This window comes from Abramis brama (assembly GCF_963993115.1).
Source record: "Abramis brama genome assembly, chromosome: 8".
Taxonomy (NCBI): domain Eukaryota; kingdom Metazoa; phylum Chordata; class Actinopteri; order Cypriniformes; family Leuciscidae; genus Abramis; species Abramis brama.
The window spans coordinates 29,135,339-29,207,427 of record NC_139970.1 but is presented as its reverse complement, the minus strand read 5'-3'; the positions used below and the strand labels follow the sequence as shown (position 1 = coordinate 29,207,427).

The window sequence follows — 72,089 nt, the reverse complement described above, 5'->3', positions numbered from 1 at the left end:
GGGAGAAGAAACTGACTGGACACTCAACATTGTCATCATTTTCCTGGAGAAGCACAGCCCCAACACCGATTTGACTGGCGTCTTCCTGCAATTTGAAAGGTTTCCCAAAATTTGGTGCTGCCAACACGGGTGCCAAACACAAAAGAGCCTTAACTGCATCAAATGCCTCTTGACCCTGGGTGGACCAGATAAATTCAGCCTTGGCCTTCAACAGATTGGTCAGTGGGGACACTACTACCGAAAAGTTTTTACAGAAAGCACGGTGGTACCCCGCCATTCCCAGGAAGCCCATCAGTTCTTTCTTTGTGGAGGGCTGTGGGAACTGCTTCACAGCCTGGACCTTGGCTTCCACAGGACAGACAAAACCCTGACCAACAACCTTGCCTAGGTATGTGACTGTAGCTTTGGCAAACTCACACTTTGCCAAATTGATAGTCAACCTGGCCAAAACCAGTCTTTTGAACAGGGCTTGCACTCTCCGGACATGCTCCTCCCAGGAGTCTGAGAAGACGACCACGTCGTCCAAACACCCTTCCAGACCAGAGACCACCCGATTCATCAGCCTCTGGAAGGTGGCTGGAGCATTCCGCAAGTCGAAAGGCATCACTGTATAAGAGAACAAACCAGATGGAGTTATAAAGGCAGCAATCTCACAAGATCTTTTGGTAAGGGGTACTTGCCAATATCCCTTTAAAAGATCAAATTTGCTAACATACTTTGCTGACCCAACTTGATCAATACAGTCCTCCATCTTGGGAAGAGGGTAAAGGTCTGCTTTAGTAACATTGTTTACTTTTCTATAATTAGTGCAGGGTCTGAAAGTGGAATCAGACTTTTTGACAAGACAGGGTGAAGCCCAATTTGAACAACGTGGCTCAGCAATACCATTGTCCAACATATACTGCACCTCTGTTTCCAACTGCCGTCTCTTCTCCTCAGATACACGATAGAATCTCTGTTTGATAGGCTTAGCATCCCCAATGTCTATGTCATGCTCAATTAAGTGGGTTTGCGATGGGGTGTCAGAAAACAAAATGAGGTAGTTTCTGATAAGAGCTACCAATTCATCATGTTTCTCAGAGTCTAAATGATCTACCAAAACCCCAAGGCAGTCAACGCTGACCTCACTGCTGGAGTGCCTTCAATTTTGCTTAGAAAAAGCTATGACTTGACTTGGACCATGGTAAAGACCTAACATAATCGATAATAAGATGCTCAAAAGGTTGCCCTATGGCTGGTATTGGATATAAAGGTGCTGGCTTTATAACCTGGTTTGGCTTGCTTGTGCGCTGACACGTATGACAAGGTTTTATAAACTGAGCTACAATAATGGAGAATGCGATCATAAGTTTAACGAACACCCATATGACCTGCCACATCACCATTTGAAGTTTGCAATTGCAACACTTTATTTCGCAAAGTAGGTACAGCTATTTGAAAAACTGGTTCTCCTAGACCCTGATCACGGTGTGGAACCCATTTCCTGACCAACAGCCCATCAAGAAGAAAATTCCACTGAGCACTATTCCTCACCACTGAATCAGGAACAACTTTATCAAACAAATCGGCCAAGGTAGTATCAGCCTTTTGCTCAGCCATCAATGAATCTCTAGAACTAGTCAACTGTTCTGTCTGGAGTTTAACTTTCAACTCAAGACTTTCAAACCTCCTTACGAGAGGCAGAGCGGGTAACAGCACAAACTGGAAATAACTCAGGAGACACACAGCTGCAATCTGGAGATACACTTGCAGGAGGCACTGAAGGTTGCTTCTTAAAGATGTTTAGTGTGCCATCTGCCCACACCTCACAACAAACAATTCTTATCTAATCTGATATGTTGGTATGATTTTCCCCGAAGATCATTGCTGTAGAAAATGCTAGTTTCTGCAAAACTTTAAGCATCTGCAAGCATAGCACTGATTATTTTTTATCTACTGTATGCTACTTTTAAGCTTTAACGTTTTTACTAAAATAAGTGGTAAATATCAACTCTATTGTTAATATTTCTCATCACATTAAAATCACTTCAAATATTTGGACAAATTATATGCAACAGTCATACCCTGACTGATATTTTCTACTCATCTAGCCATTTAATAATAGATCAGAATTATATGTGTTTCGATGCATGAATCATAGCTCGTGGTTCATGTTGATAATGGCAAAATATATATTTATGTAAATAAGCACCTATAGGTTAAAACATTAATTATGAATTATGAATGTGGGTTTGAAAACTTGATTTTCAAGGGCACATCTGTTGATATACAATCTTGAGTCACCTCTGAATAATCCTATTCTCTAATTAATTAGGCTATTTATGCTTCATCGTTGCCCTTTAAAACTTGCAGCCAATCAGATTATCCATCTTGGTTTTACTTCATGAATAAACATAAATAAACAGTTGAGTAGATATGTTCTCAAACACAGAGAAACTTTTTTTTTTTTTTAAATGGGGAAGCATTATTTTCCATCTTTGTTGTAACATGTAATTGTGTCCCCTGTGTCCTGAGGCTGATGAGGCAGAGCTTTGGCGCAGTCATTCAGCATGACTGTCTCCTCTTGCTAATTAACTCAAATAGAGTTCTTTATAAACAACTTTTCCATGAATATTTTTACATGTCTTATGAAGGTCACCTTATTTGGAAAGTGGCCAATAGACTAACTGACTGAGAAAACAAACTTAAAATTAGTGATCTGGACCACTTTTATGATATTTTCATGAAGCTTTTGCATATTTTATTAAATTTGAATGTAATTTGATTGAAATTAAATAAAAAAAATCATTATAAATTCTATGGAATAGAGTATTCTTTAATATCCTTTTATATTCCAGGGAAGGAAAAAAATATACGGGTTTGGAATGACATGAGATTGAAAAATGATTAAATGATTGAAATTGAATTTTTGGGCGAGTTATCACTTTAAAATAATTTAAAGGAAGGCCAAATGCCGCAGAAAATATTAGAAATTAGAAAACAATATTATAATTTGAAAACATACAAAGAGGAATGTACCGTAAAAGATATTTTGCGTAACAGACAACTATATATCTTAAATATATAACTGTCTAGTATTACATGGTATAGAACTTTTTGCACTGAAAAGACTTACTCCAAACATATTTTAGTGCGAACTACAATTCATTCATCAAATTAACATCTCATGAGAGTTATTAACAGAATAGCACTGGCTTTTTTTTAAAGGTGTGTGGATGGTATAGAAAAGACTTTGCAGACAAGCATAATTTTTTCATACCAAAATCCCACAAAGTCCCATTGCCTATATTTTATTAAAATGCCATGTTGAATAAATCAAACAGAGCCACACAAACCATTGTCTTTGTTTAATAAGAGCATGTGCTCTTTGATTATGAATGTTTGTTTGTCCTTTTAAAAACATGTTCACCGTGATGTTGTTCATGTTAAGGTTTGTCCATAACAATTAATGTTGAAAAAAAGTGCAAGTAGTCTATTTTTCACACCGACATGAGAAACCATAGCTCACATTTAGCATGTGAGAGCTCCAGCAGAGGTGAGCCCAAAGGGGCCGGTTGCATAAACCTCTAAGACATCAAGTTAGACATCACATTTTTTTCTCTAAGACCTATATTCAGTTACATTAAAACATAGATTAGCCTAAATTAATACCGAAAACTAAGACTGACTGCCCCTGACTAACTGCTAGTGGGTCATACTAGAACTTAAGACACTGTCTTAACATAATGTTTATGCAACCGGCCCCAGGTCTCAGATCCTGTTTGTGCGAAGGGGCAGATGATTCAACATAACCCCTCTCAACAGCTCAGCCCCATCAGCTCAGTCAGGATGAATATATTTCACAATGGATTACAATGGTGCATGTGATGGGTCACGGTGTATTCAGACACTTCAATGTCGCATAGAAGGGGGTGGAGGCAAGTAACACAATATATAAGAAGTGTCTAATTTCGCAAAACTGTTCATTTCAAGAGGATTATGCTATCTGGTAATCATGCGGTGTTGACAATTTTAATATTCTGTACTTGTTGACTCATGCAGGATTTGAGAATTGTGTTTTCTTTTGTATACTGGTAAAACACCTCCTACAGAGGCAAGGATTTATAATATTCCAGGTTCAATGCCAGAAAAGCTATGGGGGCAGAGTTTGTGACACCACAGAAGACTCATCCCTCTAGAAAATTGAGAGAAAAATTGTGTTTGCTGCATGGCATTCAATGGTTGAAAATGCAGCTCATAGGCTATATATTTGGTTACCTTTAATATGCTCTACCAAAATGTGTATTAACACGGAGTAGTTTAAACCAGAAAAAAATATTCCATTACAATGTACAAAGCAGTCTGCACAAAAACATGAACACTGCAACAGTAGCAGTTAATGTAAGATTTAGTGGGTTCATACTGTTCAACTTCAGCTAACTATATGTTCCGCAGATTTCAAATTTTAAACATTATAGATAATACATAATCTCACAGACACACAGCAAATATTTTTACTTGTTTGAGAAGCCGTACCAACTTCGGTTTCATGCCGAAATATTGTCTGCATCCGAAATCGCATACTTCCCTATAGTAGGCGGAAAACAGTAGCCTATGTGACAAAGAAAAAAAGTACGCCTGAATTCACAGTACTCATAAAAGAGTAGGCAAGAAGTACGCGGATGAACTACGAGATTCTGAAGTGCGTGTACCATGAACACTTTACTATCCCATGAGGCCACAGGAGAGGATTTATGAATGACAGTAAAACTGACGCTGGTAGGTCACGTGATAAAGGCAACATGGTGGATGTAGTATGTCCGCATTATTCTGGCCCTGTCCCAAATGGCACACTCCGGACTTGTGGACTTCCTCACTTGTCCACACTTTGGTGACGTCATGTAGTGCAGACCAAGCATGCCGCACAAGCCCTGAAAAGTGAAGCCAAAACGTCTCGATCAGCCCCCCTGGTGACTGGTCCTAGTACAGGTCATAAGCCCCGCCTCCCCGTGTTATTCAACGGGACCTGAGACCAACCAAACAATTAAATTACACTTCAAATATCTTTTTTCCAAAGGTGGTTTCTTTTAGAGCCCGACCGATATATCGGCGGGCCGATATTATCGGCCGATATAAGGCATTTTCCTAACTATCGGTATCGGCATTTATAATGGCCGATAAATTAATATTTAAAAAAATGCAGCGATGCAGTGATTTATGTAAGGATGGCGCTGGCGCTGCTAATAAAGCACCTAAAAGCTGTCACAAAGAACTGGCAAAAGTGGCAAAAAAAATAACGGCCGCGTCCGGTGTAGACACAGTGTTAAAGCTCATTCTGCTACGTTACAACATCAAGCAATATTCCAATAATTTATGTAATTATAACACTTTATATAGTGCCATTTTGCATTAAGAGTAGCCAGATGGACACGCGAGACGCGACACGTTCAGAATTAATACACTTTTAGTAAACTACAGAACAGCGCGAGCGGGAAGCGGCGGGCAGAGAACGCGTCCGAGAATGGACACTGCATTAGTGATATAAAACGCACACACACAGGTCTGTTAAATTAAGCAATACTTTAAAGGTAGTCTAATATTTTTCTGACTAACAAAATTACTGATACAGTAAAGGGTAGATTTAAATAAAGAAAAACGAAATTTAAATAAAGAAAAACGAAATTTAAATAAAGAAATTAAACGAAATTTAAATAAAGAAAAACGAAATTTAAATAAAGAAAAACGAAATTTAAAAAAAGAAATTTAACGAAATTTAAATAAAGAAAAACGAAATTTAAATAAAGAAAAACGAAATTTAAATAAAGAAAAAACGAAATTTAAATAAAGAAATTAAACGAAATTTAAATAAAGAAAAACTAAATTTAAATAAAGAAAAACGAAATTTAAATAAAGAAAAACGAAATTAAGTTAAATTAAAAACGAGATTAATTTAGATTGATAATAACGGGTAAAAAGGCTAATACATTTTGCTTCTATTATTCTATTTTCCACAATGTCAAAGCAACATAGCTTAATCCAAATAACAAGCTCAGACATGCACTTCGTCCATACAAACTCCGCTGTTCTGCGCTCTAGCCAGAGAACACTCCCGTTGCTGGAACACTTGCGCGTCGGTTCTATTTCCGCGTGGCTCGAGCCGCACCTGAGAGACGCGTGTCACACGCAGGCAGTGTGCAAACTCCAACCTGTTAACATGGGAGCCGAAATAAAAATGGCCATGCCACGCAGTCAGTGTGTCGCCGGCCTTATTCAAGCGCGAATGAGAACCGTTTCGCGGGGGATCCCAGATGTAAAAAAAAAAAAAAACGAATATTCAAATGTCAAATTTTCAAATCGAATACCAACCCACCGAACGAATATTCAAATATTCGGGTCCAGCCCTACTAGTTTCACGTTTAGTACATTTTGCTTACTACTTATTTAAAATAGTATAAAACTACTGTACATATGTAATTATAAACGTTTTCATTATGATATTATTAATTTTACTTTACTAAAAAGATCTGAGTTCTTCCTCCACTGGTAGATATTAGAGAAATTAAGATTAAAAATAGAAGATAAGGTTTTGTCAGTGACACTTTTGATATATTTATTGATACAAGTTATGTTTTAAATAATGTGACTAAATTAAAAGACAAAGTCGTTAGTGAAGATTATGCAACAGTATTTAGAATATAATATAATATAAAATGCAATGCAAACTAGTTTGGTTACAGCTCAAATTCTCATTCTATCATTTACCCTGCCTCCATTACATATCTTTGTCACACAAGTGTTTGATCACCACATTTGAGTGATCATTGCAAACCGTTTATGTATTTATTCTGTTTATACTGTGTATTCTATATACAGTACCCATCAAAAGTTTGTACACACCAATTGGAAAGTGTGTCCAAACTTACTGTACTATAATACACATAAATAATATTGCTACTGTATTATAATATACACATAAATAATATCGGCCGATATATCGGTATCTGGCTTTTTTTTATCGGTATCGGCATCGGCGCCCAAAAATCCATATCGGTCGGGCTCTAGTTTCTTTCATTTGCTGTCGTTTTTATCACGCTGATGTAAGTTCAAGTGTCTGTTTTTAAAATAAGTTGTTTTTTAGTTAGTTACGTGATGCTATAAAAACAGTGGTGTAACGTCATGATTGACAGCTGTGATTGACAGGTTCTCTGAGCGAAGTAGTCACTGAAGCACCAACGGACTTTTTTTTTCTGGATCTTCGGAGGACTGAGGGGATTGTATTTACTTTATTTTAACAAGCCTCTTGTCGTACTGCAATCATTTTTTTTAAAAAGTGCACTCAGGGAGAGTGCATTCTGCGAGAGTGAGGGCGGAGCGTTGATTTCGCGACTTTACTTCCTGCTCACTACTGCGCAGTTCTGGTCCCAAGATCGCTACTGCGCAGACTCAAGTCCCAAGATGTCAGCGCCATATCGGGACACTGGCGGCTTCAGTTCTCACCAATGGAAGAGAGCGAAGGGGCGTCGTCCATCTTTTTTTACAGTCTATGGTGCAGACCTATAGGGCCCTTGGCGCGAGTCCACGAGAGCGCATTGAGAGGTATTTTTGGGACAGACTCGATCGTCACGCTGGAAATAACGGTCTGGTTGTTGTTGGACAGGAGAAATCAAATTTTTGGGCTCCGACGTCTTATCTCCATGTCAACTACACAGCCTAATTTTACAGTTCTATATTTTGATATTGTGCATGCCACCTGGGCATTAGACAATAGATAGGCCTACATCATGCTTATTTAAATGATGTATACAGTCGTACATAATAATACATAATGTTCCATTTGAACTAAGATTACAATTTTAACACATAGGCTAATGAAAAATGTGCATGAGTTTCAGATGAATTTACAGGTATCAATATTCATACTATGTTTACATATGTGATATGACTCAGTAAAGCCCTGACATTCGGTTCTATTTATTTAATGAATCATAATGTGATTGTATTATTCAACGCACTATTATTATGTTTGAGACATCAACTGGTCGATGACCATAATGTTTGTATAAACTGTAAGTAACAACTGGTAAAATGTACATCTAGGTCATAAAAACCGTAATATTAAAGTGTGTGGAGCCTGCATCTATGCGGGCTTCGCGGAAGACCGCTTCAAGGGTGCAAAGGGGGCGCTGCTGAGCACACTTCAGAGCGTTAAAATACTGAATGGGACGGCCTACGGACTTGTAGACTTGTAGTCCACGAGACTGAAAGTCCACATGAAGTGCGCCATTTGGGACAGGGCCATTCATAGCCTACACACATTTATACCAGAACGTACTTTTTTAGCGGTCGTAAAGTAATTCACTATTCAAAATAAGTACCTACTAAAAAAGTATGTGATTTCGGACGCAGCCTGACTTTCCTCGGCTTGAATGCTGGGATAATGAGAAGAATCAATTCATCAACATGTTTGTGTAGTGTCTCCTATCAACTGCCTCACAGCGTTGGCACCATATTCTCTTACATTCACTGTATCATGTGCTGTCATTTGATAGGTCTGTGCATTACTTTTCTAGGTAAGAGATATAAACATGCACATCCTGTCATATCCATTCTTCCCAACCACCAGGCTATTTGTGCATCTTCACAACTACACACAATATGACAACCACTTACAAACTCTTATCACAATGTAGGCCTATGGCCTGACGTCTGCCATCCCAAAATATCATTATGGAAAGTTTTGTGTTTGAATCAAAAGTTTTTTTCTTTTTCATTTGACTGGACTAATTAAGGCTAAAATTAAACCTCACTACGAGAGCAGTTCAAAAGAACACAAATGGATGGTTCAAGCAAACATTTGGATTGTTTGAAGAGAATTGTGGCAAACCTTTTGAAGTGTACACAGAAATGTCACTCAAGGTTTACTTTGTTTCGATGTGTGTTTTGAAGCTGTGTATTGCGCCTGTGTTTAATCACTGTACCGTGGAATTGATATTTCGTGTCGTCCCAGGCAGGCAGCTGTACCGATGGACAACGTTGGGTAGACATGCTGCTTCTCTCTCAGCTACTGCTGCATGATCAAGTCAACACTGCACCCTGGTGGATGCCCTTTCAAATACACCTTGTACATGGACGATTACTGGACGATTTTTGTCTGAGTTTAGTAATTTATTCAAAAACATTAAATATACAATTCATAAAGACAATGACTTGAATACACATAATCTAATAGTATTACATTTTTTTTTTATTAAATTAAATTTCAAAAATCAAGATGAACCAAAATCATTTGTAAAAACTACTTTTTAACTTGAAAAACGTAAAATTTCGAAAATAATGATTAAAATCCCATGTGTATTGAAAGTGTAAAGAAATTACTGGTAACAATTATAGCCTTTATAATGCATTATAAAAGTATTTTTTAATGCATTAATTATGCCTTGTAATGCATCTCATAATGCATTGTATGGTCTCATGAACAATTGTAACCGCAGGTATAATACATTATAATATTTATCTATTCATTGGTACACCTTTAGAAAGTATAACTCAAAACACATGGCAAACGACCTATTTCAGATGTAATGAGAAATCTGCAAATATTGGTACAATTATTTATTAAAATATATAAATGCATTATAACATAGATTATGAATACATTTATAGTGCATTATACAAAGGCTTTAAGTTAAGTGTTACCATTACTTTTTATTGGTTATGAAACCTGATGGTTTCAATTAAATCAGTAATTAAATTAGCAGTTAATTGATCACGTTAGGAATATTAATGAATAACAAGGTGAAATCATACTAATCATATAAATGAAGATTTAAAGAATATCATTATTTTGCTGGCTTGCACGCTAGAAAATAGAAGTATTTGACTCCCATGATAACTTCTGTCTCCGAGGATATCACGTCCATTGCACACAACAGTCTTTACAGGAAAATGAGAGTGTGAGGAAAAAAGAAAGAAAGAGATGGTGTGATACACTCACAGGAGTATATTACTGACATTTCAATCATGAATTGGTGTAGAGAACTCTACAGTATATCTCATACCTTTTTTCAATGTCCTTTGAGAGTCGTCTGGCCTCTTCTGGATCTTTTTTTAATAGTGCCTGGAAAGCGGAGAAAGACTCCACCATGCCAATGTAGCCAGAGAGAGGTACAGGCTTCCTCACCCAAAAAACATCTTGCCTTGAGACAAAACACAGTTGCAGACCGGCTTCTGATTGGTCAATACAGCATTCCAGCCATGTTATAATTCACAATAAAGAAATAGCTTTGACATTATTTATTTATTTTTCTATTTATTTATGATCCTGCATAGCAACCGTCTGTTATGTCAGACACACATAATGAATTTGCTTAATAGCATTAAAATGAAAAATTGTGTCCTTAGTGTGACATCCTTTTTATTAAAGCAAAAAGGAACTCAAGGCAGAACAAGTCCTAACTGTGGCTATAGTCACAATATAACAGCTTCTCTTACATAAAATAAATATGTCTTAATAAAATAAAAACTTCTCTTAACAAAACCATCTCCAGTCACTAAACCTAAGACTGGTTGCACTTTGAACTGTCTTCACCTAACTACAAAATTGTCACAGTGACCAGAGTGCCCGTCATTGCCACCAGAGGGCAGTCTACCCCGGACTATTCCCTTTCAATCATGGACTTCATCCCCCATAATCCTCTGCCTGGACTCATCAACCATGATTACATCCACCTGTGTGTCATTACCTTGTTTAGCTCACTCTTTATAAGCCTGGTTTTCTCAGTCTTGAGACTTTCAAAGTCTTGTTTAGTGTTTCTACTTCAATTCTGAGCGCTCTGTCTGTTGTTCCCATGTCCATGGTTTTGATCTCCGCCTGTCCTAGGATTTTCCTATTTGCCTGTGTCCCTGTGATTGTTTGGACTGCATACTTTGTGTTTATGACCTCTTGCCCGTTTTCTGGATTACGTCTTTGGATAACCCTCTGAACAATAAACTGCATTTGAATCCTCAACCTTCTTATCTCGGAGCAGTTCATAACAAAAATTAACATTTTAACAGCTAGTTGGATAATGTAGAACTACATTACCATTTTTTAACTGGGTACTGGAGAGAGTCGTAGGTTTTCTTGTAAAGTTCGAGGGAGCTGGCACCCAGGTAAGGGTTCCGGAAAGGCTGTAGCACTGCATAAAACTGTAATAAGACATATATATATAACTCTATAGTTGTGAGACAAAAATTGTAACACTTGTTTATGAGAGAAAATATCAAACAGCACATCAGGGCGGCCAAAACATATCAGATGCTACAACACATCAGTGTGGTCACGCAACATGACAATGATTCAAAGCTCAGGAATAAACCAGTGGCTCAGACAACAGTTTTTTTATTTTTTTATTTACACTCTTAGAAGAAAAGGCTCTACATAGAACCGTAAAGGGTTCTGTCAGGTGCTTATACATTATAGAACCTTTTAGAGGTTCCCATCATTTAATGGATTTAGTTTTCATTTTGTTTGAATTAATGTTTAATCAATTACATTTTATGAATTGATAATTAATTAGTAATAACGTATTATGCAATAATTTAAGACATTTCTCCTTATATAGAACATTTTTGGCATAAAGTCTTTAAAACTGAGTCAAGAATCCTATAAAACCCCACTGAATCTTTTTTTTAAGCGTGTAAAATGTAGAGAATAAGTCTGAGTTCTGACCCATATTGAAATACTGTTTTAACATTTGGACTTTTCAGTGAAAATAATAGGCTTCATGAAAGTATAGTGCTTACATAAATTATTATTTTGATCTTTGAACTAGTAGTTTAATCAGTCGTAGTGCTATAAATATAGGGTGGGCAATGTGTGTTGAGTAAATGTTTTATTGTTATGACTTAATAGAAGATCAGGTGTTTTTTATATTATTGGTCATATGAAAATTTTACATCATTTCAAAGAACTTCTAAAATGTCCTCAGTATATGTGGCACACACACAAATGTTCAGACAGTTGATAAGCATTTATAAGTCAGAAATCTTAATTCTTATGATTCCTACCTCATTACAGATGTGGTTTAAAGTCTCTGAGCAGTCTCCATAGCTGAGCTCCATGTCCATGGTGTAGTTAAGAAGTGCGAGGCAGCCATTAGGCTTAAGCACTCTGTGAGCCTCCTGAAGAAAACGTGAATGGTCAAACCAATGGAACGCAGACATTGCCGTCACAAGATCTACAGAGCCATCTTCAAAAGGCAGTTCTTCAGCTGGACTCTCCCTTTGTGTTTCAAACAAATGAAAACAGTAGCATGTATACTATGGGTTAAACTCATGAAGAGAACAAAATCAAGGACATAATCATGATTTATTTCACCCCTAAATAAATAAAACTTTTTTACAAAAATACTGAAATCAAATCTTTTTAAATTGCAATGAATTACTCATTAATGATTCTCATTGCTGCAAAACAGTAAAGAGAATCATCCTGTCTGGAAACAACACTCTTTAATTAAAATAAAAAAAATCATAAAGGCAGTACAACAAATAAGATCATGATGTATAAATGCTTTGCAATTATATATATATATATGTGTGTATGTAAGTTATACACACGATTTTCATACATTTCATTTGAAAGTCACTTTGGATAAAATAATCTGCTAAAGAAATAAATTAATAAAATGTCATTAAAAAAAAAAAAAAAAAAAACCTCTAGATAAGCAAGTTTGATAATATTCCTCCTTGATTAGTTTGGCATTTTTGTGCATATGCAGTGGTGTGTTTGATCCATTGTGACAGAAATGCAGAAAAGGCTGGTTTCTAAAGTACTTCTTCCTGCCTCTATGTATTAATGTTCATGGGTAGCCTAAATTGGTTCCATTCAGACCTTAACATTAAGTATTTTACTGTTATGTGTCAACAAGATTCAACAAGACATTTTCACCTGGCTATACGCAATGTTTAGATCTGTTGTGGTATTTATGCAAATTAGCACATACATAATTAGATTATGCACCGTTTGTCCATGTTAACAAACAATTTCAAAAAACTTGTAATACATTTTTTGTTTGTCTTGATGTAAGTAATCAACTCATTAATTTTCATGGTGATATCTAAAGGTTAAAATTTTTACCCTATTCACATAAGAAAAATAATGAATAGGCGTATGACTAGGATATATTTGGGTCTTTTTCGAAACTTTCCCCTAATGGGATTCTTCGGGGCTTATTTTTCCTTACTCAGGACATATTGAGGATACAAAATCAGTTGAGTTTGCTTCTGTTGCAATTTGTTCAAGGTTGACCCCCATTTTGGCTTAAAATGACTGGACTCTAGTTCCACAATGAATTAACAATAATTCCAAGCACAATTTCTGAGGCTCAATTGCACAATTCCTCAGATTAACACTCCCTTTTGTAGTAAAACGACAGGATATTAAATGTTTCTGCATTAGTTTTAAAGCAAAGTGTTGTGTGTTGATGATGTGTGAAAAGGTAAACGTGACAGCTGATTTATTTACACAAAGGCAAGCTGTTTGCCTACAGTACCTGTAAGAGACATTTGGAATGTTGACATGTTTCCTCGCCATCTCCAGCTGAGCTGGGCTGATGTCTGTTCCCACCACACGAGTAAAATGTGGTGCTAAGAGCAACGTTCCCTGTCCTGACCCACAACCAACATCTACTGCCAGGTCATTGGATGCATTTTTCTGAGAAAATACAGTAAAGTGTACAATATGTCCAAACGTAAATAAAATGGCATATATGGCAGGCAAATGAATGAATGAACAGTCATGACAAAAGTCTTACATTACTCGTGTGGAATTGTAGAACCTTGCTGATGAGCTCTTCAGAAGGAGAAATTCTGTACTTCCAGTATGAGGTTGCATGTTCTTTACCCTCAAACAAACGTACAGACATTTTTGGAAAGCTGTACAGCCTCTCAAATCAGGAAGCTGGAGAGATTTGAACAGTCAGGATACTAACTTGAGAGGAAAGGAAAATATAGGAAACGGGAGGAGCCATCTTCGGTTTCAGAGCCTACTTATTTCTTCACACGCTGACACAGTATCAACTTTGACAAAAGCACAAAGCTGTTTAAAACATTCCTTTTGGCCAACCATTATGTGCTCAGTTTGCTAATGAGGACTTGTGGCTCACACACAGAGGTTTTAGCTCATTCACTGTGCAGTAGAACACTAAAAGTCCTTTCAAGGTTAATGAACATCTCCTTTTCAATGAGCAGAATGGGATCAAAGGTTTCCAGGCTAACTAGATGTCATGCTGGGAGGATGAAGTAAAATATTCAAATTGATATCAGAGCAGGGAAAAACTTTACACTCAAGTTTACCCTACAGTAATTTTGAAAGCCATCTCGGGTTAGTTTAAAATCATAAGATTGTTCGTAAAACAAGTAATGTAAGCAGGAAAGTTAAGAAAGATTAACTTCATTAAAGATTTCATTATATGAAAATATTTTTTTTTAAAGTACAGAGATGCATAATGCTCAACCAATCTGTTGATGTTGATATTGATGATGAACAGGGAGTGTTGGGGAAAGTTACTTTTAAAAGTAATGCAGTACAATATTGCATCACTCCCTAAAAAGTAGGCTAACTAATTGCGTTACTTAGTTACTTTTTATGGAAAGTAATGAATTATGTTACTTTTGCGTTAGCTTTTCTCACCTGGGCTGGACTTTTTTGGTAAGAGGTATTTTTGGCAAATGTTAAGGCCTTTCACGCCAAAAGTGAAGTGACTCCGGAGAATATAGTTCAACACTATTCAGCAAAAAAAAAAATAATAATAATAATAAAAAAAATAATAATTATATATATATATATATATATATATATATATGACACTGTGACACCTGTCTTGGACTTTGTTGCACCATATGTTTTCTTTTTTTTTTTTTTTTCAACATTGTATTTATTGATTTTTGAAGCATTTACATTAAAACAAACACAGGAAAATATATAAATAAAAATACATAATTACAGTAAAATAATAATAAAATAATAGAAAATAAATAATAAATAAAATAAACAAACAACATCTATACTATACAAGCATCAAGACAATGGTACATTAATCATAACATGGTGAATGTTATATCTGGTTACACAGAAAATAAACTATTTGGTTCAGCTTCCTTCAAAAATTCTATAAAGGGGTTCCATACTTTGAAAATTTTTCCAGGTTTTCCCTTAACAATATATGTGAGTTTCTCCAGAGCCAAACAAGCAGACAATTCCTGTAACCATTGTTTAATATTAGGGATTTCTGTGTTTTTCCAATGACGAGCCACTACAAGTTTTGCTTGTAATAAACAGAAAGTCAACATTTTCTTACTAGAGTTAGTTAAAGAGCAAGTTACAGGGAAAATATTAAATATACAAAGTTTAGGACATTTGGGGATATTCTGTTTCACCACCAGAGACAAAAAGTCCAATACCTTTTCCCAAAAAAGTTGAACTTGAGGGCACTTCCATAAGCAATGATATAAAGTTCCAATATCTAGGTTACATTTTATACATTGATTGGGAATGTTGGGATTAAATTTATGAAGCAATTCTGGAGTTATGTATACTCTCATTATCCACTTGTACTGCAGAAGTTTAAACCTGGTATTAATTGTCTGGGTTTGGGCCTTTAAGCAGATACTCTGCCATTCATCTTCAGTTATATTCTCACTTATATCTTGACACCAAGCCAAACGTTTTTTCTCCGTATTTTCTTTACAGTTAGTGCAGATCAGTTTATAAAACAAGGAAACTTGCCTAGCACCATTAAGGTGATTTAGAGTAATTTTTTCCAAAGGGGACAGCTCTGGTAAGAGAAGAAAATGCTGTGTTTTATTGATAAAATTCCTAATTTGAAGATATTTAAAAAAATGGGTTTTAGGCAAATCAAACTTTTGTCTTAATTCCTGAAAATTGAGCATAGTTTCATTGCTAAATAAATCTGCCACCTTGTTCAAGCCTTTTGATGCCCAGATTTTAAAGCCACCATCATGTGTCCCTGGTTTAAACATAGTGTTTCCCCAAATAGGGGTAAATTGTGATAATTGTGGAATCTGTCCAATATGTTTCAAAACGTCATACCATACCACAATAGTATTTTTAACAAAGGGGTTGGAAGTGGCTTTTTTCAGTTTGGGCAGGGGTGCTGAATACAGATACAGATTCAACGGCAATTTTTGAGTTGTGCTCGCCTCCATCTGTACCCAAGGGATAGAATTATCATTTGTAAACCAAAACATTGCTGCTCTTAGCTGAGCTGCCCAGTAGTACCACTTAAGATTAGGCAACTGCAACCCTCCCCTCTCATATGGTAAATACAAAAGAGAGAGCCTCAGTCTGGGACGTCGATTTGCCCAAATAAAATTGGTGAAAAGCTTCTTCATATTACAGAAAAAATTATGTGGTGGAGGCAGAGGAATTGATTGAAATAAATATAAACATTTTGGGAGAACATTCATTTTTAATATATTAATACGTCCAATCTGAGAAATTGGTAGGGATGACCATTTATTAATTGATTCAGTGATAAATTTAGTTGTATTATTATAATTACTGGTAGCCAAATTTTTTATGTCTGCGGTGATATTAATACCAAGATATTTAAAATCTTCATGAGCATTTTTAAAGGGGGTCTGGAAGGGAGGTGTGAGACGTTCCGTTTCTTTTAGAAATAGGATCATAGATTTTGACTCATTCACTTTATATCCTGAAAAAGATCCAAATGATTTAATTAGGCACAATAAAGAAGGCACAGATGTACTTAAATTGGATAGAAATAATATAATGTCATCAGCATATAAAGCTATTTTATTTTCAAGACCGCCAATTGTAATCCCTGCTATATCTCCACTTCTTCGCACTGCAATAGCCAAAGGCTCAATAGCCAATGTAAAAAGAAGCGGCGAAAGGGGGCATCCCTGATGTGTGCCTCGAGAGAGTGGAAAAGATTTAGAGATTATATTATTAGTCAATATCTCTGCTGTGGGTTTTGAATATAAAATTTTTATCCATTTTATAAAATACGGACCGATACCGAAATGAGAGAGTGTATCAAAAAGATAGTCCCACTCCACCCTATCAAAAGCCTTCTCGGCATCTAAAGAAAGTAAAGCTGTATCCGAGACTCCTTTTGATGAGTGTATGACATTTAACACACGACGTATATTATGAAAAGCTTGTCTACCTCTTATAAAACCATTTTGATCAGAATCAATCAGTAAAGGTAAATACTTATCAAGTCTACTGGCTAAAACTTTAGCAATTATCTTTGTGTCTGAATTTAAAAGACTAATGGGCCTGTAAGAGCCACATTTCGTGGGATCTTTCCCTGGCTTAGGAATTAAAGTTATGAGGGCTGAACGCAAGGAGAGGGGAAGTTCACCAATATTGAATGCTTCATTTATCATATCCATCATTGGGGTCATCAATTTATTGCGAAAGATCTTATAGATGTCTAGATAAAGTTCCCTTGGCCTTTGGAATTAAAATAGCCCCACATCATCACATAGCATTCACCATACCTAGAGATTGGCATGGTTTTATTTCAGTTAGCCTAAAAGCTAATTGATTTGCATTGAGAGATGATCTTATGGAAAGTACCCCATGCCAATCTCTAGGTATGGTGAATGCTATGTGATGATGTGGGGCTATTTTAATTCCAAAGGCCAAGGGAACTTTATCAGGATGCATAGTATCCTAAAAATTAATTAAAAAAAAATACTTAAAAATAAAAATCTGCCTGCCTCTATGGGAATTTAACATAGGGGTGTACACAATTATGCACCATGTATTTTAAGGAAGAACATTTATTTATTTACGATACATTATTCATTCACAAAGAAAATTGGTGTCCTAAAAGGTTGGATTTTTCCTAATTTTTTAAATTAAGGCATTAAGTTCAATTTCCAAAATATGATTTTTTATTCCTCTTTTTAGTCAACTTTAGCATGGGTGTATTAACTTATGCATTGCACTGTATATATAAATATATATATACATATATACATATATATACACACACACACACACACAAACGTGTTTAACTAAAGTCATTTTTTGCTTTAAAGTATGGTTGAATTGGATCACCGAAGGTCAACACAACAGCAAAGATATTGGTTAATAAAGCGAGATTAAATACATCAATTATGTATTATTTAACATTTAATTATTTCAGTTTTGTGTAATATTGAGTTTGCATTTCAGTGTTTTTATTCATTTTGAGGAAAACTGAACCTGTTTTTGTGCAAGTGAGATGAGTAAATGCATATTCACATTTAGTCTAGAACTACAATAATCATCATGTTTACAGAGTGAACACAACACATTTGCCTCTTACTCCAAATTTCTCTCAACATGGGGACAGGAGAGGTGTCAGTCAATAAATGAGAAAAAGTCAATTGCGTTACTTATTTGAAAAAGTAACTCAGATATTTTGTTGTAAATTTAAAAGTGTTGCTTTACTCGTTACTTTAAAAAAAGTAATCTGATTACGTAACTGATGTTACTTGTAATGCGTTACCCCCAGGCCCCAACACTGAGATAATAAAAATAAAAAAAGCTTTAGTTGAAGTGTGGGTGTTAAGAAAGATTAATTTACATTTTTACAAAACCTAGATTGAAGTAAAAATTTCTGTGACATCCAGTGAATGTTTACTGTTCATGTGGAAAAACTACACAACTGCAAAAAATAAAAATAAAACATTGATTTTATTGTTTTTTTAAACAACATTATATTAATGCATGTATGCTGTAGAGTAAATTACTTCAAAGTAACATTTTGCAACATCACAATACATAGTGAAAAACTAAGTGGTTTATATTTTCAGAATATTTCATGTGAAATTATAAAAAAATATTGTGTTTGTAAGCTCACAGATTTGTTAACAACTTGATTGACGAAGTAAGATTAAAACTTATGTATGAACTACATTAGATAAACACCTGGGATGACAGCACAGGAGTGTTGGTTCATGTGACTGAGTCATGTGTCACTCAGGTTTACATGCAAGCACACAGAAGTACTCCATTATAAAGTCAACTTTGGTCTCTGTTGATGACTCTTTCAACTCATCTAGAATACTGGAACAGAATAAGTGACAGGTAAATATACCATCAATATCATATATCAAGGACAAAAAGCATATTAGCGTAATCTAATATTTTGATTAATGAATTAACATTGTTTCCTCAAAGAGAAACTTGCAGTACAATTTTGTATTGCAAACCATAAATGCTGCATGACAGTAAAATCCCTGAAGTGCTGAAGTTTTTGAGAAAGAAGTAATTACCGTGACGCTGTTTTCTCCAACAGCGCAGTTGCAGCATTTGGATCGGCTCTCAGATAGGCTTGGTACATGGAGAACGTCTGAATAAAACCAGTTACGTTCTTGACACTCAGCTGCAGCTTTATTGGAATTATTTCAATCCTCACAAAGACACAACAGAATATTACAAAGGTATCAGAAACCATAAAATGGCATTATTTAAAATAAAATATGTAAAAAATAATGTTATTTTAACATAATAATGTATAGACAAAATATGTTTTATTTTAAACACAAACTGAGCTATACAAAAGAAAGCAAATGTGACAAGCAGATTTGTGTAGAGGCTCATTTTGACACAGAAGGTTAATTATTCATTACAGTGCAGTGCTCTAGTTTACAGTACCTCTCTTTATCTGGGAAGGGTATGGCTTCAAATAAGTCCTTTAGCTTACTGTTGGCCCCAGTTACCCTAGTGCTTGTGTAGGGCAGCAGAATTTGCTTTACCTAGCAGGATAAATTAACATCAGAGTGCAGATATCACTATTCTGTGAGCACAATGCAGCAGTTCAATTTCAAATTTGATAAACATGCATTCAGTAAGCTGAAGCTTTGGTATTTAAATATTAAACAGTGTCAGTTTGTTACATAATTTACTATTAAATCAGCTCTGTGTACTCATATTCAATTCATATATACTGTACAGTACATAGTTCTGGTATATGCTTACTTCCTCATATATGTTATTAAGTCGATCACCACAGGACTCATGGTGCATTTTCATATTGTCTCCATAGCCAAAGAGAGCCAGGCAGCCATGAGGCTTTAGGACACGTACAGCCTCCTTTATAAAACCTTCAGCGTCAAACCAATGAGCTGCAGACGCAGCCGTCAGCAGATCCACCGAGCCATCTGGGAATGGCAGATCCTCTGCAGTGCCAACTCTGTCAATTAATGATAAACTTGATAGGGCTAGACCACAGTAAACTGTTAGCATTGTATTGCACAATGCTGTGTCTCAAAGACCTAATGTCGTTCTTTCAAGGTTCTACAAAGGTATAAAGGTGCATTGTTCCATATCTTTTGCACAATCAGAGTAAAGAAGAGATGGGACAAGAATGAGTTGTTTGTTAAGGAAGAGTAGAAACATGCTTTACTGACCTGTAGCTGAGGTTAGGGAACCCTTGCACTGCTCTTGCTTCCTCCACCTGAGATTCACTGACATCAATGCCCACCACCTGCTGAAAATATGGTGTCAGCGAACGGGAGTTCTGCCCTGTTCCGCAGCCTAAATCCACGGCCAGCTGATGGGGCTTTCCTTTCTGTGAAGCATGTTTTTATATTTTATAACATTTTTTATAACATTATATGAGAGAATAGAATTTTATGAATAAATTAGTAAATATGCATAGGTTATGTAACATCAGCTACTGTATGACTTTGGAGGTGCTATGGTATCTTATATTATCTTATCTAAATTTATACTATTACAGCCACATAACAGTATGTGTTAATGAATATTTCGTATTACTACTACTACAATAATGTATTATAATTGTATTATAGGCTTAATATATTTAATGGATATTTTGGAAAGGCCTTAGAGTTACCGAACAAACATTCAGCTGTCATGCACACAATAATGTGGACAAACATGTCAGATTGTTGCACTCAAAATGTACAATAATATTACCTTTTTTTCCAGATACTGAAGAATAAGCTCCTTCAGCTCATCAGGCGGATCAAATCGATATTTTTGATATAGGGAGGCATGTTGTTTACCTTCGAACATTCTGAAAGTCATCTTCACTGTGACTTCAGAGCAAATCTTCAGAGGAAAATTCTGCAGGAGAAGAGTTAATTATTACTTGACATTACAAACAAGAGGCGGGACAAACCAATAGTGACCATGATAATAGTCTGAATAGAGTGGTGCAGGGAAGACGTCACAGCCGTTTCGTTGTACACCAGGAGTGTCCAATCCTGTTCCTGGAGATCTAACTTCCTGCAAAGTTCAGCTCCAATCCTGATCTAACACAACTGAACCAGCTAATTAAGATCTTCGTGAGCACTTGATAATTACAGACAGGTGTGTTAGAGCTGAACTCTGCAGACAGTAGATCTCCAGGAACAGGACTGGGCACCCTGATTTACACCAACACTGAAAAGTGATCATAAACCCATTCTTTGAACTATTTGTTTACATTAATTGATTCCATAGATTAATTTACGTCATCATTAAAAAGTGATAAGAAAACTATGGTACAAAGAAACGGACAGAAAGCTTAATAGCTATCAGCATAGCTGAATAGCATCAAAAGCGGATTTGTAAAGACATCATATTACACAATGTCTGAATGTGCCGGAGTTTACTCATGATCAAGGGCGTAGGTTTGATTTTGAAATTGGTGGGGACGGGGACATCCCCAGAAGCTGAGTTGCATCTGTCATTAAAGGGATAGTTTATCCAAAAATGAAAATTCTGTCATCATTTACTCACCCTCAAGTTGTTTCAGACCTGTATGAATTTCTTTCTTTTTCTGAACACAAAATAAGATATTTTGAAGAATGTCGGTTCAGCAGAAGAAAGAAATGCATACAGGTTTAAAACAACTTGAGGGTGAGTAAATGATGACAGAATTTTCATTTTTAAGTGAACTATACCTTTAACGGAAATGAACTGTTGGCATATTTGTTTCACATCAATAATGTCGTTTGTCCTGTTGGACATGGCACACAGCAATACTGTTAAGTGTCACTTGTGACCATTGCTCTGAGCCGTGTTTTCAGTGTCCTAAGAGCACTGAAACTTCTTTCAGCCTCAGCTGATGAGACTGGGATGACAAGGGTTTCAACTTCAAACAGTCCTCTCATTTCAACAAGTAATATCAAGGATATAAAACTGTATATTATATCCCCCTACACTAACCCTGCCTATCACAGAAAACTTTAGGCATTTTTACATTTTCAGCTGTTTTCCAAAAAATAAAAAATAAAATAAAAAAAATCCCCACGACAAGTATTTCAGATATTGCCATCTTTGTGTGGACATTTTGTCACTATAACTGTTGATTTCTCCCTAGCTTACCGCATCTAGGTTTCCTTTGGAGGAGCATTGCCGCTTCACACCTTACAGTCTATGCTTCACACAAGAGCCGCTTCACAAGTTAGAAAGAAAAAACAAAGTCAATCAGTTTAGCGATGTGTGTTAAGCAGGCGGGACTCGGATATATTAACCGTTTGCGTACCATGAATTGGTACATTTTTCTCAGAACGCTCTTGTAAGAGATTTTAATCTAAGATGTTTTCTGATTAAATAAAATAAGCCTAATACATAAAAACCACCAGACACAACCGGAAAACAGTGATTATATAAATATATTTTAAGTTTTGATCGAAATTATTGCTAGGAACATATCAGTGTCACTGGATATTGGTAGGGACACCCTAGCATCCCTACTCATGATAAAAAGATCAAAAGATGTAGCCAGTTTTCATTTGATGCCGTTGATATATTTAGATGCGTAAAAACGAGGAGAGAGGGGCTAATGTTTTTGTAATAAACCTACGTAAATTGATTAACGTAGTCTACTTAAAAAGTAAAAAAAAGGGAGTTAAAAATCGACATTTACAACATTATATATTGTTTTCAATATTAATGTATCACTATATTTAAAAACATGTTTAATAACATAACATTTCTTAATTTGTCTTTCACGTTGCGATATTCACACTCCTTGTCTCGTCCGTGACGTGTCTTCATCGTTTATACTGTCTATGGTCTTCATGGGAACTCACAGAGACAGAGATCATGCGAGCTGTGTCATCTATCAGCCGCTGTCTTTGTCTGTGCGTGCCGGTAAAATATCGCGCTAAACACTCCAAATCAAAGTTGCAGTCCGTTAATTCTTGTCTGACAAAAGAACTCTAGCCTCGACTGGACTCATTTGATAAATAATACCATGTAAATTGTAATAAGACTGTGCAGTGCTATGGACGTCGCCATTGATATTTACTTTTTCCAATGTCAACAGCCAGATATCGCGAGAGTAGAAAATGGGTTTATTTGTTCGTGCACCAGGCGCTACTAAAATAATTTTAACTTTCTTCAATTTGACTAAATGTAGTTAAAACTGAGGAAAGTATATTTACGTGTATTCTTAGAATATATTCTCGTGCATTCTATATATATTTATTATTATTAGACAAATGATCTTTATCCATTTTAGAATGTGAAGTGCTGTTTTTTTTTTTTTTCTTTCTTTCTTTTTTTTTTTTTTTACTTTGATCACAGCACTGTAAAAAAAATCACAGATGTGCTCACCAGAGGGCAGCAGTCAACACGCTGTGATGATCTAAGACGGAAGCACCTGAAGACACAGTGTTATTATGGCCAAAGAGTGATATTATCTAAGCATTAGGAATTAAAGAGTACTACCACATCTGAAAGACACAAAAATAATTGTAAATTAAAATGTAAGCAAACTCTGGACTTGTGAACAACCCAGACTTAAACAATGTTACAACATTATCTAAAAATGTATCATGTGCCATTTTCAGTGATCCTGTTCTCAAATATCCAAAGTAGGCCTATGCCAAAAAGGTAGGCCTACCTCAGCTGACCCAAACAGTCCATTTAAAACGTCAGTATTCTTTTGTTTATTTTAATATCTCTATTTGAAAATGTAAAGTCAAAAGTTATATATTAAAGGCAAAAAAAGAAAAGAAAAGAAAAGAAAGAACAGCACACTACATTTCCTTCCTACTTTCATTTCTCCTTGCTCTAAAATAAGACTGAACAAAACAGAATGCATATTATCTCCGTTTTAATTTTAATGTTGAGAAGTGGGTTTTGTCGCAAATCTCAAGAGGGTGAGTTTTACAAGCCTGAACATAAATAAAAAATAATTTTTGTTTTATTTTATTATTGAATAAGTTGATTCTGTCCAGAAACTTGTCAGTTATGATTAGTTGAAGAGGATATGCTGAGTTTTCTAAACCTGTAATTTTTATTTTAACAATACTCTGTGTTTGTAACATGATTAAGTTTACATAAATCTAGCCAGGTAACTAAATGTATCATATTATTATTTAACATGTGAGTAAACATTATGCTTGTGACTATAATGATGTGATTGATTAACTCTATCCAAAGGAATTCTAATATTTTGTTATAGGGACCCACATATTTGTTCACTCTGTTTTAATTTAATTTCTCTAAAAGTTCAGCATGGCGATGATGTGCCTTTGCGATGCGAGGTCTCTCTCCTGTCTGAATCCTCAACACTGCAGTGGGAGAGAGATGGAGAACCAACATCCAACACCACTCTACTGTACAACAACTCTGCTTACATCATTTTACACACCGTTGATGAACACAGTCAGGGGAAATATTACTGTAGATTAATGGAAGATGGAAATGTATCAACGGTTAGGATTCACACGCTTAATGTCAGTTCAAGTAAGTATATTATTTTATATTAAATCTTTGGTGTATGCCTAAATAATAATATTTTCATTAAGAATACTAAATTAAACATGCAGAAGTAATCTCACATTTAAAAAAAATCTTTAGGCATAAAGACAGACAAAACTAAAATGTACTGAGATGTATTCACTGAAATTCACCATGTTACCTATTGTCTTTCCAGATTCATATAATGGAAATACTAAAATTAATACAATTTACAGACAAAGCTCTAATAATAGTGACGTATCACTGATCTGCAAGTCTAAAAATGAATACCATAGATGGAAGTGGACCTGGGAGCCGAGGCCTAATTCACAGACTGATCTGATAGCAGTTGAAAAAGGAAGAAAAGTTCAAGTTAAAGGACAAATTAAACCAGGAAGACTTTCTTCAACCACATACAATAGTCAGTTGTTTATCTTTCACATCTCACCTGTGAACTTCAATTATAGTGGGAAATACAAGTGTATTACAAATGATCAAAAAAATCCCTATACAACCACAATGCTTCACACCATCAGAGGTTTGCAAATATCAATCAGTCAATCAATCAATAAAAATAAATACATTGATTTTTCAGCTACATTTTGCTCATCAGTACATTTGTTCAATGGGTCTCATTCATGAAACACGAGCAGAACGAATTTTTGTGTAAATCGTGTGTAAAGTGGTTCTGGCGTAAATTTTCGGATTCATTAAAATGTTCGTATTTCCCAAATGTTAGTTGGTACGAAAGAAATCTACACCTGCTCCCAGCCACGCGTAAATAGTACGTTTAACATCCGAACGTTTTGCTCATTAATAAACTGCATTTTAATTCAACGTAATCGGGTACATATTTACACAGCATTTTGAAAAAGTATTATATATAGTAATTACATACGGTTTTTCTTTTTACTTGTATTACGAGAGCCAGTAATAGCATCTGCAAAAGGAACACAAGTCCACAAGTTTTTTTTATTTTTTTATATTCAAGCTGTTTTTTTTTTTTTTTTTTTTTTTTACAAGTCCGCAAGTTACAAGTGTTGCAGTCAAGCTTCATGTCGAACCATTTTCTTTTCACTTCTGGGACTGTTCGATTAAAAGATGAAACTCCATTAACTGCATCTGTAATATGCTGCCAAGCATTTTTACCTAAAGCATGTAGCCTATTACCTAAAAAAATCCTTTTTTTTTAGGACCTGATACGCCACTATGTACGCTTGAAAATAAAATGTGGCGTTTTGAATGAACTTCTGATAATAAAACTTCAATTTCTGCATCTGAGAAATTTCTCTTCTTCATTCGCTTTTTTTTTTTTTTTTTTTTCCAAAATTATACATGTAATAATACAATAGCATTCGCTTTTGAGAAGACATGTTGAAATCCTTCGTTTCGTGTCATAATATGATGCCCATATATAGCTGTCAGTCGGTTTTAATTGGCGGGATTTATGGTAATTGAGAATGAGCGTGCACGCGCGTCCCATTTACGAGTGATTGGAATTCATTAACCCACACACACATTTCACTATCAAATCTGACGTTTACGAAGTATTTGTGAATCAGGAGAAGAATTTTCGGGAATGTCTCTTTACGCGCAAATCACTCACATATTTACTCGTATATTTACGAATGTTTCATGAATGAGACCCATTGCATTTAAAAGTTAATTGATATAGTTGTTGATTTCAGTCTCAGTGGAGCCCCCTGATGGTGTGTTGAGGAATCAGTCAGTGAATCTTACCTGTGAAGTTTCTGAAGTGACTGATTCAGTGACGCTGGTCTGGCTCAGGATGGAGGGGAACAGAGGAGTGCTGGGAAAACAGCAAATTATGACTGAGAAAAACAACAAGTTACAACTCACAGTGAATCTGTCCAGCAGTGAAACAGAGCACTGGCAGTGTGCAGTTTTTACTGAGGATACACTCAGAGCTCTGGCTCCTATAACAATCAGTCTTTCCTCATCAACAGAAACCTCAACTGTACCATACCAAGGTAATAAATTAACCATTAAGTTTACGTACTAGCATACAAAGAGTGAATTGTCACTGTGTAGTCATGACGCTGCTGGGCAGTGTTGGTGTATTATCTGACTCCATGTTTCTGCAGAAGATATCTTGACACAGGAAAGTCATCTACAGAACGTGATCATTGTGGTGTGTGTTGTGACTGTTGTCATTGGCACTGTGCTGATTCTGCTGCTGGGACTTCTAGTTTTTAAACGTCAACGAAAAACAGGTGAGCTGATCTCAGAGACAGTATGAGGAGGAGAAGATGCTCCATAGAAAAGTAAACGGGATAAATTGTTACACTCAATGTGGCAGCTGGATAATTGTTGTGACTTTCAGTTACAAAAGCGAATTGACTTTTTAAAGAGACATTAGCCTATTTTTTGTAGCCTACTCTATATGCATGCTTATTAGCTCGATAAGCCAGAAAGAAACAGATTTTATCATGACTTGGTCTGTCTCCATACAAGTAGATTGGAGCTGTACTTGTATACCATTTTTTACATTAAAAAAAAAAAAGTTACTAAAACGGCAGCCAAGCCAACTGATTTGCCTTAAAGGGACATTAGCTTATCTGCACATTAGCGTTGCCACTGAGGCCGTTATCTTGATGAGAGTATAAGAGGGGGGGTCGATTTTTGAGAACTTAAACGTGCTCTAAGCGATGTTGGGTGACATCACTTCTTGTTGACGTTCTAAGTATTGTCAAACAAAACGGAGGCTAGCTCGACCCTCCTTCCTCCTCATCCCGTCCCCTCCTCCTCCCTTCCATGCTTCCTGAAACAGGCTTTTCTGATGTAAATTCGGGACTTTGGGCTTTCCTTCTCCTTTTCCCTCTTCTTTGCTATTTGTTCATCGGAACGTCGTCTCTTTGGTCGTGTGTCGGCCATATCAAAATTCAAGAGAATATTATTCTAACGTTAATCGTTGTCGTTATCTAGGACATCTCTCCTCTACTTCCCTCTTCAAACATCTCTTTCCTCCACTCCCCACACCCCCCTTCATGTGCATGCGCACTAACCCCCCCAACCCCCACCCCCAAATCATTCTTGTCAGTTATTGGCTGGAACAGTCTTTGTTATGTTTCGTGGTCCAGGCTGGGCCAGTTTGGTTTTATTGCCGTTTGTGGAGCCTGGGCTGTCTACACAGATTGCGTTTTTTTTTTTTTTTTCTTTTTTTTACAGTGTGGGACAGGGGACAGGCAGCTAGCAGATAGTGAGGAGATGTTTGCTGTACGTGACAAAAAATGTTTCGGCCTAAAAAATGTGTCACATCTCTTAGAGCACCTTTAATGCCATTATACCTTTATGCCATTATAAATAACTACATGTGCATGTTTCAAATATAAACTTTAATTCATATCTTAAAATGTTTTGCATGTTTTATGTGTCTGTGTCCATGTTTATAATGCATGTTTTTATGATTGCAATGAGATTTGAAATGAGGGAGTATTGTTTCGATAGATGAAGTTCATGTCACTGGATTAAAATCACAAGAAGATGAGGACATCCATTATGCTTCAGTGACGTTTGCAGGATCTAGTCAGGGTGAGGCGGGATGGAAGTTCACATTAACCTCTGTGTGCTCTTTATAGTGTGTTAAATCTATGACTTTGATTAATTTTCCAGGAGATGACAGCTGGTTTAAAACCGATCATGCAAATTCAGAGGTCAGCATGAAACCCCCCTTTTCATAAACATTTCAGAGCATCATTTTGATTTGCTAATGATGTTCTATGTTTGTGATTTATGTAAAGTTAATACACTCTTTAAGCTTGTATATCTCAATTTCTACAGGTGTTGGACAGGAATTCTACAGTCATCTACTCAGCTGTTAAAGCACTGTGAGCCATCACACTGGAAATGAATGTATAGAACTTTATTCCATTGTTATATTACTAAATGGAAATGAAAACACCAAATTAATCCTGTATTAATACTAGTCATTCATTATTTTTGTATATTAAAAATTAAGAATTTATATTATTTTCTATATTCAAGTGCATTTTGGGTTTGCTCTATCCGTAAGCAAAGGGTTTCATCTGTATCTATGAGTGTCGATCAATCTGTTTGCATGCCAGATGGAAACCTCATTGTGGTTTCATAACATAAAACTGTGTTAAAAATAGCACAGTATTTCCTGTAGTGGAAAACTGCAACAGATGTTTCAACTAGTCAAGTCAGATATAAAATGTGTGTATATATATTATATATATGAGTTGCAACCTTTGCAACTACAGTGAAATATTAAATAAAATATTAGGAAGCCTGATGTCAGGCCTATTGTCGTTTTTTTTTCTTCGGTTTTATTTAACAGTTTAGTCTCCGTGTACTTGGTTGCTAAGGTTTCTTATTGATTGATCTGTCCCACAAATTGTTTTACCCCTCATTATCTTGTGTAATTATTGTTGTGTATTTTGTTAATGCTGCCAGTTTAACTTCATTTCCCATAATGCACAGTGTTACACGTGTTTCCGAAAAAAAAAAAAAACATGTACTGTTCCATCTGTGAATACTGAAGTGAGTAAAAGAGCAGTCATGTTATGTCCATGTGTGTGTCGTACTTACCAGTCTAAGCAGTTTTATTCTTTGTATTCTCATCAGTTTTATATGGTTTGGTTTTCTGTTCTCCAGCATGTTCCTATTGGCCCTGAGTATTTTGTTTTTTTAATAAATACACTTCTTGCTGTTAGATCCTCTATACTCTCACTTTGTGGACTAACCTGTCACACACTAGCAAAGTTTGTGTGTTTGTTATTTCCGTAATGGACCCTTTTCACATTTTCTGGGTTCTCAGAAGCAGAATTCATCATAGTTGGGTAAACTTTAATAGTGGTGAACAGGAGATGACAGCAAATATAATTTTTGTATTCCCATTTGCTCCAATAGCAAAAGAAAAAATCCATGATAGTGTTTCCACAACTTTATAAAATAGGAAAAAAATCATAGGCTACTACAGTCTGGAGAGAGAATTGTGTGAAATTTGCTGTCACTCCTTTGGCTATTCTATTAAAAACACTCTCGCAGCAGTTAATTAGATTTTGTTTTGTTTTTGTCATTTACTGCAAATAAAGCCTGTAAATAAAGCTGTATTTGAATCACTTACCTCTGCTCTCCTTGCCTGAATCCTGACAGGTAACTGTGAGACAGTCAACACAGTCTGAGAGAAGGGTCCATTGTAACTGTTTTTTATTTCAAAATGGTTCAGAGCCCAAATGGAGGTTAATTGGCTGAGTTTTAGTATTTTATTTTATTAGCATGCAACAGTTAAAATATATATATATATATAAACAAATGTGTGTATATATACAGTATATTACATTGCAGTGGGACAAAGACAGACAACAAAACTTGTTGTAGACTACTATTTTACTGAAAATCCTAAAGGCAGCTGTTTAATGGTAGGTTGTGACAAGGTCTTTGGGGCATGAGGGTTGTTGGGCCACAAAATGTCAGTTCAGATCAATTTCTTTGCACAATTTATAATGCTTTTCACAATGCATAGTTTTAAAGTAGCTTAACAAAGGCTAGTGCCTTTGTAACAATGTTCACTATAATGCTAGAAGGAAGAAGACGGGTCGGCTTGACTGAGACTTGTATTTTTATTTCACAATCAGCAGATCACACAAAAAAACATAAATCCGCACTGTGAGCGCTTCTCATAACTCAGTTTTTAACTCTTTCCACCAGAGCTTTCTCATTCCTTAAAATCTTTCCACCAGTGCTCTCCAGAGCGTGCTCAGTGCTGGTGGTGTCTTACGAGTCTCAATTAGACCCTCTCTCTCGCTTGTCATCTCCCAGGTGGCTTTATAGGCTACCGTCTCTTCACGCCAATTACTGAAACAAGACACAGGTGTTTGTCATTTCCACTGCTTGTCTCCCTATTCTCTCTCCCGTCACAGACATCGCTGAAGGAATTTTTTTTATATATATTTTTGTAGATTTGTATGTGCTTACAAAAGAAACTAAGTTTCAAAAATAGATCAGGGGCCTCATTTATAACCGTTGAGTACGCACAAAACCAGTAAAAACAGGCCCTGAAAGAGGCGTACGCCACTTCCGACAAATAAGTTGTGAAAAACAAACTTGATGGGAAAATTTGCGCACCTGCTTGCAAACTCTGACCCATACGAACATTTTGGAGACGGAGCAGTTTGGAAACACCGATGGTGAGCTGGAGTTAAATGTCTTTTTGGTCACTTTTAGACAGAACATTTTAAGAAAATTATAATTCATAGTTGTAAGTTAAACATTCAAATTCATCGATTTAATGAAACCTGTTAAGTTGCAAACATTATTTTGTTGAGTTCTGTTGACATTATAATGTTGATCACTACATTTACTTAATAGTGTGTGTAATTTAAACTAAAATTTCTGCCTTAAAGGATTTTTGTTCAAAATTAAGTTGTTGTAACAATGAAATTGTCTTGATAACTTTGGAAACTGGATAGTGGATTTCTAGTTCCTATAGTGTGCTTTGCATAGTATTGAATAAGGAGAATACATTTTGTAATTAAGTGTTATTTTATTTGTTTTTAATGAAGAGAAAAAAAACATGTTAGTGTTTATTGCTGTTATGTTTGACATTTAAAAGAGTTTCTGAAATTTTTGTGGTTACCATTGTGCTGAAGAGTATTGTGCATGAAGGTAAACACTATTTACACAAGCAATGACTGTGCTAATGTCAGTGATAAGTAATATCTTTCTTATTAATTAAATTCACGTGCTAAATCAGTTACATTTGGCATGTGCTATGAAAGCAGTGTATTTTAAATAAAATAGGTAAGATTAATTGGTTCCAGGGCTACAACTCAAATAAATGGAACTATAAGTAATCACCTTAAAGGGACAATGTGTAGTTTTTTAGGTATCTTATTATCTAAAATCAATATTTTTATTCATAAATATGTCCTCAATGGTGTAAAAATACCTATGCCAATGATCTGACTTATCCTCATAAACGAAGAATTTATAACAAACAAATAACAAACCTGTTCACCCGAAGGAAAACTCGATGAAGTGCTATTAGAAGACATCCTGTCATAGCTTTTTGGTACATAACGGCTACCGTAGATGCAACACGAATTTGAAAAAGCGAGGCGCTGGAGAGCACTATTCGTTTGAATGCAAAATACAATTTCACTGCTAGATGGGAGAAATTCCTACACAATGTCTCTTTAAAAATAATTGTGTTCATGCTACAAATTATTAAGTTCCTCTAATTCAATGCTGTTTGTTGGTTGAACATAATTTCATTACAAGTTGTCATAATAAAAAAAAAAAAACTAATGCAAACTGTCACGTAAATTATTATTATTTTTTTTTTGAGCCAACACATTGTTTTAGTGTGTGGTCAGAATCTCCCAAAGAGAGCATTTCAGGAAAGATGCTAGGTCCGAGCTGGCCAAAAAGGAGCAACTAGCAATAGGCAAACTCCCTTTTGCACGACTCTGGCCAGAAAACCCGGGAGCTGAGGGATTGAGGAAAAGGCGTAAAATGAAGCACTCTGCCACGTTTGTAGGCTACCATGGAATCCAGTCCTAGTGGAGCTAGAGGTATGAGAGAAAACCAGAGGGGACAGTGGGTCGACTCCTCGGTGGCGAACAGATCCACTTTCTCTTTGCTGAACCTCCAGGTGGAGTCTCCAATCCCTGGGTCTCAGCACATGCCTCGACAGATTGTCCTCTTCCACATTCAAATGCCCTGGAATATAAACTACTCTAAGTGATAGCAGTCTGCCTTGAGCCCAGAGTAACATCAGCATCATCAGCCTGAACAGGGAGCAAGAACACAGACAGACTACTGACTACTGTAGAAGACTACTGACATGTTGTCTGTCAGCATTAACACATGTTAGCCTCTCAGATCTGGGAGAAAATATTTTAGAGCCAGAAATAAAACCTTCATCTCAAAGCAATTTAAGAGCCAAAGATCTTCCATGATCGCCCCCCAGCCAGTGAAGCAAGCATCTGTAGTCACTGTCTTGCGGCGACCACATGCCTCTAGTGTGGGACCCAAAGTGAGAAACTAGGGGTCCCCCCACATAGAAAGGGAACAAAGTCCTCTGTACATTACCCTTATCTTTTTCAATGGGTTGCATGATGGGTGGAACCCTTTGCCTTTTAGCCACAGCTAAAAAGGTCTCTTGTACAGATGCTGCCATAAGGCCCAATAACCTCTGAAACTGGCAGAAATGAATCTCCTGACCTAGCTTGAAGTCCTTCACAGTGACAACGAGGGAGTCGACTCGAGCGTGAGAAACAGTGGCGGCTGCTGGTCTTTCAAAGAGGGGAAGCTCATTTTCGGCCTACATCATAAAAATTGTCCATTTATTTATACGTAAATTCTGCCCAACGTTCCTTTTCAAGAAAATGCTCTTTGACCCTATATCGTTCCAACTAGGCATCTTTTCCAGTGACTTGACCAGTGTCCTCTCAATGGCCAGCAAAGCTAGGTATAATTGTATAAATGTAATAATATAATAAAGGTATAAATAATAATATAATAAAGTATAATAATAATAATAATAATAATAATAATAATAAAGTATAATAATAATAATAATAATAATAATAATAATAATAATAATAATAATAATAATAATATATAGGCTATTTTTTAATTATTTTAATAATTATTTTTTTTAATTATTACTAATAATATTATAAAAAATATAATAGGTTAAGTAATAATATAATAAAGGTATAAATGTATAATTGTGTGAAATGTATTATGAAAAATGGCTAGCAATTTCGACAAGCAAATACCAACAAAGAGGTAGCAACAGTTTGTCTTTTGACTATCACTTGAAAAATCCGCGATGGGACTGAGCTCCAATAGCTTCAGCGGCAGCGACTTTTTATTGTATGAAATCGCTGTCAATCAAAAGGAGATGCAGCCCCTCCAATCATCACGCGGAAGCCTGGAGTCCGGGCCAGCCCACTCCTCATTCACCCCCAGAGATGCTGAGCGTCCGTGGGCGGGACATAATCGCAGCATTTATTCAATGACCGTCTAGTTTCGAAGCGCTGAAAAAAACTGTTCAGAGCAGCCCCATTGAAGTCAATGGACGCTGGGCTTCAACAGGGAAATTCACTGTCTGTGACGCTACGGGAATGTATGAGAAGGAAATCGAGTCAGCCGACCTGCTGTATGTAGCTGATTCTGAACGAACTCGTCTTTGAGATTAACGTTTTCTAACGCATTTTTAGTCAATAAAATGTTAACACAATAGTACATATTTGACCATTATTTTTTTTGACATTATAGGGGAAGCCGAGCTTCCCTTGCAGTCTTAAAGAAATCCCCACTGGTGAGAAACCATACCACCCCCAGAAAAATCTCAATGCCGAACCACTACCTCTTCCAACTTGGTCAATACGAGCCAGTCGTCGATGTAATTGTGCATGTGAATGCCTTGGAGTCACCTGACCATCCTTTTGGCCAATCAAGTTTGGCGTTTTCACACCTGCTTTCAACACCGGCTCACGCAAAAGCGTTTCAATAGCGTCAGCGTCATGACGCAGCATCAAGTTTCATTTAAAAGGAAACTCAAGATAGCTAATCATGCAAACCAGACTAATCTAAAAAGATAATTTCTAAACATGCCTCATTATATTGATACAAGATAACCTAAAATGGGTTTATTAGGGCTGTTTAAAGCCCTGTACAAACAGAAGATTTCAAAAATATATATATATATTTTTTTCTTATGAGTTAGGTCTTTAGGGCATTTGTTCATAAAAATAAAATCAATAAAAATGAATTAGTGCTAGATAGTACAGTATCTCTCTGCATGGACATTTTGTTTAAAATTCATGTACTGGTTGTTTTCTATGACAGGCAGGTTTTGCACCGCCCATTAAAATGCACTGTCTAGCTGTTTCTTCAGAGTGCATCATTGTATCCGAGGCACTGACAAGAAGAATCATGTCACTTAAACCTTTTAAAATCTTTATATTGATGTGTGGATTTTTTTCCCGATTCCACGCCATCGGTGAGTCTCACTTTAACCAATTGATCATATCAAAAACTCTTCTCTCTTTTGCTGTTTTTATTTTACTCACAACATACACTAATTAGAAATTGATAAACTATGATAAATTATGGAATGATTTAATAATGTTATTTAATAACTATTTAAAAAAAAACATTTAAACATTATAATTTATACAGTACAGTAATCTGTAGGTTTCACAATCTCCATTGTCAACCAATTTAAATTAAATATCTATTTAAAGATAACGGTTTAATTCAAAACGAATTAACTAAAGTAAAAGATAAAGTTGAACTTTACATGTTGAACATTACATGACAGCAGATAAACATGTCTGTGTGTCAATGTCAGCATACAGTATATACTGTAGCCTCTCTTTGTTTAAATGTTTTGAAAATTCTGATGAATACATATTGTATTTATGGAAAGTCCTCAGATTATGTATAGCACACTTTGTGTTTTGTCCTGCAAGGTTTATTTTATGTAATTGTTGTAATTGTAATTGTTTTTTATCCTACTCAGCATTTCAAACTGCCCCAAAGGAAGGTTAGTAGAGAGCAAAAATATTGTAAAAGTAACAGTACATTTTGTTATAAATGTAGGAAAGATACACACCATTTCTCACAATTGGTTCTAATACTCTATCTTCCAAAGTTCAGCGTGGCGTTGATGTGTCTTTGCGATGCGAGGTCTCTTTCCTGTCTGAATCCTCAACATTGCAGTGGGAGAGAGATGGAGAACCAACATCCAACACCACTCTACTGTACAACAACTCTGCTTACATCATTTTACACACCGTTGATGAACACAATCAGGGCAAATATTACTGTAGATTAATGGAAGATGGAAATGTATCAACGGTTAGGATTCACACGCTTAATGTCAGTTCAAGTAAGTATATTTTAAAATTATTATGTGCAGAAGTCATCTCAAATAAAAAAAAAAAAAAAAACTTTAGGCCTACCCTAGTGAAATTTTTTTATACTTATGCACAATTTATTTGAATGTACTTTAGTTGAACTATAATGTATTTGTGGCACACTATAACTTAGTTTACTTAACGTCTGTTAAATTGGAACTAATTTTGTATACTAAAATGCATTTTAGTCCAAAAGCAGTGGTGAAGTTCAACTAAATATGTATTAAATATACATATTTGTTTGTGCTAAAGTGGAACTATTCCAAGTGTACTTAAGTACACTTTAAATATGTACTCTTGTATTTAAGTTTTGAAATATATTCACTCAGTATAAACTTCAAATGTATTTTGGTGACATTACAATTGTAATTCAATTACACTGTGAGTGTTGAACATACATTAATATTATACTGATAACAAACTGAGGTCATACTTTTAGTGCTTTTAAAACACATTGCAATGGCATTCCATATAAACTTGAAGTGTGCTCATGGCATTATTATTGTTTGCTTCAAATACAATAAAGTAGCCTAAACTTTATAAATAATAAAATTTTACAGACACCCCAAAGTATACCAGTAACTCACTTATTCGGAGAACATTAGTCAGACAATGGGAACAGATACAGTATATGTAAATTGAATGTAGGAAACATAAGCGTACTCGGTTAACCAGTTGCGCCACCACGCAAAACTGGGGTTACTTTGCATTCTTTCTATACTGTTACAAGTACTGCTATAAGCAAACATATTTTTCCATAAATGACAGCACAAATTATATGGATTTAAAGACTGCGAATCGCCAAGATAAGTCTCAATATAGGCACAGTAGAAAATACTGGCATGAAAATAAACTTGAAACGGCCTGTATAGAACACCAAAGTGCTTTAAACTTGAAGTTGTTGAAGAAATAAAGCCAGCAGACACAACATTAAACTTTACCTTGTAACACCTGCTTTTAAAAACATGATGTTGCATAAAGAATTAAGGGACCAGAGACTTCCACGTTTCAATGAGCCAAGTGTATTAGCCTAATTAGTGTTTTAATATCACTATATATATATATAGTATGATCTCTGTATAATATCAGTCTTTAAATGCAAGATATTTAAAGTGTACCTAAAGTATACTTGCAATTGTTCCACTTTAGCACAATCAAATATATCTTTAGTTGGACCTCAGCACTATTTCCGGAAAACTACAGAGCATTAAGAACAAAATTAGTTGTTCCAATTTAGCAGACTTTAAGTATATAAATTTAGTATGTCAAAAGTACAATTGCAGGGTATTTATATTAAGTACATAAATATAAATGTATTTAAAAAAAATAATACATTTTAGTACATTAAATTTCACTAGGGTATAAAGACAGTGCTTTTCAGAAATATGTTTAAAACTGAAATGTATGTAATCACTGAAATTCACCATGTTACCTATTGTCTTTCCAGATTCATATAATGGAAATAATAAAATGAATACCATTTACAGACAAAGCTCTAATAATAGTGACGTATCACTGATCTGCAAGTCTAAAAATGAATACCATAGATGGAAGTGGACCTGGGAGCCGAGGCCTAATTCAGAGACTGATCTGATAGCAGTTGAAAAAGGAAGCAAAGTTCAAGTTAAAGGACCAATTAAACCAGGAAGACTTTCTTCAAACACATACAATAGTCAATCGTTTATCTTTCACATCTCACCTGTGAACTTCAATTTTAGTGGGACATACAGGTGTATTACAAATACTGGTATCTACAAAACCACAATGCTACACACCATCAGAGGTTTGCAAATATCAATCAGTCAATCAATCAATAAAAATAAATACATTGATTTTTCAGCTACATTTTGCTCATCAGTACATTTGTTCATTGCATTTAAAAGTTAATTGATGTTGTTGTTGATTTCAGTCTCAGTGGAGCCCCCTGATGGTGTGTTGAGGAATCAGTCAGTGAATCTTACCTGTGAAGTTTCTGAAGTGACTGATTCAGTGACGCTGGTCTGGCTCAGGATGGAGGGGAACAGAGGAGTGCTGGGAAAACAGCAAATTATGACTGAGAAAAACAACAAGTTACAACTCACAGTGAATCTGTCCAGCAGTGAAACAGAGCACTGGCAGTGTGCAGTTTTTACTGAGGATACACTCAGAGCTCTGGCTCCTATAACAATCAGTCTTTCCTCATCAACAGAAACCTCAACTGTACCATACCAAGGTAATAAATTAACCATTAAGTTTACGTACTAGCATACAAATAGTGAATTGTCACTGTGTAGTCATGATGCTGGGCAGTGTTGGTGTATTATCTGACTCCATAATGTTTCTGCAGAAGATATCTTGACACAGGAAAGTCATCTACAGAACGTGATCATCGTGGTGTGTGTTGTCATTGGTACTGTGCTGATTCTGCTGCTGGGACTTCTAGTTTTTAAATGTCAGCGAAAAACAGGTGAGCTGATCTCAGAGACAGTATGAGGAGGAGAAGATGCTCCATAGAAAAATAAACGGGACAAATTGTTACACTCAATGTGGCAGCTGGATAATTGTCTTGACTTTCAGTTACAAAAGCGAATTGACTTTTTAAAGAGACATTAGCCTGTTTTTTGTAACTACTCTATATGCATTCTTAATAAGTCGATAAGCCTGAAAGAAACAGATTTTATCATGATTTGGGCTGTCTCCATACAAGTAGATTGGAGCTTGTATAGGCCTACCTTTTTTGCACACTGTCAGAAATAGGGGTACAGTAGGAGTCCATTTCTGTTCCCCAAGGTACAATCTACACTAATGTACCCCATAGGGCTTATTATTGGACCTCAAGGTACATATATGTACCTTTCTCAAAAAGCATTAAAAGGTACATATGTACCGTTTCTTTTAAAGGTTAAGGTACAATATTGTACCCTTGAGGGTACAGCCCCAGTGACAAGCCATTGTACCCCTAAAGGTACAATTATGTACTTTATTTTCTGAGAGTGCATGTATAGCAAATATTTAATAAAATGGCTGCTAAATCAATAGGCTTGTCTTAAAGAGACATTAGCTTATCTGCACATTATTAACCTCTGTGTGTTCTTTACAATGACAAATATGCTAACTCCGTGACTGTTTTCCAGGAGATGACAGCTGGTTTAAAACCAATCCTGCAAGTTCAGAGGTCAGCTGAAAACATGTTCTTTCATAAACATTTCAGACTGTCATTTTGATTTGCCAATGATACATGTGTTGTTTGTGATTTACAGTAAAAGTACACTCTTTAAGCTTGTATATCTCAATATCTACAGGATATGGACTGCAGTACTACAGTCATCTATTCAGCTACAGCACAATGAGTCATCACTCTGGATAAATCATGTACAGAACCTTGTATTTCTTTTTTTTAATTATCATCATTGAATGGAACTGAAGACATCAAATGAATCTTGTATTAATAATAACAAGCTAGTCATGCATTATTTTGGTATGATAGAAATTAATTAAGAGTAATAAAGCTTGTTCTGCTCAAGTGAGATTGTGAGTGTGCTCTATCTGTAAGTAAAGGGCCGTTGGGTTTATTTTCATAGGAGAAAACAAATGCCACAAACATCATCATCAAAGTAAAATCAGACTTGAATCAATATGTTTGCATACCAGAAAGAAACCTTCATGTGGTTTCATGACACGCAATTCTGCTAAATGTTGCAACGTATTTCCTGGTATGGAAAAAGCTAAGATGTTTTGGTAACACTTTATTTTAAGGTGATGTAGTTACACGTTACTACATGTACTTACTAAAGTAATAACAGTAAATTATGCATAACTGCAAGTAACTAACTCTAACCCAAACCCTAATCCTAACCGTAACACTATAGCATATGTAGTTATTTAATATAACTCAGTACTCATTTGAATAAGTACAATTTAACTACGTCACCTTCATAAAAGTGTAACTGATTTTTTTTTTTAGCTTTTAGCTCAACCAAAAGTAAGAATGCAAAAAGAAAATACTTAACTGCAAGCATTTTAAACGAGGACATTCATAAAAATAAATGTAAAATGATTGCATTCCCTGTGTGAACTGAAGCCTATAAAAGTCATTTCTATTGCTAATTTTGAGATATTAAATTTTATCAGGCACATTTGACTCTGTGAAGGCAAGGGATTTAATAAAAAAACAAAAACGGTAACACTTCAGTTTAGAATCCAATTCACACTATTAAAGTTGCTTATTAGCATACATAATACTAGGATATTGGCTGTTTAGTAGCCTACTTATAAACCACATATTAATGCCTTATTCTGCATGACCATATTCTATGTCCCTTAATCCTATACCCATAAAATACCTAAACTTAACAACTACCTTACCATCTAATAAGCAGTACTTAGGAGTTGATTGAGGTAAAAGTCATAGTTAATAGTAAGTTAATATTTAGAATCGGACCCTGAGTGTGACCTAAAAAAACAAAAACAATAATAATGTTTCTTATGCCTCTTGTCTAACTATAACCACCTCAGACCAGCACTCAGAACTGGAACACGAAGCAAAAGTTCAAAAACTGTCGTTTTTTTTATTATTATTCTTTTAATTTATTTCTGTTCTATTCAAATTAATTTTTGTACATTTTATTAAATTCATTTTTATTGCCAAAATCTATAGTTTGGTATTATTGTTTCCTTATATATAGAATTGCATAATTTACTGTACTGTTCATTGAAAAGCCTATAAAGAAGGCTGTTTAGTGGCAGGTTTTGACAAGGTTTTTGAGGCATGGGGGTTGTATATCAGTTCAGTTCAATTTATTTACACAATTTATAATGATTTTCACAATACATTGTTTATAGCTTAACAAAAGCTAGTGCCTTGAAAAAGCCCAGCAAACAATAGACAGTGGTCATTTTAAATATTTTGTAGAGTTGTACTGCATGTGCCTTACAAATAAACTAAGTTCCAAAAATAGACCTCAAAAACGCTGGTTGTGAGTTTATATCACACTTTAGATCACAGATACGTGTGCCTGAGAGAAACCTCAAGATAGTTCAGTTTAGCAATTCATTTCCTGCACTGGAAATTAGATAATCGTGAAAACCAGACTAATCTAAAAAAAATAAAATAATGTTTTTCACATGTCCAACTTGTTTTATTTTATTGATGCAAAATAACCTAAAATGGGTTTATTAGAGCTGTTTAAACCATGTACAAACAGAAGATTTCAAAAAACATGATTTCTTTTTTATGAGTTTGATTTTTAGAAATTTGTTCAAACTTCTAAATGTAATTAATGCTGCAAAATAAATTAGTGCTAGATACAGTGTCACTCTGCATGGACATTTTGTTTAAAATTCATGTGCTGGTTGTTTTCTATGACAGACAAATTTCTGAATATTGCACCGCCCATTAAAATGTACTGGCTAGTTGTTTCTTCAAACTCTTCAGAGTGCATCATTGTATCCGAGGCACTGAAAAGAAGAATCATGCCACTTAAACCTTTTAAAATCTTTTTATTGATGTGTGGATTTTGTTCCCGATTCCACGGCATCGGTGAGTCTCACTTTAATCAATTAATCATATCAAAAACTCTTCTCTCTTTTGCTGTTTTTATTTTACTCACAACATACACTAATTAGAAATTGATAAATTATGGAATGATTTAATAATGTTCAAACTATTTAAAAAAAAAAACGTTTAAACATTATAATTTATACAGTACAGTAATCTGTAGGTTTCGTAATCTCCATTGTAATCAAATTTAAATTAAATATATATTTAAAGATAACGGTTTAATTTAAAAAAAAATAACTAAAGTAAAAGATAAAAAATATCACTCATACACACTCACAGGCACATACATCTACTGAAGTTGAACATTACATGACAGCAGATACTTAAACATGTCTGTGTGTCATTGTCAGTGATCAACAACCTGACAATCCAAAAAAAAAAAAAAAAATTGTATTTATAAAGCATACAGTATATACTGTAGTCTCTCTTTGTTCAAATGTTTTGAAAATGCTGGTGAACATATGTTGTATTTATGGAAAGTCCTCAGATGATGTATAGCACACTTTGTGTTCTGTCCTGCAAGGTTTATTTTATGTAATTGTTGTAATTGTTTTTTATCCTACTCAGCATTTCAAACTGCCCCAAATGAAGGTTAGTAGACAGAAAAAATATTTTAAAAGTAACTCAATTTTGTTATAAATGTAGGAAAGATACACAACATTTCTCACAATCGGTTCTAATACTCTATCTTCCAAAGTTCTGCGTGGCGATGATGTGTCTTTGCGATGCGAGGTCTCTCTCCTGTCTGAATCCTCAAAATTGCAGTGGGAGACAGATGGAGAACAAACATCCAACACCACTCTACTGTACAACAACTCTGCTTACATCATTTTACACACCGTTGATGAACACAATCAGGGCAAATATTACTGTAGATTAATGAAAGATGGAAATGTATCAACGGTTAGGATTCATACGCTTAATGTCAGTTCAAGTAAGTATATTATTTTATATTAAATCTGTGGTGTATGCCTAAATAATAAAGATCTAAAATATTTTCATTAAGAATACTGCAAGTTAATATAATTAATAATTAATAATGTGCAAAAGTGTTTGTCTTTAAAAGACAGTGCTTTTCAGAAATATGTTTAAAACTGAAATGTACTAACTGAGATGTTTTCACTGAAATTCACCATGTTACATATTGTCTTTCCAGCTTCATATAATGTAAAAAATAAAATGAATACCATTTACAGACAAAGCTCTAATAATAGTGACGTATCACTGATCTGCAAGTCTAAAAAGGAATACGACAGCTGGAAGTGGACCTGGGAGCCGAGGCCTAATTCAGAGACTGATCTGATAGCTGTTGAAAAAGGAAGCAAAGTTCAAGTTAAAGGACCAATTAAACCAGGAAGACTTTCTTCAAACACATACAGTAGTCAATCGTTTATCTTTCACATCTCACCTGTGAACTTCAATTTTAGTGGGACATACAGGTGTATTACAAATACTGGTATCTACAAAACCACAATGCTACACACCATCAGAGGTTTGCAAATATCAATCAGTCAATCAATCAATAGTAATAAATACAAAGATTTTTCACTTACATTTGGTCATCAGACATCCAAAGCTGTATAATTTTGAATATTTGTTCAGTGCATTTAAAAGGTAATTGATATTTCAGTCTCAGTGGAGCCCCCTGATGGTGTGTTGAGGAATCAGTCAGTGAATCTTACCTGTGAAGTTTCTGAAGTGACTGATTCAGTGACGCTGGTCTGGCTCAGGATGGAGGGGAACAGAGGAGTGCTGGGAAAACAGCAAATCATGACTGAGAAAAACAACAAGTTACAACTCACAGTGAATCTGTCCAGCAGTGAAACAGACCCGCTGCACTGGCAGTGTGCAGTTTTTACTGAGGATACACTCAGAGCTCTGGCTCCTATAACAATTAGTCTTTCCTCATCAACAGAAACCTCAACTGTACCAAACCAAGGTAAAATCTTTAACCATTAATATACAGTACTTTTCACCTTATCGCGGAAAAAAAGTATGCTCAAAATGTACAATGTATAGCTCATCTTCAAATGATCCTGATAGAGAAAAATCAACAAATGAATTTAATTATATTAATTTAATTTAATTTAATTTAATTAATATAAATAAAGTCTCTATTTTCTTTTAGAATTCAACAAATATGCAAAGGCTATTGTATCCTCTGTTTTGGCTCTGTGTGCTGGGATTCTGCTTGGAGCTCTATTGTATTACCTTTACAGAAAACGAATGTCAGGTAAAAACCATCTGTGTATCTGTATTTTCTGTCTTTTCACAGTACATGAGGGAATCACTTCTTTCTTTCTTTCTTTCTTTCTTTCTTTCTTTCTTTCTTTCTTTCTTTCTTTCTTTCTAAACAACTCTTGCTGTATTTGCAATTCTTTCAGTGCACTCGGACCCTCAGGAGTCTGAACCAGTCTATATCAATATCAGCCAAATGAGGAAAGACAGAGGTATTCAAATCGGCTAAATATATTTCATTTCATATAGCCTATCCATTAGCTGCAAGCTATGTTTACTATTTTACTGAAATAACTTAACAAATTTCCCCCCCAAAAATGAAGGTCTGGTTTTCTTCTTCCTCCAGTAGAGTGCAGCAGCACACTGGGAAACAGAGAAAAGAGTCCTGAAATGTATCGCCATATAAGAAGAAACAGATATGGTACGATTTTTTACATCCTAGAATTCCAAAATGTCATCTCAACTCAACATCATCTCATAAAGATCTTTTTCTGCAGAAAAAACGAACATAAATAAAAGAGATGAGGTAAGTGCAGATGTTTATTAATATGTTACAGTCCAAAACAGTATATTATATAATGTTGTTCATTTAATGTGCTGCCAATTGTGATTGTCATTTTCCCAAAATAATTTTATTTGCTGTTAATTTGTCTCATCTCTCCACAGACACCAGCTACATCAGACAATGTGACATACGCAACCATTTATTTCAACAAATCCAGGTTCCAGACTTAAAGATATAACTTCCCCACGCTGTCATGAAAATCTAAACGAGAGATAATTGTGTCATTTATTCATATACCCCCAGTTTCACAGACAAGGCTTCAGCTTAGTCTCACACTAAAATGCATGTTTGAGCTGTTTTAACTGAAAGCAACTTGCACTGTCATATCTATGTCACTGCCATTGTTTTGTCTCAAGATGCACACCAGTAATGTTTTTTTCTAAGGCATGTTTATAAGCTAAATGTCCTAATTGAACTAAGGCCTAATCCTGTCTGTGAAACCAGGTCATAGTGTTTTATTTATACGAGCCTCAAACTATTGTCTCATGGAGAAAGTATTATCACTTTCTAAATTAAACAGCAGATGGCGCTGTCTGATTACAAACTATAATCTGAGACTGTTTCGTGGTGTGAGAAACACACCTAACTGCCTTCTGTACACTACCACAAATAATAATCTGTCAGACTGAAACTGGATAATTGCATTTCTTGATTAATTTTGAGTGGAGTCACATTTTTACAAGCATCAACTAAATAGCCTACTATTATTATGACTTAGCATTTGTTATAGCCTAATATTATAGCATCTTTCATACAAGTGCATGTACGCTGGTGAAATGGCCATTTGATGGCACTGTTTGAAAACATACTTGAAATATAATGATAATAAAAAAAAGTGTAAGTACAAAAAAGGAAAATGCAGTTACACATCCTCTTCTCTCTCGCTCTCTCTGTCTGTCACTTTCATCCTCCTGGAATCCACCCAGAACATGCTGCTTCAATGTACTTCAATCTAAAACACAAAAGTGTGGGGGGGAAAAAAGTAGTTTGAATAGGATGTCTTTATGGACGAGGGATAACGCTCCACACTAACTCAAGGTTGCTCTGCTTTGTATAAATGCGTGTCTTTATTTAAACGTGGGGGGATTTTTAAACGCTTCTCAAGGTCTGCTAAGTAGAACCATTGAGTGATGAATTACAGTATGACAGCATCAAAATGTTCATAAACGATGTTCTGTGGGGAGGGAAAGGCAGATGTTGACAGAATAGGCTGCGTTTAGAAAAAAAATATATAACCAAGGTTAACACATGCTCTGACTCACATCTTTGTCACCAAAATGTAGGCGTCAGATAATCCCATTTTATTAAGGTCTTGACCACATCATGCAGTAAAGACGCATTACAAGGAGCACCATAAATACGGTCAAGATGGGTAGAATCTTATCCAAAGTCTTACTTTCAACTACTGACAATCACAGCACCTTTTTAGCTTTTCTGCTCTGCTTAATCTCCTTCACTTTGAATTAATATGTTCTAAAATCGCTTTATTCTGTCCATCACTCCAAACACTTCAGCTGTTTCTGCCCACACACACACACACACACACACACACACACACACACACACACACACACACACACACACACACACACACACACACACACACACACACACACACACACACACACACACAAATTGGTGGTTTTGGTGTCTCTGCATCCATTTAAAGCTATATGGTAAACTACACACCATTACCTGTCCTATCTAAAATATACTGTTTCTGCTGTGCTGAGCAACACTAGAAGAAATTCATAGCCACAAAGCACTGCTCACATCAAACATATTCCACTGCGAATGCAACCCATCTGCGAATGCCCTGAAACTACATACACTTCTATATTTTATGTCAGACTCACATTATGTTATAATGTTACAAAATCCTGCACCACTTCTAATACTTTTAGCAGCACTTTGAGGAGTAGGAAAATACAAGCAAGTTAAATAAACAAACGATATTACTGATAGTAGTTCAGACAGATATTCCAGTGGCTCCATTTTTATGCAAGCTCACATTTTTCATTCATATGGTTGGGGATGAAGGATAACATGCAAATGTCAGAATGTAGATTGTGAGGAAGAAAAAAAGAATAATATCCAGAATGTAACCCTCAATATTGAATCTGAGTTATAGATTTCATTGCTTTATAGTCTCATTAGATCATAAAGCAATGAAATATATAACTGTGGCCTATATAACTATAATTTGCCACATTATAAAATGTAAAAAAAAAATCAACATTAGTCATGATTGGATTTAGGTGATTTGAGCCAAAAATGATCAAAATCATGTCAATCTAAAACTCAATGGGAATCCTACATAATATATTGCTTGAGCAAGTGCATGCTTTTTATTTCATTAAAACTAGCATTCTGTATCTCCAAGCCTGATGAAACCATTTTAGACAAGCTTAAATTTACAAGCGGGTTAATGCTGGATACATGCTGGTGTGGAACAGTATAGCAATGCGTTGACCAACAAAAATGCTGGTCAAACTGTATGAGGCTGGTTGCCCAATGGAGACTTGCTGGTTAAGACACTTGGTAGGGACACTAGCAGTATTTTTCCCCCTTTTTTCAAAATCTTGAGGTCACCCATGCTTTGCATAACAATGCGTGGTAGTCAGAAATGTAATGACAGAATATGAAAAACTGATATTCAGAAATTCTGAGCAAGTCAAACTAGATTCTCAACAGCCGAAGAGGATTTAGCAGTGCTTGCATACGGCTGATAAGGTACGCCTTGGGATGTCTATGGCACCAGATGTCTGTTGTCTGGGTTTCTCACGTGCAGATACATTCCTGGGGCATGAATCTTGAGTATGTTGGAGGAAATGTGTCCTTGTGAATCTATTATTCTTTTGTAATGGAACAAGAGCCCTGTCGCTGAACGGCTGTTGTTACGGAGAACAAGCCTTTATTGTCGGAGCTTCGCTAATATGCTAATTAACGAGTGCAAAGAGAGCGGAAAACCAGTATGAATAGAGAGGACCGAACCTGATCTACGAGTTTAATCAGACGCGTTGCAGCATTTTATTAGTGTAAATAATGTCATGCAGCATTTCACCTGCTTTTTACGGCCACATAATATTTGCACGTTGCCTATATAAGTACTGATATAAAATGGTGAGTTTCAGGGGGGAAAACACAGTGTTTGAGCACGCAGTGAAGTGTAGCTCGCTGGCAGACAGTGAGAGAGTGAATGAGAGCACAGGGGATGCTGGGATACTGGGACTCGAGGCTGATGCGTTATGATGGACATGTCGCTGACTCTGTCTGCCCCCACTGAAAAGGAACTTCCAGGAACAGCACACCTCCTTTTGGAATAGAATGCTCCTGATAGTACATTCAGGCTACTTCCTATTCCTATAAGATAGAAAGGAGGGAATGCGGTCAAAATCTTAATGTTAAACAGGGAATAGTAGTTTCACATCAGCACTAAAGGGCATGTTTGCTCTAATGTCTTGTGTTACTGAACATGGAAAGGTCAAAGAGGCTAGTGTGACATTTCATTAGCAGTTTTGTTTTTAGAATTCAGGATTTTAGGAACTATACAGTGTTTCATAAGAGGAAAATGCTTCATTTTATCACATTTATATTAAGACCAAGTGTTTCTTCTTTAATAACCAGTTTCCATTTGACATAACTGAGACAAAAATCACCTTGAGATAATGAGAATGACACAGCAACTTGAGGTATACAATGTCACTGAAAATGTGAACACATATTTTAAAGATTCAGATATCATGATGTCCAGGGATCATATACATGTTCATCTTTAGAGACCAATGCCTGATATCCAACAGATTCAATAGTGTTAGTGAGATGCAGACAGACTAGCTCTCCTTGAGTAGCGGTTAAGCTAGGACACAGCAGGGTCGATGACGTGGAGACGCCACTGCAACACATGTGTGAATAGCTTATGAGCCTGTTGTGTAACGGGGTCTCTGAGCTGCAGTCTCAAACACAGCAAGACACACACACGTTGGGTTTCCATGTTTTATGGGGACATTCCATAGACATAATGATTTTTATACTGTACAAATTGTATATTCTATCTCCTAACCCTAACCCTACCCCTAAACATACCCACCACAAAACGTAGGGTATACTTGTAGCACACACACATTAGCCTTGGTACTTGAATTATTGCTGTGAGCCAGGAAGTGCATCAACACACTCTCTTTGAGTTCACTACATTTATTACAGAGGAAGCAGTTGATGTACTTTACTGTATACTAATTACTTAATGCAGAGTATGCTTGGAATATTAGACTACTTTTACCATTTTTTTTTTTTTTTTTTTTGGCATTATGCTGTATGTAAAGTAGATGTGCTACTAAAAATGCTACATCCCATAATGATTGCATACTGCATAATGCAAAAAAAAAAAAAATGTTATAAAAATGTAACTTTACCTTCCATTTTAAGAATGACGACTGAATAAGTGGTATCGGCCGCAAATCTGAACTTCTTCTTGATTTGAATATTTAATCTGACCAAATCTATTCAAAATTGGATTAAAGATGCAAAACGACACTTGTTTTCATAATAAATGGCATTTACTTCATCAAAAATGCAATACGAAGTAATTGTGTGAAAATATAACACAGTTTAGTTTGAAATGATTATTACAGCATTGCATAAAATTAGGAAATGTGCAGTATATATTCTGTAGTATGCTATTTTTCCACTTCAAACACACCCTGATTGAAGTTAATGAAGTTTATTTATTTATTCATTCATTTATTTTAGAAATATAAATGTGCATTACTAAGTTATACCTTGTAAGCCAAAGTTACACTGACATTGGATGTTAAAATTGGATATTTGATCAATCATAAGAGTAATTACAGCCAAAATGAGAGGCGTGTGAGACTATAATTATGATGAGCATATCCTAGCCTACTGTTAATATTGCTTTCCTCAATTCTAGTTCGCTCTATTACGAGCTCTCTTGCGGCGACAAAGGTTCATTCATTGCACAGATAAAGCGCTGGACAGAAAATCCTGTGCTAATTTTAGAGTCACTCCTCATCTTCCACATTCGCACTTTAATTTTAATTTAATGAGTTCACTTCCCTCCTTATCCAGCCCTTATGAAAAATATTTGCATACGGTCATCGGTTATTTCAAATGTGCCTCAGTTCTCATGATCTTTGAGAGTGATTTTGCATACATGGTACATGAAACATTGATCTGACTACCTCACTTACAATGTTTTTTAGTAGCTTTACTCTCTTTTGGGTTGTTTTACAGTTCAGTGGCTGCAAAAAATTTGCCCGCTGGACAAAGCTGCAGTTACGCAAAAGGCCGGTGTTTAGATCCTAAAGTGGAAGCGTGCTCCTCATGGCTGCTGTCTCTCCAGTGTCCTGCCGCTGAGGCTGTTATAATGATCAACTGTCAAACTGATGACGCAGCTTACCGGCATCTCAAGAGGTGGAAATGAATATTTAATGCCCTCTGCTATGTGGCCGCATTGTGGAATGGAACTGTTTGCTGTTAAGTGTTACGGGCCTATTATGTGTCATTAGGTGCTGGACTCTCTCTCCTCATTGTGTTCTCGTCTCCCCAGAGAATTGCATTCTTTTCCTCCTCCCATCAATCTGAGCATCCTATCTGTGCCTTCAACATCTCAGAATGTCCCATTCATCTGGCAGATCTGCGATTGATTGTTCTTTTCTCTGCTCCTTCTTCCTTCTCTGTGCGCCATCTTCTTTCTTGCGCTTGCTCGTTGATAAATGTTCAACATTTCAGTCTTTCTTTCTCTACCTTCCTTCTCTCCCTTTATCTATCCTCTCATCCCTGGCTTCTTTTCTCTAGTCGATGATTCCTTTTTGCCTTGTTTTCTGTGTCTGGACATATCTCCTCCTCTCCCTCTCTCTCCGTAATGGATTTTTCTCTGTCGGTAGGGCCTCTGTTACTCCTGAAGAGACTGCAGCAGACATGCTCTGTGGAAATGACTGGAAATTGATTTTCAGTGCAGGCTTGAGCACAGCCAGCTATTAAACGGGAACAGGATCCCTCATTAACATGAAACCTGAGGAAGTTAATGTGGAGCGAACTCTACGCGAGCAGGCAAAGGCGAGCTGCTCTGCTCGGCGTGATTGCAGAATATTGTGTTTATGGCGCTGAGAGTGAGTTTAGCACGTCTGCTCGTGTTGAGCGGTTTGTGTCTGAACGAGAGGCTTTTATGCAAACATTTGCCTTCCGTGCTGTTAACCCTCATGGTCTGTGTGTGGTCTGAGAGACCCCACGGCCATTTTAACAGTTTGAAAAAAATACTTAACACCTAAGTATCAGGTTGACACTTTTCATGGCTTTTCTTAATCATACAAGAAATTATTAGACAAAACTTAAAGGGATGGTTCACCCCAAAATTGCAACTCTGTCATCATTTCCTCACCCTCATGGTGCCCCAAAGCTGTATCACTTTCTTTCTTCTGCAAAACATAAAAGAAAATAGTTTGCTGGCAACCAGTTTTGGTAACCATTGACTTTCCACTGTGTGGAAAAAGAAAAAAAGAGACATTTCTAAAAACATCTTCCCTTGCGTTCAACAAAAATAAAAGTAATACAGGTTTGGAATGACATGAGGATGAAGAAATTATAACATAATTTTCATTTCTGGGTGAACTATCCCTTTAACATTCATCACATGTCCTCAATGGAAAACTGACAAAGGAACAGAAACATCACTTTACTGGAGAACATTTGTGAAAAGTTTTTTTTGTATAACATGGAGGATTTTTCAGCTTATCTCAGGTATATTTTACATTTAGAATAATATTATTTTTAGTAAATATATATTAACAAGTTGCTTTAGTGATATTACAAAACAATTGTTATTATGTTTTTGCTTTTATAATACCACAATATAAAACTGCACAATACAAATATGTTTTTTATACATTAAAACATATAACTGCCTTTGTATTTTAGAAAGTCTATCACAAGGGGACCATCATACAGTACTTGAGTACTTTTAAAACCCCTGATATAAATCTTCACTAATAATTGCCTGGGTTTTGATTAGGTCAACGAAACATGCAGTGTTAAAAGTATTCAAATGAGAAAATAAGTTGACATGCCATTATTATTGTCACACAAACAGCACTGAGATGTCTGACCCCCCAAACATAAAGAACATTGAGTAAATCTGAACAGTAAACAAGGTTTATAATAAACCAGGCAAAATTGACAGGGCAACATGAAAATGTCCACTAACATAAAGTGAGGAGGCGCATGAGGGAGAGAAAGCATGAGTGTGCTTGAAGTGCTTCCTTGCTTTTTGTGCGTTAATCAAATAACTAACCCTCTTGCTAATTTGATTTTGCCAAAGTAAAGCATCTGCATCGAGATAGACAGAGAGAGGGAGGGAGAGAGAGAGAGAGAGAGAGAGAGAGAGTGGTCAGGAGAGAGAGAGAGATGGAGAGACACAGAAGCATTTATAATTGGCACTACTCTTCCATCTGATAACATGCAGCCTGAATCAACAATAACAAACATAATGGCTTTTTGCGCACTGTTATTCTTGCCATCGTCTGAATTACATGCGATCGCCCCATTCCCCTTCTTCCCTCTTCCTCATGTACCTAATTTGTGTTTTTTTCTTTAATTTTGTGCCTAGCGGCTGAGTCATGATTAGACTGTGGCGAGGCTATTGTTAGCCGCAGGAGGGGCGCATGTACCACGCTGCTGTCACCATGCCAACACACACTCCACGGCAACAACAAGCAGCCGGGAGATCACTGTAGATGCTTTCTGATGATGAACCTCAGGGGCCCCCACCCCCTCCATGAGCTACATTAATGGACAAATTTCATCAAATGCCTCGTGTGTTTATGTTTTCCCTCACAGTGGCCCGGCATAAATCTGCAATGCTGATGTCTCGGCTCAGAGAGGGGAGCTCTGGGCGCACGGCGTCTCTTAAATACAACCCTGCTTAAGTATTCATTGCCGTGAAATATGCATATTGGAACGCAGTTTGCCAATTAGACCTGCGACTGTTCTTAGGGGGGTAATAAAACCTGCAGCTCTTGTGCCTGTAGCTGGTGGCGTCCTGCGGTGCGCGGTTCGGCTGATTGAAGATCAGGTGGTGCTGGGGGTGTTGGGTTCAGGTTGTCAAGCTTTTATTTTGCCATCCGTCACTCGGCCACCGATCAATAGCCCTCTTTAGGCCTCTCCGCTCACAGCGTGGACATACTACAGGTTGTGCTTTTTCAGTTTGAAACCCCAAACATGGCGTCAAACCCCCTATCGTTGGGTTTGAGAGCGTGTGGCTGGGACGGAGGTGGTTTCGACAAAGCATGCATGTGATAAATATGTAATGGATTGGCTAAAGAGGAGTGATGCATCATGGGATGTGAAGTAATGTGCAATTGATGTGATTAGAATAGATCATCCGCACACAGGCACAGGGGGAGGAAGACGCATGGCCCCCACCGTCCGACAGATGAAGGGTCCCGCAGCCATCCTTCTCAGTAAATGAGAAGATATTATTGCTGTAGATTGATATCAGAGGGGGAGGCAGGGATGAGACAGAACAGCCTTATTCATTAAGCCCTCACAACAGACTTCATCTGTTTAGTGTGGCAGTTGATGCAAATTGTGTCACAGTCAAGTAGCAAAATGGTATGTTTGTGTAACAGGAGCAGACAGGTTCACATCAGTAATTTAATATACGATCCTTGTGCATGCGAAAGTCACAGAAACATACCTCATCATTTATGTCCTGTTAGAAGATTGCAAGTGGTTGAATGTCGGTGAATAGAAAATTATGCACAGGCTTAACGGACAAAATCTAGAAAACAGGCTGAACATCTTAAAGGGACACCGCAACCAAAAATGTAAATTCTGTAATAATTTATTCATGCTGTATACTTCTTTTAATGGAATTGGTAACACTCTAAGGTCTCATTTGTTAACATTAGTTAATGTATTAACTAACATGAACTAATCATGAGCAATACATTTGTTACTGTATTTGTTAATCTTTGTTAGTGTTAGTTAATAAAAAGACAGCTGTTCATTGTTTGTTCATGTTAGTTCACAGTGCATTAACTGATGTTAACAAATACAACTTTTGATTTTAATAACATATTAGTAAATGTTGAAATTGCCATTGAAAAAGATTAATAAATGCGGCAGAAGTGCAGTTCATTATTAGTTTATGTTAAATAAAATGGTTATCTAATGCTACCTTATTGTAAAGTGTTACCATTACATTTATTTATTTTTGTCCAGGAAACACAAAGAACACCATAAACACACCATGAAATGGGCCATTTGGCTTTTGCACTATTGCAAGCGTAAGGAACTTTTCAGACATTACTGAAAATCATCACTCATCTGAACTTTTGTGCTTTTATGATGTTTTTGTCCTTTCCATTGCTTGACAGACATGGTTCCTATGAACTGGGACTGCACTTACAGTATGTGGGAAAGAATTGCATAAATGTATTGGTATGAAACGACATGAGGGTGAATAAATGACAGAATTAAAAATTTTAGGTGAACTAATCCGGTGTTGTTATTAAAAATAATTTTCAGGTGTTGAAATGAAACTGAAATAAAATAATATAAATGTAAATGAAAATTAGACAAATTGAAAGCTGAACTAAATAAAAAGCTATAGTTACACTTTATTTTACGGTGTCAGTATTACAGTGTAATTATATAATATGTAATAATAATTCACTACATGTACTTACTATAGGATTAGGATTGGGGTTTGGTTTAGAGTTAGGGTTAGTTGCATGTAATTATGCATAATTTATAGAAGCTACATGTAACGTGTAACAAGGACACTGTAAAATAAAGTGTTACCAAAAGCTATATAGAAATACCTAACTAATTCAAAATATTAATACTAAAATAGTATTATTTAATACTAAAATAACACTGAACTAATCCTATACAAAGCATTGTGAACATTAGATGTGATTTTATAAACCTATGGAATCTGCTCAGTGGATTAAGACTCATATTTTTAATATCGTGTTGTGTTTCTCCAAACCATGGTGCATTTTCAAAAAGCATATCACTGCAAGGTGCTTATTGCTGTAAAATAGATTATATATAATCAATAACAGTTCACTGCTGCATTGCGTTCATATCAACAGCAAACCATACTGCACACAATGAACCCCAAACCCCTCTTTTAAAAAAACAACTTAAGCGCGGTTACTTGGTGCAAAACATATTTTTCCACAGTATAGCCAGGAAGATCTCCTCCTGTTCTCACAGCTAGGCCATTATCATGTGGCCCTGGATTCGCCCTCATGCAAAACTGAACGATGTCCTTCGCTGTAGCGTACAATGTCAACAGGATGTAAGAACCCACCCACTGCATTGCCAGCAAACCAATTCTAAAAAGGTTAATTAAATCAGAGTGCTTAATTTATTGTAATTAACCGGCTGGTTGGATTGACCGGAAAGTACTCGTCGTGTTTCATCAGAGGAGAAAAATTAGGGAATGGCGAAAAAGAGAAATACCTTAAGTGGGCACAAACTGGCCATATCATTTGGTGGCGAGCAGCATGGCAGACTGTTGGCATGTCAGAGTTATGAAGAGAATGAAAGACGGCATGTTAGAGTGTTTGCGAATGTGTGTGTGGGTGGGTGGGGGGAGGGGAGGGGAGGGGGGTGTAGAAGGGATAAATTGGTGCTTTTGAATGAGTTCGGTGTATTTTAGTATTATAGCGTTTCCTTTGTGCATACAAACATAATTACCTCCCTACAAAGCAGGGCAGCAAACAGGGAGTTTGTCTTCTTTCAAGACAACCACATTAAAAGGCAAAGCACATAGGCAGTAAAGTGAGCTCGCAACAGCAGCCCCCACAAAATGAACCCTGCCAGGGATCTCTCTCTCGTTCTCTATTTTTTTTTTCCTCCCCATCTATTCTACCCCAGCACCCCATTCCTCCCTCTCTTGCTCCTTTTTTCACGCTCTGCAGATTATCATAAGTCGCTGCAGTGGAGTTCTGGTGTGAACACACCACTTGACCTCCAAAGCCTTTCATCCTCTCTTGTAGTCCAAACATACCGTGCCCTTCTCTCATTCCCCGACATGCCGAGGCCTCCGACGTTCTCCGCCCATAAAAGGAAACAAAATCAGCAGCCGAGGACCAAGGAGGATTCAAACAAATCCGATTCAGCATACTTCAAGCTGTCATTTTTCAACCCCGACTATGTAAGATAGCAGACGTGACCGCACACGATGCAAGCTCTGAATTATGTGGAAATATTACAACAGTTTGATGTCTGATAGGTTCTTAGAATAGTATGGTTGCAATAAGGTTGCATGGTATTCCGGTACTAAAAATGTATATTACAATATATATGATACAATATAGTTTTGAAAGATTTGGTACACTATCGTTCAAAATATTGGTTTCAGTAAGACCCCAAAGAAATACACAACAACATTTATTTATAAAGCACACTTAAACACAATATATAGGCCCTATTTTAACAATCTGAAACGCAAGTGTCAAGCGCAAAGCGCAAGTAACTTTGTGGGCGGGTCTTGGGCGCTGTTGCTATTTTCCCGGCGGGATAAATGACTCTTGCGCCCGACGCAAATCTAAAATGGGTTGGTCTGAAGCAGCTTCATTATTCATAGGTGTGGTTTGGGCGTAACGTGAAATAAACCAATCAGAGCGTAATCTCACATTCCCTTTAAGAGCAGACGTGCTTGTTCTAAAGCGGATTGCTATTGTAACGGCGGATTTGCCAGGCGCACGCCAGGAGCAGTTCACAGCCAAGGAGAGCAACGCTCTCGTCACGGCCGTAAAAGAGAGAAGTTACATTGAAATGGAGAAACCCACCCAAATTAACTTCAGTTAAACAGGTGTATGATAATTTGGGTAAATGTGTAAGCTAGATGTATGCTTTTATAATAAATTGTCTATCTATCTATCTATCTATCTATCTATCTATCTATCTATCTATCTATCTATCTATCTATCTATCTATCTATCTATCTATCTATCTATCTATCTATCTATCTATCTATCTATCTATCTATCTATCTATCTATCTATCTATCGTAATAATGTATGATTTGCAAAAATGAAAACTGCTGCTTCTGTGTAGATGAGAGAATCAAAGTGTATGCGCGTTGTGCACACGCTACATTGATTATGGCCAAGCATGCGCCCTTAAAATAGCATATGAATAACATGCGCAACGCGCCACTGACTTTAAACTATTTTTTCCTGGTTAGTGGCGCAATTGTTTTCTAAACCTGCAAAATAGCATGAAGGAACGTTTGCGCCGGAACACGCCTCCTTTTTTGTGCTGAACCGCCCAGGGAGCGCAAGTTCATTCCCTAGTTTAGCGACGTGCTTCTGTGGAGGGAAAAGCGCGCTTTGCGCGGGTGCAAAATAGGAATGATACATGCGTCGGTGTACAAAGTCAATTGCGCTGGGTGCAAGATAGGGCCCAATATAGATTGATACAAAGTGCTGTACAGAGTATAAAGCAGGTCTACACAATAATAGCAAGACAGTATGGCACAAGAAGATCACTTATATACATTGGTGCACGGCCAGACAACGCCTTATATACAAACATAAGGAATTTAACATCAACTTTATTGGGAAGCCAGTGACGGGATGCTAAAATAGGGGAGATATGGTCCCTCTTTTTAGACCCAGTCAAAAGCCTTGCGGACGTATTTTGAACAACTTGCAATCGTGATAATGAAGATTGAGTGAGACCAGAGTAAAGAGAGTTGCAATAATCTAATCGTGATGTTACAAGTGCATGAATCAAAACTTCTACATTTTTGCTTGAAAGAAGATTCTTCAACTTCACAATAGATCTTAAATGGAAAAAGCTTCCTCTAATAACAGGACTAATTTGTTTATCAAAAAATAGTGAAGAGTCGAAGATCACTCCAAGGTTTTTGATTTTTTGTTTGCTTACATTGATTGAGAGAGGACCTAACTGGACTTCCAGAGCAGGAATTTGCAGGACAACCTAGAATTAAAACCTCTGTTTTATCATTTAGCTGCAGAAAATTATTTGACATCCACCTCTTGATATCATTTACACATTTCAATATGGTGTCAAGCCTTACTGCATACTAAATGTTGTATTTCTGAAAAATGTGGGCTAAGGGAAGCATATAAAGAGAAAATAATAAAGGTCCTAAAATGGATCCCTGGGGCTCACTACACAATTTTTTCTGCCTAAATTTACAGAAAAAGTCCTATTCTCAAGGTAAGAAGCAAACCATAGTAATACAGTGCCTCTGACACCATCCATACGTTGAAGAAGAATGTTATGGTCAATGGTATCAAATGTATACTTTTATTGAGCAAGGAAGCATTAAATTGATTAAATTTAGTGACAGTAAAGACATTTATAATGTTACAAAATATTTCTCTTTTAAAAAAAATGCTGTTCTTTTGAACTTTTTATTAATCAAAGAACACTTACAAATTAAAAAATATTAAGCAGCACAACTGTTTTCAACATTGATAATAATGCAAAAAATATCTTGATCTGCAAATCAGCACATTAGAATGATTTCTGATGGATCATGTGACACTGAAGACTGGAGTAATGATGCTGCAAATTCTATTGTACCTGACCTGGACTACAAAGTACATCACACTTTAGCTATCTGGACTGTGACAAGTAGAAAAAAAACAAAACATGCGAGATTCATTAAATATGTTTAAATACTATGAATAATAATACTGTTTAACTAATTTGGTAATTTTGTATGACCTTAGTTATCTAATTATCACCATAATTAAAGAGAGCCAATTATCACCATAAGCTATAAGTAAGAAATGTCGTATTTTTTTTGTACATTAATAAGAAGACCATCAGATGACAGAAAAGCTACCTCTATAGTGTCCATTCATGTATGCACATACATTTCATTCCATACAGAACAGTGCATGAATTGCTGAATAAAAACATAAAAATGCATATATACTGACCTTATTAAATCTATTGAAAACTCTCATCAGTAACCTAAGGTATCGGATTCATATCAGTACCAAAGTACCAGAGCCTGATGCTCAGTTGTTCATTCTAGAGAGCAATGAAAGCACGAAGAAAGATCAAAAAGAGACTTTTCTTGTCTCCTGTCTCCTCTTGTCTCCTGAGAAAAAGACCCTTGTTTTTCTTCTAGGGTTTTTCTAGAAGAGATCTAAACAATATTAAACTGTGCTCCGATTTGACAAGATAAGTCTGTATTTAAAATTAAATATGAATTAAAACTTTTTTCCCCTGCAAATTCTTCCAAGATCAATCATCTGAGCTAAAAATTGCTGTTGTTAAGACATTATTGTCTACTCTAAGACTTTCTAAGTCTTAAAATCATTGCTTGAAGCTTTAAAGGTTCAGCATTGATATGTACAACCATCTACAGCTATAGCACATATTTTAATACATGGGATTTAGATTGAAATCAAAGAGGGCAAATTTCAGTACTCTTGATTGCTCAATTGTAGCAAAATGAGCTGAACCCATGTGCTCTGCTGTCCTTCAAGATGACCTTGTTAACATATCAAAGGAAGAGGGTCCTGACCTCGTTAGACACATGGATTCAATTAACGCTGCACTTTTTCAAATGGGCATCAGAGAAGAACCAAATAGTCTTCAACACGACCTGAGACAATGTCATGCAGAGGTCCTTCTAAAATAAGCAAGCAAAAGGTTTTTTGTGATTGAGGACCTTGTTGGGAAGCAGCTCAGTGAGGAAGCATTGTGCATAACTTCACACGTTCCAGACAGCGAATAGACTCGTTCTTTCAGTGTTGCCATCAATCTTTGTAATAGCTTATCTGTTTTTATTTCTCCCCCACACATTCAGTACATGGCTCGGAAGTCTTTTTAATGCATTTCTATTAGGGCACTATTTCAACATACAGTGCCTACTTTAAAGAGAGACAGAGGGAGAAAAAGAGCAGGAGAGTGAGCTTGGTGAGCCATGCGTGCCGCTCCAGCTGTGGGAAATAAGGAAAATTGATCTGACATTGATTTTCCATGCCTGGCTCACACTTTATTCTGGCACGGAGGTAAGGTGATGTGCGTTCCTGTGTGTGTGTATGTGAAGGGTTTCCCTTGGGACATAAGGCTGGCTGCTGAATCAGTATCCCAGTATTCACGTTCATAACGGCCGGTAATGGGGTTAAACATATTTATACAGAAGCACTGACCTGCATCCCGTCTCACTTGTTAAAGGCAGATTGAAACCCCAGCCACCTCTGTCTTCAACGAGAATACAGGGGAATGGAAAATAAAAGATTCCTAACCAGACCTGATGAGTGCTTTTCCTCTCCGTCTCCCTCACGCTTGAGTTTTCACTTCTAGGGGTAGAAAACAAGGCACAGCCGTGCAAGTTAATACCAGCATCACTATTAATAATGGTGGCCATTATACAAGCAAATGGACTGGCCCATTGCTATTTACTCAGAGGAGATGGCGGCCTGATATTTTGTGCTGATAAACTGGCAGTGGAGCACTGATTAGAAGCCGTGTGCCTTCTTTATCGCTTAATGAGAAAAGACTGGCGACTTTCTCCATTCTCTGCCTGTCTCTCTCTTTCATATTTCTTTGCATTCTGTCCTGCTCTGCCTCCCCCATTCACCCCCTCCCCCCCCCCCCCCCCCCCCAGCCCGTCTGGGTTGCCATGACAATGGTGCGTCGCTACGGCAACGGTGAGAGCTGACAGGTTGGTGTAAAAAGAGATACAGCGATCTGAGAAACCCAGGCTACATACAGTAGGTATAGAAAACAGGAGAGAGAGAGAGGGGGGGATGTTGAGGGTAAGATGGTGCTAGTGGTTGTAAAAGACAGAAGAGGAGACAGAAAAAGAGATGAAGGGGAAGATAACTGACATCTGAAAAGGGGTAGTGTGGTCCCTTTTGAAGTGGAGAGAATCTGAGAGCACAGAACACACTGAAACATTCTGTCCAGCAACATCAGACAAGAGCTGCTTCTTCACTTTCACAGCTCTGTCCTGTCATGCAAACCCAGCAGAACATTTCTGAGGTTGCTCTTATGGCCTAGTATTATATGAAACAGAATCAGAACTACAAAACATTCTGTCATAATTGAATTGCCATCACGTCATTCTAAACCTGTGTGACTTTCTTTCTTCTGTGGAACATAAAATACATACAATGGATGTCAGTGAGGACAAAACAACATTGGACAGAAGTGACGTTCATATGGACAAAAGCACTAAGAAAATGTTCAAAATATCTTCTTTTGTGTTCTTCAGAAGACAAAAAGTCGTACAGGTTTGAAACGACATGAGAGTGAGTAAATGATAGCATGAGTGAACTATCTTTATCAACTTTTCTTCAGATTTAGTCTCTTAGAAATAAGCATAAATCAGATCATTGTTGAAATACAGTAAGTGGATGTGGATGGTATAGTTCTAATAATTTGTTCTTCTGATGAATTTGAGTTCATATTGCAACATCTGACGTTTGACTGCAAACTTTGGTATCTGGGTAAATCCGAGCACAGTTTGAGACAGTTTTGAGATTATCAGGGCCTTTTCCTCAGGAGATGAATCTGGGAAGCAGGACACAAAAGTTTGCACTGTCACAAAACAACTTGGTTTCACTTTATTTTGATGGTCCCTTTAACACTTTCTGTTAACTATATGGAACTCTGCACCTACATGTCCACTAACTCTCATTAGAGTGTTATTAGTAGACTGGCAGGGTTAGGGTTACAATAAGTTGACAGTAGTTAGCAGATATTAAGCAGACAGTATAATACTAATACTCTAATGAGAGCTAGTTGACATGTAGTTGCAAAGTTACTTATAGTCAACAGAACGTTCAAAGAGACCATCAAAATAAAGTGTTATCGACAACTCTGCAAAAATAGTTAACTACAATGCAAGCTACTAGCAAAAAAGTAGCTAACTTCATTGAAGCTACTTATAAGGGGGCAATATCTTCTTATTATCCTATTACATAACTTCATAATTTTTTGGGGGGTATAAAAACATTTTGAATGAATAAACTCAACTTGAATTGGTAAATATACACTAAATACATCTAGCCTGGCAAGCCAGACCTACATCAAGATGTTGGGTCTGGCAACTCACCATAGACACACGGCTCAATCCGAGGGGCGGGATAAACGGCTGTTTTTCAAATTCCCTCTGCACGCAATAGGACAGCGCTTCAACCAACCAGAGCGTTTTCCCAACAGCGGAGCTAGTTGATAGATTCAACTTTTGCCATATCTGGCCGGAAAAACTACGAACACATCTTCCTTTTTTTAAGAATGACTTATGTGCCGTTCTTTGCTCTTTTCTCAAAGAAAAACCTAACTCCAAGTCCTCCAGAGTCGCGGCCAAAGCCGATTCGAAAGACTGTTCGCCTGCAGCAGTCGCCATTCTTTGTTTTCAAGTGGCAGGTAACCGTCGCAACTCTGTCGTCATTATGTTAAGCCCGCCCCCGCCTACTCTATACACGACGTGATTGGCCTGACCCAATTTAGGTTTTTGCAGCTCGAAAGTCAATGGAGAGTTGCTAGACTGCCCTGGCTGCAAAATACATTTTGCTGCCGCTAGGGTGCGTCTAGATTTCTAGGCTAAAATACATCTAGAAAGCACCCTAATTTATGTGACTGAAACTTAGAAAGCATAGCAATGGAAAAAAGCGGATAACTGAATGTTCCTCTATATAAAATAAGCTACATATAAGAGAGAGGACCATTTAGGATAAATCAATTCATTTAAATTCATGCATATGAGAGACTTTTTATCCAAAGCACTATTCATTACTGTTTAAGCTATATGAACACACTGATTCACTAGTCTGAGCCACTGCAATTCAACGCTACAATGATTCATACATTTCAACCCTACATATATACAGAGAGACGATTGATTATTCCCTCAGCTCGCTCGACTGTACACCACAACGTGACTTTAAAAACCCCATTGTAGCATTTGCTCATGAAACACTGGAAAATGAAACTACCGTCACTGAAAAATGTAGTTTGTATAAGTCGATACTTTTAGTTAATTACTCCTCCAACTTCGGCTCAGCCCTTTCAAATATTGCTTTCCAGCCATCTCAGCCTCTGCTCTCATCTCTTTCAGATTTTGAGAGGACGGCTCACTGCTTTTTCTGCAGTGTAGGGTGAGAAGGAGCCATGATTCGATTACACAACAGATGCACAGCAAGGTTATAGTGCTAAAGAAGGAAAATCCTGGTATGTAGCCTATGTGTTCAGCCCTTTCCTCTAAGTATCAGAGAAAGACACCACAGCACTCAAACTTGGCAAGCACACACTCATCCATACAGACACAACACACACTTATTGTAAAAAAAAATTGCTGCCTTACATTTTTAAGTATACAATCAACTTGGATGTTTAAGTCATTTCAAATTAAATTACATTAAACTGACTTAAATTAGTTGAATCTTGTATAACTTATAAAAAAAAGTTGAAAATTGCTTAACTTATTTTGAGTTAAATTATTTGAGTTAAAGCAATGTAAAAACATATCTTGTCATAACTTATTGATCATATATTTTTTTATAGTGTATGATTTCTTTACACCTTCACTCCAAGTGCTTTTCCCTCAGGGAAGAAAAACTTGTAAGAAGGTAGTATCTTGGAAAGCTACAGTTTCAAACACCGTGATGGTCAAGAAAAAGAGAGGATGTGAGAAGAAAAGAAGGCAGTAGGAGAGGATTATGAGTCGGAAACAGCTAGGACAGTAAGAAGTTGCAAAGAGGCAAAGGAGAGAGGAATGAGAGTGAGAGAAATGCTGAGAGAGTAACAGGAGAAAAGAGGGGTGTGAGAGGAAGAGAGGTTTCTCTCCTCCGTTTGAAAGCTTTCAGCTCTGTCCTGTGTCTTGACCTTGAGCACAGTGCTGAAACCCCAGGGGTAGACGCTAATGTGGCCCGTGCGGATCAGCAATTCCCACATCACATCACTTAAAATCTGCTTCACGCTGACCCCAGCACAGTCCAAGCAGCACCGATTCCCATAGCGCTCTGCTTCATACCACTCTGTCTCACTGACTTGAGTGCAGTGTGGCCCATCAGGTCAAAACACACAGCGCTAAACAGATTTCTGTCTCAATGAACCCAGAACAGTCCAAATGACAGAAGAATATCAATGGCAAGGTTTGTTTTTATTGATTGGGAAAAGAAAAGCAAGTTTGGCCTGTTTTTCACCATGTGAAAAAAAGTATATTGTATTTGAGACTGACACGGAAGAAAAAAAATTGTTGAACAAAGTCGTTTTTTGCGGGGTTTTTTGCACAAAAAGTATTCTCGTCGCTTCATAATTTAAGGTTGAACCACTGTAGTCACATGGACTATTTTAACAATGTATTATACCTTTCTGGGCCTTGAAAGTGGTAATAGCGTTGCAGTGTGGGGTAAGAAAGCTCTCAGATTTCATCTAAATATCTTTATTTGTGTTCCAAAGATGGGTAAGTAATTGATGAAATTATTTTCATTTCTGAGTAAACTATCCTTTTAAGAGGGGGTGTACTCATTTATGCTAAGTACTGTATATCCAGGTATTATAAACCTCCTTGATTACAATCAATGACGCTCTCATTATAATCAACTTAACTGTCTACAATACATTATAATCAATGTTGCACACTTTTTTTCATTTCTTCAAGGATATTTGACTCCTTTTGCACTCAACAGAAGGGTGAGTAAAAAAAAAAGATTTTTCTATGTTTGGGTGAACTGTTCCATTAAAACAAAACAGCATTTGCAGAGACGAGATCGGTTTTAGTTTACCAATAACAGCGAGCAAATTCCATGTTGGGAGATGTTTTTCAAAATGTGCAGATCAAAGATGATTTTTGTTTGGTTGGAATGCTGTAAGCCATGAATCAGCCTCACTGATGGTAGAAAAACTTGAAATTCATCAATATTCAGAGGAGCTGAAGGGCAGAGTTTAGTAAGTTGAATCACACACGCTGTGGTTTACACACAGCGTTGAGAGGAAAAAACAGTGTGAGAAAACATATGACTACAGGCCTCCAATCTATTGTTCTCACTCCGTTTCTCTCACAATCTCTCTCACTTTGTCTGATTTTTGCAAAAATCCAACTGTTTAAAGAAATAAACAACTGAAAACAAAAGCTATCTTCGCTCTCACTCTTCATCACTGCCATCGCTCATCATTAAATCTCTATTTCTCTCAGAGCTCTGTTTTTATCTTTATCACTCTTTTCTTCACTCAATTTCTTTTTTCCCTCATATATCTGTTTTGGTATATTGTAGTTGCTTTATTTGTTATGATGCATGGTGTCACCGGGCGTACGGATATGATGAATGCTACATAAAGACTAAGAGCCCGGGGCTGTCCATGAGTAGTTTGCCACGTGCTTGCTCCCAAACGGAAACCATTTCCTCGTGCCCCCTAGGGTCACGCAAAAATCATGTTACCAACCTAAAATGGCTCCCCCCTGAAGCTTTCACCCACCCCCCACAATACATCCAGTTCGCCAGCAAAGCGCTAATAAAACAGCTCTCCATCACAGAGCGAATCGTTAGCTGTGAAAATATGAGACGGCTTATCTAATGTAAGTCTATGGAAGTGTGTTTGGATGGTTTTTGAACTTAATTTTGAAAAATATGATAAAATTGCAAGGTCTCTTGAAATAGTGACACAAGAAACCCAGGGAGAATTTAGCTTTTTGCTGTATATGTATATATACTGTATATATATATATATATATATATATATATATATATATATATGTATATATATATATATATATATATATATATATATATATATATATATATTAAATTCACAGCATGTACAGTACTGTTAAAGATGTAATATCAATGTTAATTCATTTAACATTGTAATAGAACTAAAGATTTCACAGTAAATGCATTGTAGAAACATTAACATTGAAAAGAACTGTTATCACTTGTACAGTAGTCATTTTCAAATGAGGCTTCTCTGTGATAAGCATTTCCTCAGTTATGATTTGCAGTCTTCAAAGTTTTTATGTCACATTATAGTGTCATTTAACTATTTCTTTAAAGAAAAGCAGATTAAAAATGCTTCATAATGTCAAACTTCATTCCACACCACATAAGAATAATATCCGTTCAGTTAAAGGACGCTTAGTAAGGCTTCTCTGAGCAAGTAACAGCTACCAAGGAGGGATAGCAAAAGGTCAATTGCAACAGTTTAAATCAATGAGTATCACTGTGGGAGGCTGACACAAATGCTGCATTATAATTTGCATATTATTTGTCCTATATATTATGCATCAATGTACCCCAAATCATTGTGAGAGCTAATTTTGCCCACAACCCTTTGGGCTATGGAAGAGGAAGGTTTTGATTCTTCTGTTTTTGTTTAGTCAAGAAATTGTGTTGAATGCAAATGTAAACTGACCGTAAAAAAGAGAGTATATATATTGTCCCAATATTAGCATATTTTCTTACAAAATATTCTAAAGTGCTTTATGTACAATCTCATCAGTGAAGTACATACATTTAGTATGTAGTGTATGATGCTGATGACTGAAATTGTCCATGCTTATCACATTTGCAGGAATAGCAATACCAGATATAATGCATTATAAACCCACAAAATCTGAATGATTTATCACAAAACACTTAAAGTATAGTTTGAGTAAAGAATACACACACATCCAGGCGGGAAGTACACATACGCTGGTGTTTGAATAATTTCCTATTAATTTCCCTTCCTGTTGATCCTCCTGTACAATTCTGAGGCAGAAAATCCCATAAAAATAACAATCATTAAAAAAATAGATGGGTATGCCAATGCTGCATATCTTTGCAACCCAGTGGGGCTACTGCATACTTAGAAGTTATCTCCCTTTCTCCAAAACCAATTTAGAGGCAGCATGATTAAGGATATCCAATCACATGGGCTATACTCGCCTGGGGTAGAGGAGAGCACAAACTAGGATCGTCCAGAGAAAAAACAATTCAGCACACAGCGTGTATGTGTGTGTTTAATCGACCCCCCACCATGTGTTTTGAAACGAACCGTGAAGCTGCAGCTCGCCTGTGTTTAAAGGATGCAACATATCTACTAAAGACGCAGACCAGGTGCCCGCAGACAACACGGGATTATCCCGTATTCTGAGGAGCTGAGTAAGATCAGAGACCTCTTCAAACAACAGAGACTTCTGCCCGCTTGCAAAGGGAGCGGACAGCTGTCAAACCAACATACCAACCAATCATTTATATGCATATGAGGACAACGCATAGAGAGCTTCAGCACTGATGTCATAATTAAACCCAATTTCACAGTGTAATATATAAAACAATATTTGATTTGCGCAATTCTGCTCTAATTAAGGTTCACGGCTCAGAGGAACGGCATTTGCATTTTACGAGATATGAGTGGTGGGTAAACCTGATTGATATTGGCGTCTTCACGGAGAGCCGGGCCGCTTCCTGTAGATGAGATAACACACTCTCTCTTCCTTCCTGTGCCCTTCTGTTTGCTGGTCTTCCTGGCCTCCTGCCACAGCATGCTTTACAGATAATCAATGACCAGATCATGGCCGCCAGAGTCTGTCAGCGTGACTCAGCATTCGCCCATTTTAAGATCCGTCTCAGTCAGGTCTTACCTCAGAGTAAAGAAGCTACATATGAACTCAATTCAAGAAGACAAGTGGCTGTTGGTGTTAGGAGGCTCACAGGTATGTGCTCAAACTTTCCACATGAAACTAATATTTTCATCTCTTTCTTCCATCTATTGATCTGCATGCCTTCCAGATATGGCAAATCGGACAAGAGAAATGGTTCAGTACCTTCTTTCCTAACAAAAAAAAAAAAAAAGTGTGCGCACACACACATACACAGCAACAAAACAAGGTTTTCAACAAAGACCACCATGCCATGCATGGCAGACAACCTTACACCCACCCACATAGGGGAATAGATTTTGTTCGCTTAAGGAGGCGGATTTGAGTAGCAAAGTAATATATGGAGAAAAAACAACAACAAGACAACAGAGAATCGCACAAAGCTAAGATGCTGCATATTTTCTGTTTTCATTTCGGCTGCTTATCTATATGCATCCATATGTATTTAATGTAGTTATTTGACTTTTAATAGGGATGCCGAAGATAATGCATTAACTAATTACATTAAGTATGTTTAATTCCATTAAAAATATTTGCATTTTTTTTGTGATCTAATTAAATGATTATTGAAGCTCAACAAACATTACTTAGCAAAATACACAGTTGATAGGGATGCTATTGAGAAAGCTAAGGGAGCATTATCAATAAAACATTGTTGCTACTTTATATATTATTTTACATTCTTTCCTTAAAAGAGGAACTTAATGCATTAATGAATATATTGCATTTTGAAATAAATAAATGAAAGTTCTCACTTGCTGAATGTGTTGGAATAGTTTGGCACTGTCTGGTTGGACTGTGGCGGGTGCTGGGGTGGATTACTGGCCAGCGGTGGGAATGGGCTGAGTCCTCTGAGCCACTGCGGCACGGCAGATCTGCTGACCTTGCTGTTCTGCCAAGCCCCCTCAACCGGCATCTCAATGAGACTGTGCCAGGGTCCAAACTCCCAGGGGCTGCTATAGGATTTAATCTTTAAAGAACCTGCAGATAGAGAAATAACAAAAGAGAGCAAATCCACGAAAATCTGTATGATACTGATCAATGCAGCAGACCCGCATCTACTATAAACACGCATTTTGTTAAATTGTTGCTATCGTCGCTGAAAAAACTCAATCTGGTTTGCTGGTTTTAGCTGGATTAATTTGGTTTTCGCTGCTTTTTGTCTCCCAGTCTGGCCAAGCTGGCGTTTGTTTCTTCTGTGGAACACAAAGACATTTTGAAGAACTGTTATTGTTCATATATCATGAAAGTCAATGGGGTCCAAAAAAAGACTTTCATTGTATAACAAACACTAATGCTTCGTCCCAGTTCGCCTACTTATACTACGCCCTAAAAGTATGTACTCTTTTTGTGAAGAAAAAGTTGAGTGTGTAGCAGAAGAGTATGCAAGCTTTGGGACATACCACTTTGTCATCTTACATGGACAGCTCTGTCGCTTAGTTACGTGCATCCTGTCACTGTAAAATACCGTGCCAATCATCTTGTCATAGTTGAAATCATCAACATTCAATTTAATTTAATTTCCTGCAGTTTCGGAAATAAATGTAGTAGCACATTGATCTGCCAGTCGTGGGTCTTTCATGCGGAGAGCTCTCCTCATGTGTTTGCAATTTAAATAATGATACATTGCGGCAAAAGACTCGCATATCCGTCATATTTGTAGTTTTTTAACACTTTGTATCTATTCGAATCCTCGTCTAACTCACAATGGGTTGTGGGCAATATTAGCCCTTGAGTGTGCAGCGATCTGCACTTCGAATTCTAACCGTTAATAGTAGACCATCTGGGTATCTTTGGAATACTCATTTCCAATATACTACGATTTGGGACGTACTAATTCTATTGTCGATTACTATTTAGGACGGATAGTATGTGAATTGGGAAGCACCGCGTAAGATATTTTTCAAAATATATTCTTTTTTTGTTTCATAGAATAAAGAAAGTCATGCAGGTTTAGAACGACATTAGGGTGAGTAAATTACCTTTCTCTTTTATTCAAATTCACTCTTGCAGTTTTTGAGAAACCAAAACCGTTTTACCATCTCCTTCTGCATACACATACACTTCTTAGCACACATACACACTCCCTCAGTGCCATGTAAATAGACCACTGCATGGGGAGAGATGTTGTACAACTCTGACTGACTCATGCACAGAACACTTTCAATCTTCCTCTCCACTCCATGCTTCGGCTGCCATCCCATAATCCTCTTACCGCCTGTGTCACACTGACATACATCTCCCCCCCCACCCCCCCACCCCCCCATCTATCCCCCCCATCCATCCCTTTCTCAGCATTGGCAATGCACACTCACACCTCCGTGGCCATATCGAGTCAATTAATCGATGCTAATGTAATACAGCTCTCATCGTGCCACCATCGGGACGGCATCACGCCACTGATCGCTTCACGCCGACCGATCTGCTTACGGGAACCCAAGGTCACGGCTTACAGGTTGCAATGCATTTGAGTGTGTTTACAGCAATTAAAACGGGCAGCGTGAAGGAGAACGGCAACTGTGAGTTTGGGGGTGGAAGGAGAGAAAACATGGGATTAATTGGCACATTATTGGATCACATGTCACTGTTGACAGGATGAGGCAGGTAAACATTTGAACTGGCTAATCGATAGTGCAAACACATGGAGGGCATGAAAAGAGATTTCAGATATGCTTTGAATAGAATAGAATAGAATAGAATAGAATAGAATAGAATAGAATAGGTCTGTTTGGAATTGATTAGCCAAGTATATTCTATAAGATATTCAAGATGATTACCGTATTGGGAGTGTGGCCAAATTTGATCAAACCCCTAAAATAAACATTGAATTACAATAGTTAAATGGCTCAAAGCTGTATTCCATCTGTCTATTCTACTGAAGATGGTCGCATTCAACAGACACTCTCTATGCACAAATCCTGACGTGCTCGGATTGCATTTTACGGCAGCTGATGCAGCCTGTGGAATCTGAGGAATTTTTTTGTCTGGCACATATCTGACATAATTCTCACTGTATCGAATACCCATGTCTCATCCATTTGCTGCTATTTTCAGAGCAGATAGATGAAAGAAGGCAAACGAGAGATATAAAATAGAAGCACACATTCTAACATGAGTTATCACAGCAGATGAAAACTTGACAAAGAGACGTAGGGATGTGAGAGTAAATAACCCTCCCCATAGAAAAGAAACATCACAAATTAAATCTCTCTAACATTTCAATAGTTTACCCTAAACAGCAATAAGAACAAATGGAGAGGTAAAGTATAGAGAAAAAGACATTTCACATGTCTCTCAAAGTGTGCAAATATTTTCTAAAAGTCTACAATCAACAGAGATCTCTGTATAAATTTAAACATTTCTCATTTTTCCAAGACCAAATTAAGTGAGCTATGCAATCCACATTATTTGTATAATTCCAATCATATAATTCTATATTCTTAAAGGAATAGTACACACAAAAATTAACATCCTGTCATCATTTATTTACTCATGTTGCATCAAACCTTTCTTTCTTTTGCAGAACACAAAACATTTCGAATACTTTAACTGTTTTTTCTATATACAATGAAAGTCTGGAGTCCACATTTCAGTCTATTTTTATGTTTTCTAAGCCAAACAAGCATCTAAGATAAAGGTGATATTGAACAGTTGTGAAAAAATGTGACTCTTCTGTGGTCTTAAAAGTGCACCTATGCCAACAGAGGGACGCGTGTTTCTATCCGTCTCTTTGATTGACAGACAGGCCTGGGTCAGCAGGTCCTTTCAGTCTGCTTTTTTCTTTTGTCTGTAATTGTAGTCTGCCTCGACCCAGATTCCACTCCAATATATATTTTAGAATAAGTTCATCCCCAAAATGACTTAATTATCATAGAGATGAAGGAAGTGAAGTTATATTGTTTCTTCACCATACGGGTTGATCACATCCTGAGGAAATGGTCATCATCAATTGTAGAATGGGTGTGGGACACAGAGAACCTTCTCAGACAATGGGGTGTCTCAACTTCATTAACATACAGACCACAGCTGTTACAACAGGATAAACTTCATTTACATTAAGAGTGGTAAACTGTAACAGAATAAAAGGTTTGAGATTTGGATGTTCTGGGTTCATTCTGACACCGGTGAACCCAAGGTGCTTCATGTACCTTGCCCCTGCTATGCTGTAATAAACTTTCTTTTTGAGATCTTCGACGTCCACATAATGTTTTCTTACACGTCTGATCTTTGATTCCCATGGTTACAACCTTGGGAGGGGAGATTTTTCGGCACAATGTGTTGGTGTATTTAATTCAACAAAATGAATTTCAAAAGGGTTCAACTGAGGGACCTAAATTCATTCTCTTTCTTCACAGTTCAGACTATTATTCAGAGGAGGACAGAGAAGGATTTATTGATGTTTCACAGCAAACAAAAGTCATTGATTATTGGGTTTGAGGCTTTTGGAATCATTTGTCAAAACGTGGACCATTTTTAACATGCTATCATAAGACGCTGATGGACTTTAAAAGATCCCATTTTAAGATTGTTTGTCATTGACACAGTTTATGCTGTCAGGGGGCCGGTACTAAAAGTGGTTAGTCAAGAAGGGTGACTGGGTGAGACAGGGTTAGAGGGAGGGGTAATGGGGCAGATGAGGCAATGGCAGACATGACATCACTCTTTTATTTATGATCCCCCTCAGAACTAGGCAAAAAATTGCTCTGGTCCCCCCATCCACCTCCCTTCATGATGATACACTTTGTGTCACACTTTATCATAGCCACATGGTCCACCTAATGTGAACAGACAGGCAACTTCACTGATACAGACGGGGCCATTTTGGCCGCACTGACCTCAGTCTGCGTGTTTGTGAGCTATATGTAGCACATGGCCGATGGCTCTAAGGCTTCATTTTTGACAACAGTGCTGGTGATGTTGTCTCTCAGTCCTCACAGACATTACTTGCAGTAACTGAGGACAAAAAGGGGAAAGAGGTTTTAACAATTACAGTTATTATGACAACATTATACTGTACACCTAACACAGAATTATGTAGCTTTCTTATGCAAGACGTCAACACCTGATCCACACATTTAGTTTTTGGTTTTGGATGCTACACATCTCGAAAACATTTCCTGACCTTTCGGAATGACAAATGCGATGTGGTGTCACTTGTGCTAACAACACCTGTACTTTTTTTTTTTTTAAAAGCCATGTTTTTATCTTTCTCAAATTTCACCACACATCATTTTTTAATATACGTGTGGGGAAGTTAATTTAGCTGCTAGCAGATTTAACATGCTGTACTATAAAATGTTACAGAGTGGTGAAATGTTACAGGTATTGCTAACTTTGTTAGTATTTACAGACTATATGATCAATACAGCACTTAAAAACAGTTCAAACTTTCTCAAAACAGTATCTCTTTCTCATTATATTCTCATTTTTCTCAATATTCTCATTGTATGCAATTTACAGATGTCAGGCTGCTACAATTAGCACTAGCTGCTGGATTAACC

General features: G+C 36.7%; 4 protein-coding genes across 6 annotated transcripts; 3 read left to right on the top strand and 1 right to left on the bottom strand.

Annotated features, from left to right (window-relative positions):
- Positions 1-9,578: 9,578 nt before the first annotated feature.
- LOC311087863 (uncharacterized protein) lies at positions 9,579-23,902 on the bottom strand. The gene is made up of 15 exons (XM_084121336.1): positions 23,865-23,902; positions 23,576-23,621; positions 20,945-21,094; positions 20,413-20,573; positions 19,982-20,195; positions 19,658-19,758; positions 19,276-19,413; positions 18,980-19,066; positions 18,916-18,928; positions 13,773-13,904; positions 13,512-13,672; positions 12,028-12,241; positions 11,063-11,166; positions 10,038-10,175; positions 9,579-9,912 (listed from the first exon to the last, which is right to left on the bottom strand). Exons 1-15 carry the CDS (start codon positions 23,885-23,887, stop codon positions 9,819-9,821), a joined length of 1,776 nt encoding a protein of 591 aa, XP_083977462.1. The 5' UTR covers positions 23,888-23,902; the 3' UTR covers positions 9,579-9,818.
- Positions 23,903-24,055: 153 nt separating this feature from the next.
- On the top strand, positions 24,056-29,402 carry LOC311087962 (uncharacterized protein). The gene is made up of 8 exons (XM_084121500.1): positions 24,056-24,123; positions 24,476-24,712; positions 24,903-25,244; positions 26,395-26,697; positions 26,812-26,940; positions 28,175-28,258; positions 28,340-28,380; positions 28,508-29,402. The coding sequence occupies exons 1-8, from the start codon at positions 24,060-24,062 to the stop codon at positions 28,556-28,558; spliced, it is 1,251 nt and encodes a 416-aa protein (XP_083977626.1). The 5' UTR covers positions 24,056-24,059; the 3' UTR covers positions 28,559-29,402.
- A 5,229-nt stretch (positions 29,403-34,631) lies between these two features.
- LOC311087963 (uncharacterized protein) lies at positions 34,632-39,125 on the top strand. The gene is made up of 8 exons (XM_084121501.1): positions 34,632-34,706; positions 35,229-35,252; positions 35,361-35,597; positions 37,073-37,408; positions 37,535-37,837; positions 37,952-38,071; positions 38,739-38,779; positions 38,907-39,125. Exons 1-8 carry the CDS (start codon positions 34,640-34,642, stop codon positions 38,952-38,954), a joined length of 1,176 nt encoding a protein of 391 aa, XP_083977627.1. The 5' UTR covers positions 34,632-34,639; the 3' UTR covers positions 38,955-39,125.
- A 1,917-nt stretch (positions 39,126-41,042) lies between these two features.
- Positions 41,043-44,813, top strand: LOC311087959 (uncharacterized protein). Of its 3 annotated transcripts, none has more exons than XM_084121496.1 (10): positions 41,043-41,143; positions 41,732-41,755; positions 41,862-42,098; positions 42,321-42,656; positions 42,795-43,103; positions 43,293-43,397; positions 43,549-43,614; positions 43,749-43,823; positions 43,900-43,928; positions 44,069-44,813. In XM_084121496.1, the coding sequence occupies exons 1-10, from the start codon at positions 41,077-41,079 to the stop codon at positions 44,135-44,137; spliced, it is 1,317 nt and encodes a 438-aa protein (XP_083977622.1). In that variant the 5' UTR covers positions 41,043-41,076; the 3' UTR covers positions 44,138-44,813. The 3 variants fall into 3 exon arrangements, with proteins under 3 accessions (XP_083977622.1, XP_083977623.1, XP_083977624.1); XM_084121497.1 differs by having other exon boundaries at positions 41,046-41,143; positions 43,752-43,823; XM_084121498.1 differs by lacking the exons at positions 43,900-43,928; positions 44,069-44,813 and having other exon boundaries at positions 41,046-41,143; positions 43,726-43,823.
- Positions 44,814-72,089: the final 27,276 nt, after the last annotated feature.

Excerpts from the sequence above, each read along its gene's own strand:
- LOC311087863 (XM_084121336.1), bottom strand. The coding sequence starts at position 23,887 with ATGGACTGTTTGGGTCAGCTGAG. Across the intron at positions 20,574-20,944 it reads TTCAGTATCTGGAAAAAAAG|AAAGGAAAGCCCCATCAGCT; the intron begins GTAATATTATTG and ends CATGCTTCACAG. Across the intron at positions 19,067-19,275 it reads TTGGAGAAAACAGCGTCACG|TATTCTAGATGAGTTGAAAG; the intron begins GTAATTACTTCT and ends ATTCTGTTCCAG.
- LOC311087962 (XM_084121500.1), top strand. The coding sequence starts at position 24,060 with ATGCATATTATCTCCGTTTTAATTTTAATGTTGAGAAGTGGGTTTTGT. Across the intron at positions 25,245-26,394 it reads AATGCTTCACACCATCAGAG|TCTCAGTGGAGCCCCCTGAT; the intron begins GTTTGCAAATAT and ends TGTTGATTTCAG. Across the intron at positions 28,381-28,507 it reads CCGATCATGCAAATTCAGAG|GTGTTGGACAGGAATTCTAC; the intron begins GTCAGCATGAAA and ends CAATTTCTACAG.
- LOC311087963 (XM_084121501.1), top strand. The coding sequence starts at position 34,640 with ATGTCACTTAAACCTTTTAAAATCTTTATATTGATGTGTGGATTTTTT. Across the intron at positions 35,598-37,072 it reads CACGCTTAATGTCAGTTCAA|ATTCATATAATGGAAATAAT; the intron begins GTAAGTATATTT and ends TTGTCTTTCCAG. Across the intron at positions 37,409-37,534 it reads AATGCTACACACCATCAGAG|TCTCAGTGGAGCCCCCTGAT; the intron begins GTTTGCAAATAT and ends TGTTGATTTCAG.
- LOC311087959 (XM_084121496.1), top strand. The coding sequence starts at position 41,077 with ATGCCACTTAAACCTTTTAAAATCTTTTTATTGATGTGTGGATTTTGT. Across the intron at positions 42,099-42,320 it reads TACGCTTAATGTCAGTTCAA|CTTCATATAATGTAAAAAAT; the intron begins GTAAGTATATTA and ends TTGTCTTTCCAG. Across the intron at positions 43,615-43,748 it reads CCAAATGAGGAAAGACAGAG|TAGAGTGCAGCAGCACACTG; the intron begins GTATTCAAATCG and ends TTCTTCCTCCAG.